The 72,089-nt window shown below is 43.1% G+C and overlaps 2 protein-coding genes across 2 annotated transcripts; one reads left to right on the top strand and one right to left on the bottom strand.

Annotated features, from left to right (window-relative positions):
* Positions 1–32,483: 32,483 nt before the first annotated feature.
* Positions 32,484–45,555, bottom strand: rpap1 (RNA polymerase II associated protein 1). The gene is made up of 25 exons (XM_014210283.3): positions 45,426–45,555; positions 44,766–44,940; positions 44,328–44,476; positions 44,136–44,228; positions 43,797–43,980; positions 43,408–43,572; positions 43,097–43,312; positions 42,405–42,520; positions 42,207–42,305; positions 42,020–42,121; positions 41,774–41,941; positions 41,505–41,684; positions 41,215–41,349; positions 40,916–41,086; positions 40,570–40,727; positions 39,607–39,777; positions 39,276–39,471; positions 38,144–38,253; positions 37,753–37,948; positions 37,382–37,519; positions 36,827–36,969; positions 33,604–34,375; positions 33,230–33,406; positions 32,958–33,014; positions 32,484–32,833 (listed from the first exon to the last, which is right to left on the bottom strand). Exons 2-25 carry the CDS (start codon positions 44,935–44,937, stop codon positions 32,684–32,686), a joined length of 4,218 nt encoding a protein of 1,405 aa, XP_014065758.1. The 5' UTR covers positions 44,938–44,940; positions 45,426–45,555; the 3' UTR covers positions 32,484–32,683.
* A 557-nt stretch (positions 45,556–46,112) lies between these two features.
* On the top strand, positions 46,113–60,784 carry LOC106610752 (transmembrane protein 151B). Its single transcript, XM_014210287.3, has 2 exons — positions 46,113–47,093; positions 54,161–60,784. The coding sequence occupies exons 1-2, from the start codon at positions 46,989–46,991 to the stop codon at positions 55,733–55,735; spliced, it is 1,680 nt and encodes a 559-aa protein (XP_014065762.1). The 5' UTR covers positions 46,113–46,988; the 3' UTR covers positions 55,736–60,784.
* The last annotated feature ends 11,305 nt before the right edge of the window (positions 60,785–72,089 follow it).

Here is a 72,089-nt window from a genome sequence, read left to right as displayed (position 1 = left end):
GTGGATGCCAGGAGAACGCTACCTTCCCCGATGCATCATGCTAATTGTAAGGTTTGGTGGAGGAGGAATAATGGCCTGGGGCTGTTTTTCATGGTTCGTACTAGGTCCCTTAGTTCCAATGAAGGGAAATCTTAATGATACAGCATACAATGACATTCTAGACGATTCTGTGCTTCCAACTTTGTGGCAACAGTTTGGGGAAGGCCATTTCCTGTTTCAGCATGACAATGCCCTCGTGCACAAAGCAAGGTCAAGACAGAAATGTTTTGTTGAGATCTGTGTGGAATAACTTGACTGGCCTGCACAGAGCCCTGACCTCAACCCCATCGAACACCTTTGGGATGAATTGGAACGCAGACTGCGAGCCAAGCCTAATCGCCCAACATCAGTGCCCGACCTCACTTATGCTCTTTTGGCTGAATGGAAGCAAGTCCCCGCAGCAATGTTCCAACATCTAGTGGAATGTCTTCCCAGAAGAGTGGAGGCTGTTAAAGCAGCAAAGCGGGGACCAATATTAATGCCCATGATTTTTTAATGAGATGTTTGACGAGCAGGTGTCCACATACTTGTGGCCATATAGTGTAATTCTTCCCTGTGGCTCAGTTGGTAGAGCATGGTGTTTGCAACGCCAGCATGGTGTGTGCAACGCCAGGGTTGTGGGTTCGATTCCCACGGGGGGCCAGTACAAAAACAAAATGCATGAAAGGAAATGTATGTGTTCACTACTGTAAGTCGCTCTGGATAAGAGCGTCTGTTAAATGACGTAAATGTAATTATATTTCCAGTTGCTGCACGACTATTTTCCTGCTCTAGCAAGATGGCTCAAATTAAGTTGCTACATCTGTACACACACACGCATTCACACACATTTTTATATTCTGCTGCTGCTCTGTTCTTCTTCTTATCTATCCTGATGCCTAGTCCCTTTATCCTGCCTTCATGTACCTACAGTATCTACCTCAAATACCTCATACCCCTGCACATTAATCTGGTACTGGTGCTCCCTGTACACTGGGTGTACAAAACATTAGTCTCACCTTCCGAATATTGAGTTGCACTGACTTTAGCCATCAGAACAGCCTCAATTCATCGGGGCATGGACTCTACAAGGTGTCGAAAGCATTTCATGTTGAATCTAATGCTTCTCACAGTTATGTCAAGATGGCTGGATGTCCTTTGGGTGATGGACCATTCTTGATACACATGGGAAACTGTTGAGTGTGAAAAACCCAGCAGTGTTGCAGTTCTTGACACACTCAAACCGGTGTACCTGGCACCTATTACCATACCCCGTTCCAAGGCACTTAAATCTTTTGTCTTGCCCTTCACCCTCTGAATGGCACACATACACCATCCATATCTCAATTGTCTCAAGGCTTAAAAATCCTTATTTAACCTGTCTCCTACCCTTCATCTACACTAATTGAAGTGGATTTAACAGGTGACATCAATAGTGTATTTACAGGAAAATCTAAGAGGTTCATCATAAATAACACAAGAATGATTTCATCATTAACAACAAATGAATAGTCCTGTCAGACCCAAGTGTCCAAAGAGCATATTATGCCGGGGGAGGGGGGGGGGTTCTACTAAGCTATATGGAATTGTTTTAAGAAGGTCATAAGCATTTTCTTTGGCCTTACTGCTATTAGCCCATACAAACACATTGAATAACAGATTCACTACATTGAACAACAGACGCCTCAGAAGTCCTCAACTGGCAGCTTCCTTAAATAGAACTCGCAAAACACCAGTCTCAACGAGTTCCTCTGTCCAGAGTCTGTGTTCTTTTGCCCATCTTAATCTTTTCTTTTTATTGGCCAGTCTGAGATATGGATTTTTCGTTGCAACTCTGATGGGCAAAAGAACACAGACACCGAACAGAGGAACTATGCCTAGAAGGCCAGGATCCCGGAGTCGCCTCTTCACTGTTGACGTTGAGACTGGTGTTTTGCAGGTACTATTTAATGAAGCTGCCAGTTGAGGACTTGTGAGGTGTATGTTTCTCAAACTAGACACTCTAATGTACTTGTCCTCTTGCTCAGTTGTGCACCGGGGCCTCCTACTCTTCTTTCTATTCTGGTTAGAGCCAGTTTGCGCTGTTCTGTGAAGGGAGTAGTACACATCGTTGTACGAGATCTTCAGTTTCTTGGCAATTTCTCGCATGGAATAGCCTTCATTTCTCAGAACAAGAATTTACTGATGAGTTTCAGAAGAAAGTGCTTTGTTTCTGGCCATTTTGAGCCTGTAATCGAACCCACAAACGCTGAAACTCCAGATGCTCAACTAGTCTAAAGAAGTTTTATTGCTTCTTTAATCAGACACAACAGATTTCAGCAGTGCTAACATAATTGCAAAAGGGTTTTCTAATGATCAATTAGCCTTTTAACATTATAAACTTGGATTAGCTAACACAACATGCCATTGGAACACAGGAGTGATGGTTGCTGATAATGGGCCTCTGTACGCCTATGTAGATATTCCATAAAAATGTGCTGTTTCCAGCTACAGTAGTAATTTACAACATTAACAATGTCTACACTGTATTTCTGATCAATTTGATGTTATTTTAATGGACAAAAAATTTGCTTTTCTTTCAAAGACAAAGACATTTCTAAGTGACCCCAAACTGGTGCCAGGGGTACTTCAGATGAGTCTTTTGAGGCCTGTGGGTGTCCTAGAGCAAAACTGAGAACTCACCTTTCCACAGAGGGGTCTTAATAGTTTTGTAGGCCAAACCATTCGGACGCCACAGACAATTTTATGAGAAGCAAGATTTTAGGGATGTCTCAGGGTCTGACAAACACCGCTCTACCTCTGTCACCTTTCACTGCAGATGTGGAAGTGCGACATCGGCAGATGCTGTGGATTGAAAAAAAGAAATAAGATATCTCCAGCATAAACTGACAGATTTTTATAGGGATTTTTATGACGCTAATTAGATTTCCGTGGAGGCACGCACATCATCTCTAGGGGGTTAAACCTTTCACCCTCTGAATGGCACACATGCGCAATCAATGTCTTAATTGTCTCAAGGCTTAAATATCCTTCTTTAACCTGTCTCCAACCCTTCATCTACATTGATTGAAGTGGATTTAACAGGTGACGTCAATAAAGGATCGTAGCTTTCACCTGGTCAGTCTATGTCATGGAAAACGCAGGTGTTCCTAATGTTTCGTATACTCAGTGTATATACTGTAGCTCCACCCTTGTGTATTTATTCATGTGTTACTATTTTTCTTTTTCTTCCGATTTTTTTTACAACTCTGCATCGTTGGGAAGGACTCATAAGCAAGCGTTTCACGGTAAAGTCTACACCCGTGGTATTCTGTGCAAGAGACAAATACAATTTATATGATCAGCAACTGTCTCTTCCCCATTCATCACACAGCAGAAGGGATGCAGATAGAGAAAGAGCCAGAGAGTGGTAGAACCAGTGCCATCTCCATGAGTGTGGCACTCTGAGTCTTTTAGAAATGCTAAATGACTCACTCAGAGCTCTGTAAGTCAATTCCTGAAATCTCTTTAGCATGCGGAATTATTTATGAGAGAAGTGCTCAGGGCTCTATCACTGGATAGATTGTGTCCAACTATCTTCAATAATGGTCCCCACTCTACAGTGAAGAAATAAGACTTATGGTAGGCATCCTTAATAGAAGACATTTTTTTTTTTAAATGTATACATCAGCGCAAGGGCTACCTAGGGGCACACACAAGATAACATTCATGGGTGCTGTATTCGCTTTAGATAGCTGCCAACCATCTATATTGTTTGACCATTTCACAGGCAGTTTAGCCGATTTTTATGCCAGAGGCCAGAAACAAAACCGTTGGTAGATTAACACCAAATAAAGCAGGTATTTTTCCTTGTATCGATGATGATGTATGTGGAATTTCCCCACCACTTTCTCGTCCAATCAGGCAATACCCTGGACAGCCGCAGCAAAAAAACGATTTTCTTTGTAACTACGAGAATCTATTGCCATATTTGCTTATGGTTAAAGTCCATGTTCCGTCCCAACATGTAAAAACATTTATGCAATCTGACAACAAAAAATGTGTCCATCCAGATGAGTTTTGCATTGTTGCCATATGCAGGAATTGGCACATAGTGGAAAACCCATATTTCTGGCATGAAACTCATTTAGCACATTGTTTAAATATTCATATCTCATTTAACTGGAGATAAACAAGATGATGCCTGGGGTTTCATTTAGATGGATTTGAACTTAATTTCACCCCATCAGTCATTTCATTGGCACATTTTTTACGGTGAAGTACCACCGAAGTTCCTTGCTAGAATAGTATTGCATTGTTCACAAAGATGGCTTGTGCCGCTATCATACTCTAGCTTCAGTAAAGATCATATCCTCTAGCTTTCAGTCAACAGTGGTAGACGACAGTCTGCTGTGACTAGACAGCTTATTGAGGCCATTGCTTTCTTACTAACACATGCATGCATACATTCTACCACAGACAGTCAACAGGAAATGTCTCTCTTGATGCTTAATTCAATAAGATTCAAAGACAGCGCTGTCTGGTTGTCTCCACCAATGTATTTCCCCTGTCTCTAAGGTTGAACTCAACACCCAATATCTCAGTGTCCTCACAAGGATTGGAAAACAACATATACCGTTGTAGAAGTCCGTAGTGATAGTTTCACATTGCCATAGATTACAACTTAAATCTAAACAGGAAAAAAACACAGATACGATGTAAGAAACTTGCTATAAACCACATTTCCAGAAATAAGTGATATGGGAGCTAGGTCAGCATAACAATAGTGTGTTGATAGGAACATCTAAGAGGTTTAATCATGAACAACACAAGACTGATTTCATCACCAACAACAAATGAATATTCCTGTCAGAGCCAAAAGTCCAAAGAGCATATTCAGAATGTAACTGAAAACGTTATTTCTCCCAGAACCTCTGGTTGAGTCTTTGAATGGAAGTCCAAGTCCCTGTAACTATTTGTAATTCAAGAGAAGACAAAAAGTAATCCCAACCAAATCCCAAGTATGAAGTCCAACAGGAAATGTAAAGTTTCAATGTATATTTATTTTATTTATTTTTTAACCCTTATTTCACCAGGTACGTTGACTGTGAGCACATTCTCCTTTACAGCAACAACCTGGGGAATAGTTACAGGGGAGAGGAAGGGGGGTGAATGAGCCAATTAAAGTGTTGGCTCTAAACTATTCAATTTCTATGTTTCCACTAAAGCAGTGTGGAATCTGAAAAGAGAGGGCTGAATTCCCTCTTAGTAGCAAACAATGTTAAACGCAATCAGCACAATATAGTGTGTTAAACATTGTCTTGGCCAAGTGGATACATCAATATACTATTTCATCATTTAATTTATTTTAAGGGCAGTGTTCCATTTCATTTTCTCTCCCTGTGGGATGATGTGACTGAACGGCCTGAATTGTTGAATCTGTTCATGGGTCAATTAATGCCAAAGAGACCAGGTTCCCCATCTTTAAATGACAGGGTGCATCTGAGCTGACTGTGCTTAATCCACATTAGAATTACATCTAACCAATTTTCCAGCTGATTATACATAGAGGAGTTTAAACGACATGTCCGATTTAGTTGTATTAGACTTACCAAAATATCATGGGCCACAAACATTCTGGTGGTTGATGGAACCCTAGCAGGCTTGGATAGAAGACAAAGCTGCTTTCAAATGCTGTGTGTGAATTCAGTTGTTGGATTCTTTCAGAGAAATGGAAGAGCTACACATTTCAATTGGTTGTTGGGATGGTTCTTTTGCTTCTTATGTTCAACCTATCCAATTGCTGCTGATGCTCCCAATTTCTTGTTTGATTTGTTTGGAAATCATTTGATAATATAAATACAAAGATATATACATAAACGGTAAGAATTGTTGAAGTCTCCATCTGCCTTATTTCAAACAGCAAGAAATGAAGTTAAGATTAGGTTTATCAGAACAAACTATTACCCCTCGGTGATGATCTAAAGCCATAAGAAGGAAAAGTTTTTGGACTGGAGATAGTTGTGGTTCTTGATGGGGCAAATACTGGCTAATGAAAATGACTGGATTTCATTTCCTTCTGGCCACACAGTATTTGTCTTTGTTACGCTAACGTCTAAACTGTAGCAAATTCACAAATATGTAGTACTAAATACAAGAAAGCTGATCCTTATCTTATCAGCTGGAAAGATTACTACTGAAAGATCAATTTACACACTTATGCGGAGCCCTCGAACAAAACACCAATGAAGGATATATTTTTCCACAAATCAGGCCTCCAACCCAAAAGTAGTGGGATCATACAAGAAGGAGTAAGGAGGCCCACCCCTGAGGGCATTTGGAGAGAAAGTTGTTGTGTAGGGAAGAGGGTCTCTTGACAGTGATTAGAAGTTCTGTGTCACTTATTTTGGGCTTGGAGGGGAGCTCAGTGCCTAAGGCAAGTCCATACAGCAGCCCCACGTCTCAAATTATTTTTGTCATTGGAGTCTTGTAGACTAGAGAGCCAGACAGTAAGAGAAAGTGTGTGTGTGAGTGTGTGTGTGTGTGTGTGTATTTATGCACTTGTTTTCCTACATTATCAGGACCCCAATGTCCTAACATTTCACCCAAATGTCTTGAAAAGGATGGAAAGCAATAACTATAAATGCTATTTTAAGCTTAAGGGTTAGGTTTAAGGTTTGGGGTTTAAGGTTAGGGATAGGGTTATGGATAGGTTTAGGGTTAGGTTAAGGGTTAGGGGTAGGGTTATCATTTTTAATGGTCAAACATGTTTATACTCCAAAAAGTCCTGAAATTGAAGATGTGTTTTTGTGTTCAAAAACAGCCTTTGTGGGCACACAGACCACTAGAGCCAGACAATCATTCTGAGTATTGCTTCTGGCCACAGCTTGCAGCCAGGGGGTAATTTAACTACTTGGGAGGTGTGGATAACATTTTGACACTCTGTAATGGAGTATATTTTTAACTCCGACTTTTGTAGATTTGTATTACTGCAGAAAAACCGAAGGAGAGCAAAGATATGTCAATTCAAACCACAGTGTATACACAGCTAATACAAAATGCTATCCCTCTGGATGAAAACTACTTTTGTGATCTTTACTTTAAATTAAATAATATTGATGGATAAGATTTGTTTACAATTTTTTATATTAATCAGTCAATGTGATCATTTGAAGTGTCTTTATCAAGCCTTTCAAATTATGTTGAAAAAGGATTACATTTATGCATTGCATCCTACACTCTTAATAAGTAAAAAGGGTACTTCGGCTGTCCCCATAGACGAACCCTTTTTGGTTGGAGGTAGAACCCTTTTTGGTTCCAGGTAGCACCCTTTTGGGTTCCATGTAGAACCCTCTGTGGAAAGGGTTCTATCTGGAACCCAAAAGGGTTCTACTTGGAACCAAATAGGTTATTAGCCTAGAAGGCCAGCATCCCGCAGTCGCCTCTTCACTGTTGACATTGAGATTGGTGTTTTGCGGGTGATATTTAATGAAGCTGCCAGTTGAGGACTTGTGAGGCGTCTGTTTCTCAAACTAGACACTCTAACGTATTTGTCCTCTTGCTCAGTTGTGCACCGGGGCCTCCCACTCCTCTTTCTATTCTGGTTAGAGCCAGGTTGCGCTGTTCTGTGAAGGGAATAGTACACATCGTTGTACGAGGTCTTCAGTTTCTTGGCATTTTCTCGCATGGAATAGCCTTAATTTCTCAGAACAAGAATAGACCGACGAGTTTCAGAAGAAAGTTATTTGTTTCTGGTCATTTCGAGCCTGTAATCGAACCCACAAACGCTGATGCTCCAGATACTCAACTAGTCTAAAGATTTTACTGCTTCTTTAATCAGTGTCTGTTTCTCAAACTCTGCCTCCTCGCAGGAAGATCTGCAGAGCTGGGAAGGTTGTATCCCCTATATATATCTGGCACCCCAATGGTGGAACAAGCTCCCTCACGACGCCAGGACAGCGGAGTCAATCACCACCTTCCGGAGACACCTGAAACCCCACCTCTTCAAGGAATACCTGGGATAGGATAAAGTAATCCTTCTAACCCCCCCCTTAAAGATTTAGATGCACTATTGTAAAGTGGTTGTTCCACTGGATATTATAAGGAGAATGCACCAATTTGTAAGTCGCTCTGGATAAGAGCGTCTGCTAAATGACTTAAATGTAAATGTAAATATATATATTATATACACTGCTCAAAAAAATAAAGGGAACACTTAAACAACACAATGTAACTCCAAGTCAATCACACTTCTGTGAAATCAAACTGTCCACTTAGGAAGCAACACTGATTGACAATAAATTTCACATGCTGTTGTGCAAATGGAATAGACAACAGGTTGAAATTATAGGCAATTAGCAAGACACCCCCAATAAAGGAGTGGTTGTGCAGGTGGTGACCACAGACCACTTCTCAGTTCCTATGCTTCCTGGCTGATGTTTTGGTCACTTTTGAATGCTGGCGGTGCTTTCACTCTAGTGGTAGCATGAGACGGAGTCTACAACCCACACAAGTGGCTCAGGTAGTGCAGCTCATCCAGGATGGCACATTAATGCGAGCTGTGGCAAGAAGGTTTGCTGTGTCTGTCAGCGTAGTGTCCAGAGCATGGAGGCGCTACCAGGAGACAGGCCAGTACATCAGGAGATGTGGAGGAGGCCGTAGGAGGGCAACAGCCCAGCAGCAGGACCGCTACCTCCGCCTTTGTGCAAGGAGGAGCAGGAGGAGCACTGCCAGAGCCCTGCAAAATGACCTCCAGCAGGCCACAAATGTGCATGTGTCTGCTCAAACGGTCAGAAACAGACTCCATGAGGGTGGTATGAGGGCCCGACGTCCACAGGTGGGGGTTGTGCTTACAGCCAAACACCGTGCAGGACGTTTGGCATTTGCCAGAGAACACCAAGATTGGCAAATTTGCCACTGGCGCCCTGTGCTCTTCACAGATGAAAGCAGGTTCACACTGAGCACGTGACAGACGTGACAGAGTCTGGAGACGTCGTGGAAAACGTTCTGCTGCCTGCAACATCCTCCAGCATGACCGGTTTGGCGGTGGGTCAGTCATGGTGTGGGGTGGCATTTCTTTGGGGGGCCGCACAGCCCTCCATGTGCTCGCCAGAGGTAGCCTGACTGCCATTAGGTACCGAGATGAGATCCTCAGACCTCTTGTGAGACCATATGCTGGTGCGGTTGGCCCTGGGTTCCTCCTAATGCAAGACAATGCTAGACCTCATGTGGCTGGAGTGTGTCAGCAGTTCCTGCAAGAGGAAGGCATTGATGCTATGGACTGGCCCGCCCGTTCCCCAGACCTGAATCCAATTGAGCACATCTGGGACATCATGTCTCGCTCCATCCACCAACGCCACGTTTCACCACAGACTGTCCAGGAGTTGGAGGATGCTTCAGTCCAGGTCTGGGAGGAGATCCCTCAGGAGACCATCCGCCACCTCATCAGGAGCATGCCCAGGCGTTGTAGGGAGGTCATACAGGCACGTGGAGGCCACACACACTACTGAGCCTCATTTTGACTTGTTTTAAGGACATTACATCAAATTTGGATCAGCCTGTAGTGTGGTTTTCCACTTTAATTTTGAGTGTGACTCCAAATCCAGACCTCCATGGGTTGATAAATTGGATTTCCATTGATTATTTTTGCGTGAATTTGTTGTCAGCACATTCAACTATGTAAAGAGAAAAGTATTTAATAAAATTATTTCTTTCATTCAGATCTAGGATGTGTTGTTTAAGTGTTCCCTTTATTTTTTTGAGCAGTATATATATATATATATATATAGCATTCTATTGGTTGCAATAATTAAACAATTTTACGTTTTGAGTCCGGTAGCACCTTTTTTTTTAAGAGTGTAAATAATTATACATCAAGAGTGGTGCACTTGTATTAGCTTCTAGTACAGAAAAGCTATGCAAGTCTAAAGGAGCTGCCAAATGTTTATGTCACTTTTATGTCTCCATTTCCATCAAGCACTGAGGGGGTCGGCTTTTGCACAGCCGTTCACAAGGGCAGTAAAAAGTAATCCATCAATGAGAAAGGGAGAGTGAGGGGGGTAAAAGCCTGCATTTTACCTGCTCTTGGCACCAAGCCAGAAGGCTCAGAGAACAGTGTATTTCCATTCTTCTCATGCTTCTCATGTTAATATCATCATGACAGTAGAGAGCCTAGTCACATCAAATATCACTGGGACCACACATACAGGTATACAGACTTGAGCACACACAGCCATAGCACGCACAAGCAGACACACACACACACACACACACACACACACACACACACACGTGGCCTACAGACAACAAATCACTTAAGCCTTCTTGTACTGCATGAGGAAATACTCATCCAGTGACATCATTCTTGGAAAAAGATACAGCACTTAAAGGGACAATCTGTAGTTGCTATATCCATTTCTGCACTTATCAATTAATGATACGTACCCATTGATTCTTGCAGAATATAACTTCTGAATGCTTCATGAGCTTAGTTAAACTGTTGTACCCCATCAGAACCCAAAATATAAGCTTGTTTTACTCCGATGTTTGTAAACAAAGTGAATGTAAGCGAACACTATATAGCCTCAAAACACCGTTAAATCTATAATTGTGATGTCATGGATTGTAAGTCCTTGCATCCATAGCTCTGTCTATGAATTTGAGAGACATTACATTTCTCCAGCCCCATCCCTCAGCTTTTTACCGAATCAGGGGCCGGTAGAACACTTTTTATTGTTTCAACTGCTGATTGCAGCTTTAAGGTACATAACAACGGAATACGTAGGATCTTTGTGTCACATTTGAAATATTGAAGAGATTTTGTTGGAGAACAGCAGATTTCCTATACAAACAGCAAGCCAACTTACCTGCAGTAGGGACATTCTGACCTTTGAGTGCTTCTTGTCGAAATCTATCAACTGTAATTCAAACCAACAAGAAAAGTAATTACAATAGTCCATACTTAATGTTGTTGTCACGCCCTGGCCATAGAGAGGGTTTTGTTCTCTATTTTGGTTAGGCCAGGGTGTGACTGGGGTGGGCGTTCTATGTTCCTTTTTCTATGTTTTTGTATTTCTTTGTTTTGGGCCGAGTATGGTTCCTAATCAGAGGCAGCTGTCTATCGTTGTCTCTGATTAGGAATCATACTTAGGCAGCCTTTTCCCACCTGTGCTTTGTGGGATCTTGTGTTTGTGTAGCTGCCTGTGAGCAGCCCAGAACGTCACGCTTCGTTTTCGGCTGTATTGTTTTGGTGAGTTTCATATTTATTAAACATGTGGAACTCTAAGTACGCTGCGCCTTGGTCTACTCCTTTAGATGATCGTGACAGAAGATCCCACCAAAGAAGGACCAAGCAGCGTGCCCAGGAGGAGCAAGGATCCTGGGCCAGGGAGAGAAAGGACTGGAAATGGGAAGAGATCCTGGTCGGAAGGGATCCTACACTTGGGAAGAGATCCTGGTCGGAAGGGATCGCCTCCCATGGGAAGAGGTAGAGGCACTCAGAAGAGCGGAGGCAGCAGGAGAAAAGGACCAACGGCAACGGTATGAGGGAACATGGCTGGCAAGGAAGCCCGAGAGGCAGCCCCACATTTTTTTTGGGGGGGGGGGGGCACATGGGGAGTGTGGCAGAGTCAGGTTGGAGACCTGAGCCAGCTCCCCGTGCTTACCGGAAGCAGCGTGGTACTGGTCAGGCACCGTGTTATGCTGTGAAGCGCACTGTGTCTCCAGTGCGCGCTCATAGCCCGGTGCGCTATAGGCCAGCCCCCCGCAAGTGCCATGCTAGAGTGGGAATCGAGCCAGGACGGGTTATGCAGGCCGTGCGCTCCAGACCTCCAGTGCGTCTCCAGGACCCGGTTTATCCTGTGCCTGCTCCCAGAGCCAGGCCTCCTGCATGTCTCCCCAGCCTGGTGAGTCCTGTGCCTGCGCCCAGAGCCAGGCCTCCTGCAAGTCTCCCCAGCCTGGTGCGTCCTGTGCATGCTCCCAGAGCCAGGCCTCCTGCATGTCTCCCCAGCCTGGTGAGTCCTGTGCCTGCGCCCAGAGCCAGGCCTCCTGCAAATCTCCCCAGCCTGGTGCATCCTGTGCCTGCTCCCAGAGCCAGGCCTCCTGCATGGCTCCCCAGCCTGGTGCGTCCTGTGCCTGTGCCCAGAGCCAGGCCTCCTGCATGTCTCCCCAGCCTGGTGAGTCCTGTGCCTGCGCCCAGAGCCAGGCCTACAGAAAGTGGCCCGCCTGTCCGGAGCTGCCAGAGTCGCCCGCCTGTCCGGAGCTGCCAGAGTCGCCCGCCTGTCCGGAGTCCGCGGCGAGGGTCCGGGGTCGGTGGCGAGGGTCCCCAGTCCGGAGGCGCCACCTAGGCCAAGCCGAAGGTGGAGCGGGGTCCACGTCCCGCACCAGAGCAGCCGCCGTAAGGAAGGCCCACCCGGACCCTCCCCTTTAGAGTCAGGTTTTGCGGCCGGAGTCCGCACCTTTGGGGGGGGGGGGGGGTACTGTCACACCCTGGCCATAGAGAGGGTTTTGTTCTCTATTTTGGTTAGGCCAGGGTGTGACTGGGGTGGGTGTTCTATGTTCCTTTTTCTATGTTTTTGTATTTCTTTGTTTTGGGCTGAGTATGGTTCCTAATCAGAGGCAGCTGTCTATCGTTGTCTCTGATTAGGAATCATACTTAGGCAGCCTTTTCCCACCTGTGCTTTGTGGGATCTTGTGTTTGTGTAGCTGCCTGTGAGCAGCCCAAAACGTCACGCTTCGTTTTCGGCTGTATTGTTTTGGTGAGTTTCATATTTATTAAACATGTGGAACTCTAAGTACGCTGCGCCTTGGTCTACTCCTTTAGACGAGCGTGACAGTTGTTTATTCAATGTGAAATAAACAGCAAATGCAATTGAACATCTACGATGTGGACATAATGCACACGACGAAGACACTATATAAATATAATAAGATACAGTCTGGCCCTTGAGCATATGCAGTAATATACTGCTCAAAAAAATAAAGGGAACACTTAAATAACACAATGTAACTCCAAGTCAATCACACTTCTGTGAAATCAAACTGTCCACTTAGGAAGCAACACTGATTGACAATACAGTTCACATGCTGTTGTGCAAATGGAATAGACAACAGGTTGAAATTATAGGCAATTAGCAAGACACCCCCAATAAAGGAGTGGTTGTGCAGGTGGTGACCACAGACCACTTCTCAGTTCCTATGCTTCCTGGCTGATGTTTTGGTCACTTTTGAATGCTGGCGGTGCTTTCACTCTAGTGGTAGCATGAGACGGAGTCTACAACCCACACAAGTGGCTCAGGTAGTGCAGCTCATCCAGGATGGCACATCAATGCGAGCTGTAGCAAGAAGGTTTGCTGTGTCTGTCAGCGTAGTGTCCAGAGCATGGAGGCGCTACCAGGAGACAGGCCAGTGCATGTGTGCATGTGCATGTGTCTGCTCAAACGGTCAGAAACAGACTCCATGAGGGTGGTATGAGGGCCCGACGTCCACAGGTGGGGGTTGTGCTTACAGCCCGACACCGTGCAGGGCATTTGGCATTTGCCAGAGAACACCAAGATTGGCAAATTCGCCACTGGCACCCTGTGCTCTTCACAGATGAAAGCAGGTTCACACTGAGCACATGTGACAGACGTGACAGAGTCTGGAGACGCCGTGGAGAACGTTCTGCTGCCTGCAACATCCTCCAGCATGACCGGTTTGGCAGTCATGGTGTGGGGTAGCATTTCTTTGGGGGGCCGCACAGCCCTCCACGTGCTCGCCAGAGGTAGCCTGACTGCCATTAGGTACCGAGATGAGATCCTCAGACCCCTTGTGAGACCATATGCTGGTGCGGTTGGCCCTGGGTTCCTCCTAATGCAAGACAATGCTAGACCTCATGTGGCTGGAGTGTGTCAGCAGTTCCTGCAAGAGGAAGGCATTGATGCTATGGACTGGCCCGCCCGTTCCCCAGACCTGAATCCATTTGAGCACATCTGGGACATCATGTCTCGCTCCATCCACCAACGCCACGTTGCACCACAGACTGTCCAGGAGTTGGCGGATGCTTTAGTCCAGGTCTGGGAGGAGATCCCTCAGGAGACCATCCGCCACCTCATCAGGAGCATGCCCAGGCGTTGTAGGGAGGTCATACAGGCACGTGGAGGCCACACACACTACTGAGCCTCATTTTGACTTGTTTTAAGGACATTACATCAAAGTTGGATCAGCCTGTAGTGTGGTTTTCCACTTTAATTTTGAGTGTGACTCCAAATTCAGACCTCCATGGGTTGATAAATTGGATTTCCATTGATTATTTTTGTGTGATTTTGTTGTCAGCACATTCAACTATGTAAAGAAAAAAGTATTTAATAAAATTATTTCATTCATTCAGATCTAGGAATTGTTATTTTAGTGTTCCCTTTATTTTTTTGAGAAGTGTATATCATTATGAGATAATTATGAACATTGAAGGTTACTGTACGTATATATCAACTTCCTCAGTATGAAATCTTAAGACAATGTAGATCACATAAATGCAGACTATGAGAAACTGCAAAAGCCATACCATATGAATTAATAACATCAATGAGAACCGTCCTGAAAGACAGAATTGGAACACATTTTTCTACTGTCTAAAGAATGAAGGTTTGCTCATGCCTCTTTTCCCTTACCCATTAAATGAATGTTCCCACTCCACCACAGACTTGGTGGACCATCATCCATTAAACATGACAGGTCCCCCTGCCCTGCTACAGCAGTCTGAATCCTATCCAAAGGCGTTGGATCATTATGGGAAATGGGCCAGAAGTAAATGGACAGCGTAGATGCAAAGGCATTAAAAAGACAAATGTTTTGGTCAATTACCACCAAACGCCCCCATTTCAGATTGATCCAAATTGAGAATTTGTTTCGTACTGTACATTGTGGCGGTAACAGAGACAGACTGTAGATAATACATATTTCTTCAGCTAGCTGTCCTAGTAGGTGAGTACACTGGATTGACAGGTGCGATCCATTAAAGCTGCGGAACTAATAGAAGGAGATTGGAGAGAGGGCCTACTGCTGTGACTGTCTATCTTCAGTGTTCTCATCAATAATAAACCACTGTCACTTCCCTAAGGGGATTTCTGCTCGTGAGTAAGTTTCACAATGGACATTGAGTCAATGGAACAGCCCAACTGCTACCAACTTTTCAAGGGTTTACCATTCTCCTTCACTCTTGACTTTAAACAACTTTGTCAGTGTGGATCATTCATATATAATTCATGGGGGTCTTTTAGCAAGAGAACGTCGCATCCTTTTCTCAGCACACTGTTATTTTCTATTCTTCGCCTGTCGAAGTCTCCCTCCACAAGTCTCTTATCCCCCTTGTAAGACTCTCTCTCTCACACACACATACTATAACATTTGTTGAGAGCGTGATACTTTCCATGGCTGGAAGAAGATATTGACTGTTTCCTGTTGCCCTGCAAAACAGGGTTGGGGTCAATTTGGATCGAAGTCAATCAATTCAGGAAGTAAACAGAAATTCCAATTCAATAATTGAGAACGTTTAGCATCTATTTTCAATGATTTCTCAATTAACTGAAAATAAGCTATTTATTTAAAACGTTTAACATATTTTTATTGTTTTTATTCAAATCACTTCCTGAATTGAGTAACTTAAATTCGAATGGAGCCAAACCCTGGTTTGCAGGGCAATAGTAAACAGTCAATATCATTCTCCCAACAAATGTTTTTTTGTAAAAGTCAAAAGAAAACACAAATCAGGACAGCATAACAAACATTCCTTGTACCATGCCGGAGGTTCTATTTAATGAAAAACGGAAATGTACTGCTGTCTTATACAAGTTATGTGGACTGTACTGTTATGTGGACTGTACTGTAGGTATAAGATGAGTTTCTCTTCTCCTTAGAGGAGAAGGCATGATGTGTGAGACGTGAGGATGAGAGTGTAACTGACCTGTTTGTCGTCAACCCTTGGCCCTGCCTAACTCTTGGCTTTGGAATAAAGCAAAAATCAGCAATAATTTCTTCCTACCTTAAGTAATTAAAGAAGCAGAATAGTATGACGCAATGCTTCATTCCTTGGCATGATGGGGGAAGTTGGAGGAGGAAGGTGAAGAGTGTCAAGTGCTGATTCTTGTCTTGGCATGATGATCACAGTTGCAGGCTGGACACTCACCAGTCAATCTGTGCATCTAAACTAACCTCTATTACTGTCCTTCCTCCTTCCTTCAGGCTCCCGAGTGGCGCAGCGGTCTAAGGCACTGCATCTCAGTGCTAGAGGCGTCACTACAGACACCCTGGTGTGTGAATCCAGGCTGTATCACAACCGGCCGTGATTGGGAGTCCCACAGGGTTTGCGCACAATTGGCCCAGCGTCGTCCGGGTTTAGCTGGGGTAGGCCGTCATCGTAAATTAGAATTTGTTCTTAACTGACTTGTAAAAAAAAGAACACGTTTGAGCCATCTATCTTTTTGTAGGTGTAATGTTTGTTGGTGATTAAGGGCATGTTTGTTGTGGTTTCAAAAACTTGGGCCATGTTTTCAACGTTTTGTTATTTGCATGAATCATTTTCCACAGATTCTGAAAGTCCTGGGAGTCCACATAAAGTGAACAGGCACAAACATTAACAGTATGAGGTAAACCTCCTGCTACACTACACTGGTAATGTAAATTCATCAGAAAACCCATGACTAATTTCATAGGCACAAACAGACGGAAATGATGTGTTTATTTCTCTTACAGCAATTAGATACGTCAGTGGAGATCTTACAGTATATTTGATGTGGTCTGTTTATGTTATTGCAGTGGAATGAATGAAGTTTTGAATGAATGAGGTTTCTATACAGAATAGACATTGTTTTGAGGAGTTCCCTTTGTTTTATGACATTTTCAACAATCACATCATTGACAACTGGACAAGTCCCAAGTACTGGAACAACACAAGGCTGTAACCTTCCTATGAGATAAACTTTGACAAAAACTTGACATCACAAAATAGGTTTGAGGATTTTAGGTCAAACAATCTAGAGATTTAACAACTTAGATTTAGAGCGTTGATCGACAGTTCATTTGTTTTGCATGGTAATTTACTTTTCCAGTTCATCACGATCATTTCTTAGCTCGAGCCCTTTGCAACGATATTTCAAATTCAAAGCTTCAGAATGTGTGAGATCTTACATCACTGATTTACATATCATCTATTAAACATTCATGGGGCGGTTTTCCCTTGTTATCCTCTGCAACATCAGGAATAGGCATATAGGCAGAGCATTCCATTGAAGTTTCACTTTTTGTTTTATAATTCCTTTTACTCAAACATGCCAACGAGAGGGAGAGATGTACTTTTCCCACACAAATGTGGTGAAGAATATACTAGTCCATGTTTGAAAAATTCCTCTAACACTGCAATAACAGAGGTAGCTAGGCAGGAAGAGGCAGGAGACTTCCAAAGAACTATCACATTTACCATTCTCCATCACTCCTCTCCTGGATCAAGTTTCAGCTCTGAGCCACTAATCTCATTTTTAATGGCTACTTTAAAAGTAGGACAACTTTTCCAGCGGAAACTGGTGAAATTGTACAATGGATTTATAAGTGGGGGAAACCCAGGGGCTAATGGTGGAGGTACATTCCAAACCTCCCCATATGTGTCGTTGCAGGTTTGGATTTGTAAAACAGAACTCAGACATGTCAGAGCACTCATCTGGTAGCTTTTCTAGAGAAAAGCAGCTATTCACAGTGATTTACTTGAGTGAATAAATACACTACCTTGGCTTCCCACAGAATATGTGACAGACACTAATGTTACAGTCTTTGTGTATTTATGGTCTTACATGTCTCTAATGTATTTCTCAATGTCCAGGAAAGGTAGAAAAGAAATGCATGCCGTACAGAATGTTACCGTCTCTAGAATTGTAATTAATACACCCCTTCATTGTACACTTTTGACAGTGCAACGTAAGAATGTGTAAGTGATGCAATGACAAGCTTGGACCTCTCAGGAGCTGAAACCATTCAAAAAATGTACAACAAATATTTAACTGTGACCATTAATTTCACAGAGACAGTAAGTAAATCCTCTGACCTTACTTCACCTTGTCTCCTTGTCCTTGGCTCATTGTGTGGAGTCAAACTAGCTAGTTATTAAGAATTATGTGAATATTATTATACCATTCAGGAGGTCCAAATCACTTTTAAAGTCCAATCTAAGCTGTCCTATGGGATATTTTAAGAGTGGGCCGAGGACAGCAAAGAAAATGAGAGATCATACAAAATACCCTATATTGTATCGCATGAGCTGCACAGCTTTGTGAATTATTCCCAATTAACAATGTACTGGCACCTCTTCCCTTCAAACAATAAATCATTCCCACAATATGCCCAACACGTTTTCTCTGTCCCTGAAATCTACTACTGTACAATTAAACCATGGTGGTAATACTGGCCCATCTCATTTCCTGGTTGAAATCAGAGTGAAATCAATCACGTGTTTCAAATATAACGAATCAGAGTTGCCATGGTATGGTGCACACAGTTGGAATTTAAAATAGTGCAGACATAAATAACCGCAACCAATGTGCCTTGAGCCTTGAGCCTTGAGCCAGCACCTAGAGGGAGAGGCTGCTGCTTGTCTCCCAGCGTGGTCCTGCCAGGGAACACACAGTGCTCCATACTGTCATGTCAGTGTACACTTCGCTCTCCCAGCTCTGCTTACAGCTCAGAACTAAATGGAGCAGTACAGCTTGAGTGTCAAGACCCAGCGGTGGGTTGTTCTGTTACTTCAGACCTTGAGCAACAAGTCAATGGAGCTCATGGGACACTGAGTAAGATATAGAGGAAGGCGATGGGACGGCATTAACAAACTAAGGTAGCCAACCAGTTGCAAAAGGAAGATTTTCAGGAAATTGAAGGCCCATTCTGCTATCAGAATACACACATTACAGTATTTCATTTTCTAGGGAAGTATGTTATCTAAGTTATTTGTACTGTGGACATTTTCCACAGACAGCTCTGTTCCAGACTAGACCAGACACAGGGAGCAGGACAGTCAGTGATTACCACAGACACTCAAGGGGTCTGTGTGTGCCAGGCCAGGCAGCAGCCCTAATTAGAGCCCTCAGTCTAATTCCAAAAGCATGATCTCCCCACAGCAGCCCTGATAAACATTAAAGCATACAGAGGATCAATGTATGTTGCCCGGGGAGCCTTCAGCTGGCACAGACTGTTCTTTACGTCTCCCACTGCAGTTTTCCCATTCATTAACCTAAATTATCCCCCTGCCTGGAGGCTGCGGGGTAAACAATTATCCAATTAGCAATCTCTTGTGCCTAATGATCACTTGGATATTGGCTAGCTTAATGGCTTGATAAACATTGATACGTGCGCAGAGCAAAACGGGATGGGGGAGTGAGATGCTGATGTTGTCAGTCTGGATTATCTATTATCTGGGTGTTAATGTGCATTAACGCTTGAATTAGTCATTAGCCAGGGATTAGTTGTGTGATGTGTCATTATAAAATCAATGCAATGGCCCATTTAGAACGCTTCAGTCATGTCTCTCCTCTAACTTTGAGCCATGGGCGTTATGAGCAGACCGAGGAAATACTTGCAAAGATCAGAATGTAAAAACGACCAACTATAAATGTCTCAGTTAAATAATCTGTATTCCTTGAGGTGGCTGAGGAGCTATCTCTCAAAGCGTTCTTAAGCTTTAAAAGCTTTAAAAAAAACTAGTGTAGGCATATACTAATTTCCACAGCGACAGCCTGATCAAAACACCCCCATGAAATGTCAGGGTTTAAAATATATTTTTGTGGGAGAGAATCCACCAAAGAAATTGTCATTTCCAAATATCAGGGTATTTATGGATTGAAACAAAGGGGGGTTTTGGTGGTGATGAATGATTGGGCTAGAAACAGGACAGACACTGCATACCTGAGGGGTATACGGGGACAGTTCTATTGTATCTTTGAGGTTACCTGCTGTATGCCTTGTTTTGGCATCATTTCCTGCAGTAGCTTTATACAAGGGAAATGGCTAAATTCTCTGTGTGTGCAGCAGGTAGCTCCCACCACTCATCTGAGAGAGGAGTGAGATGGTAAAGGCTAAAATTCCATGTCTTATTATTGACTAGATTCTCCTCCAGCCGTGTGAAGTTGTAATCTGACAATCAGAACCATTTCATGCTGAGCTCAGGTCCCTCTGCTCCCTCTCATAGCCCTACTTGAAAAACATAGTGCCTTGTTAGCTAGCTGATAAATAATGAACAAACCCCAAACTACAGAGAGAGAATAACTCTCAGCGGACTGACTATCACCATGGCATTAGGATTCTGTTGGCTCGCTGGCTGTCTGTCTGCTCTCTGCCTCGGGTCCAGCTATATCAGAGGCTTTACTCTTCTAAAATGCCAGCTAGGAAACTTGCGTCATGAATGGTTTAAACATGACCCTGTGATGTGCAGATGACGTAGTTACGAAATTGACGGTTATTGACCATAGCATGTTCTTTATGAATAGCACTTTCATATCTCGCTTGCAAATACCACTTGCATAATGGCTCATCTGTAAAGCATAGTAAATAAAGCATGTATCCTTAAAGAACACTTATAACTCATTAAACTTATCAAACTCAATTTCCCCAGTCATTTTGTTTCCATTCGTTTCTGCCTCGTTAGTATAACACCACAGATTGTGCATAAATCAATACACTTCCGGATAAAATCTTACAGGAAGAAGGAAAGTATACAGGACAGCAGGTAGCCTAGCGGTTATGAACCAAAAAGTCGTTGACCCAACGCAGCTAGTCACTTTGAACTAGTCACCCTGGAGAAGAGTGTCTGCTAAATTATTTATTTTCTTAAAGTAAAATCTATACAATAGATCATGGAATGTGATTGATTGAGAATAAGCTACAGGCAATTTCAGAAGAGATCCTTGCATCTCTTAGATTTTTTTCTATTTAGCTAGTACAAGTAGCTATGTAAATGCACTTGGTTCCATAGAGTCCAATCCTATTCCCAGCATGACGTGAAGATACCATCTAACATGTTACTGAATGTGCCATTAATTGAGCTATTATTTGCTGCTGCACTGAGGGACACACAATTGATCATATACAGACTATGCTATAAAGCTCACTGTGGTCAGAGACACAAAGTAATGTACTATACAATATAATGGAGTTGTGTATGCAAAACATTCTCTGTGTATCTTAGCCACTTGGTGGTTCTTAAAAGTCTGGTTTATCTGACACCTGCTGTGCGGCAAAAAAAATGAGATATTGAGCGACTTTCATGTACATTGTGATTGTAGTGCCTTTTCAGTGGGCAATCAATATTTCACATATCTAACACCCTCTAAAGTGTATGAGTGGTTGGACACTCAGCTAGTAATTGGAAGTCCTCTCATAATAATGATAACCTGGAGCGATAAGGATAATGTGAAGGAAAAACATTTTCAAATACATGCCAAACAAAAGGTAGATCAGGTGTTAGCGACCTGGTGCCTAATATATGTACGTAGCTCTCTGTGAATAATTTTACAAAGATTTTATTGAGGATTTATATTCCTCATACCTGACACACCAGAGGTAGAGGAGCTTGGTATACTGCCTCTCTCTGCCGCTCTCTTAGTTGCCTGAGAAGGCAAATTATTGCTGGCCTGGTCACTAACTAAATCACAGAGCTTGTCTCAATTGCATTCACTGTAAAGGAGTAATCTACCTCAATGACAAGGGGATGTCTTACAGTCTGTGTGGGTTATTGAGTTCTCCTACCATGTTATCCTGAGAGTAAAAGAAAAAACACCAATCAGCCACTATCGACCCCAACCTCCGCACCAAACATGCATGCTCGTACACACGCACGCACGTACACGTGCACATACACACATCTGCTCTTCAACTCCACAAATGTACACAAGAATACTCGAATAAATCATCTATTTAATCAAAGTTTATTTGTCACGTGCGTCGAATACAACAGGTGTAGACCTTACAGTGAAATGCTTACTTACAGGCTCTAACCAATAGTGCAAAAAAGGTATTAGGGGAACAATAGGTAAGTAAAGAAATAAAACAACAGTAAAAAGTAGCGAGGCTATATACAGTAGCGAGGCTACATACAGACACCGGTTAGTCAGGCTGATTGAGGTAGTATGTACATGAATGTATAGTTAAAGTGACTATGCATATATGATAAACAGAGAGTAGCAGCAGTGTAAAAGAGGGGTTGGGGGGGGGGGGGGGGGGCACAATGCAAATAGTCCAGGTAGCCATTTGATTACCTGTTCAGGAGTCTTATGGCTTGGGGGTAAAAACTGTTGAGAAGCCTTTTTGTCCTAGACTTGGCACTCCGGTACCGCTTGCCATGCGGTAGTAGAGAGAACAGTCTATGACTGGGGTGGCTGGGGTCTTTGACAGTATTTAGGGCCTTCCTATAGGCCAGGTTGGTGAAAGACAATACTAGACAATACTTCCTGTATGTGGCCGAAAGCAAAATAAAGGGAAATATGCATTTTTCCCTGTCCTTGTTTTTCAGTCTGCAACAAGAACGACTTGGACTCAATGTGGGCTTTGTTGTGAGACCAAGCCATCACCAGAGCATCATGTCCTCGAACTAATATAATCAGTCCCAATGAATTACTACTATGGGTAATGACATTAGGACCTGGTGACACCAATGGAGTCCACTTATGCTGGGGCTCACTATCCCTCTCATAGGGCAGGTCAATCGGCCCGGTGGACCTACAACCTCAGGGAGTTCTCAGCTGTCCAAACAGCGCCTCCTACTGGACAACATTCACTTTACAACAGTGTGCAACTGGAGGTCCAAATGGTATTCAACCTTTTGAAGATAATTCACTATAAAGTCTGGTTAGTATATCTTCACGCCATTGACCCAGTTTAGGCTTAGAGATAATAAAAGAAATATATTGTGGGGGAAAACCAGAGAGATGGATCATTCAGGTGTCAAAGATAATGGGCATAAGCTGCTACAGTTGTACTATCTAAAGACAGACAACCATATTTTACCCCATCCTGTTCTAACACACCCTGGGGGGCCTCTTTGATAGACCAGTGTTCAGAGATGATGTCTGTTGGAACACAGCCTGCTGCACATGGGCCACAACATCATCCCACTGACAGAGTTCGCTCTATCTGTCTGAAACAGCACACATGGCCAGCAGCTATTCCAAATGGCACCCATCCAGATGACCGGAGAGAAATACGACTCAGCCGTCACATATTATACGTGTTACATATATCAAGGTCTTGTTTCAGTAATCCCAGGTATCATGTCTGGACCCTGCTCTCATCTCCAACCTGGACTCAGGGGTAGACGTAAGATAGTAAACGTAAATCTGTCTGTGCCCCAATTTGTATAATATATTATGTGTCCATCATCAATTTCGTATGATATGATACAGATTACATTTTGTGTGATATGTTATGAATTCCAATTTGTTGTGGCTAACGTTAGCTAAGTGGCTAATGTTAACTAGACGGCTAACGTTAGCTAGACTATGGATTAGGGTTAGGAGTTATGTTAAATGGTTAAGGTCAGGGTAAGGATAGTGACCATGCTAAGTAGTTACAAAGTAGCTAAAAATTAGTAAGTAGTTGCAAAGTTGCTAATGAACTAAAACGGTAAAGTTGTCCGTGATTCAAACGCGCAACCTTTGGGTTGCTAGACGTTCGCGCTATATGCCCACCCATCCACCCTACTTTACAGGCGACCTGACAAAATTCACATAGAAATGTAGATCTGTCATTCTCATTTAAAGCAATTCTAAGAAGCGATAGATATTTTCTATGTGCACTATTTCTATGCTTCCCGGTCTTAAGTTTCGTTTTTTGCATCTTTTACTTTTGGTTTTGTACACCAGCTTCAAACATCTGAAAATACAATATTTTTGGTTGTGGAAAACATTTCACAGCGGTTTAGATGGTACAAATGATTCTCTACGCCAGCGGTTCCGAAACTTTTTATAGACCAGTACCCCTTCAAACATTCAACCTCCAGCTGCATACCCTCTCTAGCACCAGGGTCAGCACACTCTCAAATGTAGTTTTTTTTACCATCATTGTAAGCCTGCCACACACACACTATACAATACATTTATTAAACATAAGAGTGAGATTTTGTCACAACCCGGCTCGTGGGAAGTGACAAAGAGCTCTTATAGGACCAGGGCACAAATAATAATATAATAATAATCAGCAATCATTTTGCTCTTTATTTAACCATCTTACATATAAAACCTTATTTGTTCATCGAAAATGGTGAATTACTCACCACAGGTTAATGAGAAGGGTGTGCTTGAAAGATTGCACATAACTCTGCAATGTTAGGTTGTATTGGAGAGTCTCAGTCTTAAATCATTTTCCACACACAGTCTGGGCCTGTATTTAGTTTTTCATGCTAGTGAGGGCCGAGAATCCACTCTCACATAGATACGTGGTTGCAAAGGGCATCAGTGTCTTAATAGTGCGATTTGGCAAGGCAGGATACTCTGAGCGCAGCCCAAACCAGTAATCTGGCAGTGGCTTCTGATTAAATTACATTTTCGATGAGACTCTTTTGTTCAGATATCGGTAAGTGGACTAGAGGCAGGGCATGAAAGAGATAACGAATCCAGTTGTTTGTGTCATCTATTTCGAGAAAGTACCTGCGTAAATGCGCACCCAACTCACTCAGGTGCTTCGCTAAATCACATTTGACATTGTCCGTAAGCTTGAGTTCATTTGCATACAAAAAATCATACAATGATGGGAACACGTGTGCATTGTCCTTGTTAATGCAGACAGAAGAGGTGCTCCAACTTCTTAAGCTAAGCCTGAATTTTGTCCCACACATTGAATTTAGTTGTGGAGAGTCCCTGTAATCCTAGATTCAGATCATTCAGGTGAGAAAAAGCATAATTCAGATAGGCAAGTCGTGTGAGAAACTCGTCATCATGCAAGCGGTCAGACTAGTGAAAATTATGGTCAGTAAAGAAAATGTTAAACTCGTCTCTCAATTAAAAAAAAAACGTGTCAATACTTTGCCCCTTGATAACCAGCGCACTTATGTATGTTGTAAAAGCGGTACAGCATTGAAGGTCCCCAAGAACACAGTGGCCTCCATCATTCTTAAGTGGAAGAAGTTTGGAACCACCAAGAGTTTTCCTAGAGTTGGCCGCCCGGCCAAACTGAGCAATCGGGGGAGAAGGGTCATGGTCAGGGAGTGACCAAGAACCCAATGGTCACTCTGACAGTGCTCCAGAGTTCCTCTGTGGAAATGGGAGAACCTTCCAGAAAGACAACCATCTCCGCAGCACACCACCAATCAGGCCTTTATGGTAGAGTGGCCATTACAGTAAAAGGCAAGACAGCCTGCTTGGAGTTTGCCAAAAGGCACCTAAAGGACTCTCAGACCATGAGAAACAAGATTCTCTGGTCTGATGAAACCAAGATTGAACTCTTTGGCCTGAATGCCTAGAGTGACATCTGGAAGAAACCTGGCACCATCCGTACAGTGATGCATGGAGGTGTCAGCATCATGCTGTGGGGATGTTTTTCAGCGGCTGGGACTGGGAGACCAGTCAGGATCGAATGAAAGATGAACGGAGCAAAGTACAGAGAGATCATTGATGAAACCCTACTCCAGAGTACTCAGGACCTCAGGCTGGGGCGAAGGTTCACCTTCCAACAGGACAACGATCCTAAGCACACAGCCAAGACAACACAGGAGTGGCTTCGGGACAAGTCTCTGAATGTCCTTGCAGAACAACTTGTGTCGTCGACAGGTGCAGGTGTAGTGCTGCTGGTAGTAGCAGTACTACTAGTGAGCTGGTATGTGTCTCTATGAACACGGGCCATACTTTTTTAAATCATTTAACCATTTTAGAGCAAATGGAATGAGCAGCAGCTACATTTGACTACATACGGACCGTTAGTGGAATTCCCACGAGAGAGTAACGGTTAATGTGATTGGATGTTAATTATTTGAATAGGCTACCTGTATTTGACATTGTGTTGTTATTTCGCTGAACACTAGATGGTTTAATTAGATTTTTGGAAGTGAAATGAGGCTACTCAGGCGAGAAAAAAAAAATCACACAAATGTATAGCCCCGTTGAAAAATATAAATGTACTGTTTGAAAATGTTAAAAAAATAAAAAGATTAAAAAAGCCTTTTTTTTGTGAACACATTTTTATTTGGCGTACCCCAACAGCATTGTACGCGTACCCCAGTTAGGGAATACCTGCTCTACAATGTACTTACTGGCTTGGTCACAAACTGAAACTAGGTGAACTATTAGGATTTTAGCAACCAGGAAATGGCGGAGCGATTTCTGAATAGTGCATCTTTAATTAACCTTCTTTCATAGGTAACCACACCAAACGTAACATATCATACTCAAATCCAGTGTCCCGGATTTATGTATAATATGTTACGTCTAGTCTATGAGACCGGGCTGTCATCTCTGACCTTCAAAGACAAGGAAGGGAGTATACTGAATTATCTACTTAATCACAATGAGACATCAGACACACAAAGAGAGGCATTATTACTGTATGGTTGTTTTGACATCTTTGAAAAGGTCCACTGAGTTCAATATGAGGTTGTTTGACCAGCAGAAAATGTATCCTAGGATTCTTCTGCAGGAGGACTGTCACAAGGAGTACCAAGGACATGTTTACATGAAAGTTTGCAGCCGAGTAATGGCGGATGCACAACTCCACGTACACAATCAGTATACTGTTTATAACTATTATGTCTCTTGTTATTGTTAAAGGTCCAATGTAGCCATTTTTATCTCAATATCAAATCCTTTCTGGGTAACAATTAAGTACCTTACTGTGATTGTCAAAAAGAAACAAAACGATCTTCTTAGCAAAGAGCAATTTCTCAAGAATTGTGCTAGGACTGTCTAGTAGTGATCTGAGTGGGGAGGGGAAAATGAAAAGGACCTGTTACTGGCAGAGGGGTTTGGAACCCTTTTTTATTGGTATATTAACAAATTTACCATGGCTAAAACTCCATCCCACCAAAATAGGCTGAAATTTCAGGTATTTTCAAACACTTAAAGGGCATTATCATAATTTTCACAATATTATTCCAAACTGTGGAAATATATATAAAATACAGAAAATCACATTTTTGACTGCACTGGGCCTTTAATAAGTTTCCAGTGCTCTTGGCACTGCATGTTTTTAATTTGCATTCATTGGAAGTATGCCCCCTTTTCCTACAGAAGCCACAGCAACTCTTCGGAATGTGTTTCTACTCTATAGCAACTGCTGCACAAAAACAGAAATTGCTGAGCATTTAAGAGTATTCTACCTGAGACTGCAAGGTGTGTGGTGGGTTGGAAAATGCTGCCTGTAGATATAAGCCTAATGCCATCCCACCCTAATTCCTGATTTCAGTAGAAATTCTTGACAGACTAAACTTCCTCTAAAATAGTTTGCTTAACATCTAAGTAACCTTCTGGAATGAACTGTTACCAAGTACTGGAGACTGAGGTTAATGGTCCATATTCAAGTTCCTGGAAGAAACAGAACAAATCAGGTGAGACTAATTTCTGAAGGAATGTTACAACAGCAGTGTGCTTAAGCTCTGTGTCTAGAGACATGTCTGTAATCTGTCACAACAGGAACTCTGTCAGACTCTCTTTAACATGAGCAGCAGGAAGGAGAGAAAAAGTGTGCGTAAAAAAGAACATGTCTGAATTTAGCCTATTTATCATAACATCCTCAGAGAGAGAAATAATTGAATTCATGATGGTGACCAGTCTAATGGTGTCCAGAAAGAGAATTCATCTTGTTGATACTTAATTCAATCACAGGGCCTTTGAGAGCATAGCTTGTGATATTCAATCTGGACTCATTTTGAAGGTGTTTTGTGGCCAACACATTACAACTTTGATTTCCTCAGAGACAAATGACTTCCATTACATCAACTAATCAAAACCATCTTAAACAATGACATGTTATGTAAATGCTCTGTAAAATATAAGGAGATGATTGTGGAAAACACATATTGTATATCATACCAGGCATTTGACCAGGGAAACAAATCAGGTGTGAAATTGTCTCTTTGCACGTTAGGTCTTGGAAGCCATGACATTAACATTTTTGTACCACAGCGATGATGAACCTGGCGCCATCTTAGGTTTGTACTGTTCATGGCTTGCTTTTATATGGGAAACCAGTGTCAAACCTTAGGGCACCCTGCTTGAGTAACAATGCAGACCAGATGTGGAGGGGACCGTATGACCAGTATTAGACAAGCCCACAGGAGGGTCAATTGTCTTCCTATACTGGCAAACCCCAAAGACAAGCATTCCTGAGGGAGCAAACAAGAAAACCAACGAACCAAACAATGACTGGTCTGCTTTAGGGAAGACCCACTAGGCACAAACGTCAATTCAACGTCTATTCCACATTAGTTCAAAGTAATTTAATTGAAATGATGCGGAAACAACGTGTGTGCGCCCAGTGGGGAGTTCCTTACAAACAGAGATAAAGACGAGAGAGAGAGAGAGACGGGAGAGAGAGAGACAGGAGAGAGAGAGACAGAGAGACAGGAGAAAGAGAGAGACAGGAGAAAGAGAGACACAGAGAGAGAATTGAATGTGATCCACCAAGGCACCAGTCTGACATCATCTATGTACATGTTGAGTGTGAAAACCTGCACTGCAAACAATCACGGCCAAATCAAACTGTATGAATAATTGAAAGAGAATAGACTGGAAAAGAAACAGAGATTCTCATAAACTGTTCATTGAGTGGTGTACAACAAAGATGAATGGAACTCTATTGGTAACATATGGTAGGAAAGATGGAGGGTGAGACGTTTAGACAAATAAGAAAAAGGACAGAAGGAAAACGTTCTCATACAGTGCATTTGAAAAGTATTCAGACCCTTCCCTTTTTCCACGTTTTGTTACATCTACACTCAATACCCCAAAATGACAAAGCGAAAACAGTTTCAGAAATTTTAGCAAATGTATTTAAACTAAAACATTTATCACCCTTGAGATGTTTCTACATCTTGATTGTGGTCCACCTGTGGTACATTTAATTGACTGGACATGATTTGGAAAGTCACACACCTGTCTATATAAGGTCCCACAGTTGACAGTGCATGTCAGAGCAAAAACCAAGCCATGAGGTTGAAGGAATTGTCCGTAGATCTCCGAGACAGGATTGTGTCGAGGCACAGATCTAGGGAAGGGTACCAAAACATTTCTGCAGCATTGAAGGTCCCCAAGAACACAGCGGCCTCCATCATTCTTAAGTGGAAGAAGTTTGGAACCACCAAGAGTTTTCCTAGAGTTGGCCGCCCGGCCAAACTGAGCAATCGGGGGAGAAGGGTCATGGTCAGGGAGTGACCAAGAACCCAATGGTCACTCTGACAGTGCTCCAGAGTTCCTCTGTGGAAATGGGAGAACCTTCCAGAAAGACAACCATCTCCGCAGCACACCACCAATCAGGCCTTTATGGTAGAGTGGCCATTACAGTAAAAGGCAAGACAGCCCGCTTGGAGTTTGCCAAAAGGCACCTAAAGGACTCTCAGACTATGAGAAACAAGATTCTCTGGTCTGATGAAACCAAGATTGAACTCTTTGGCCTGAATGCCTAGAGTGACGTCTGGAAGAAACCTGGCACCATCCGTACAGTGATGCATGGAGGTGTCAGCATCATGCTGTGGGGATGTTTTTCAGCGGCTGGGACTGGGAGACCAGTCAGGATCGAATGAAAGATGAACGGAGCAAAGTACAGAGAGATCATTGATGAAACCCTACTCCAGAGTACTCAGGACCTCAGGCTGGGGCGAAGGTTCACCTTCCAACAGGACAACGACCCTAAGCACACAGCCAAGACAACACAGGAGTGGCTTCGGGACAAGTCTCTGAATGTCCTTGAGTGGCCCAGCCAGAGCCCGGACTTGAACCCGATCGAACATCTCTGGAGACCTGAAAATAGCTGTGCAGCGACACTCCCCATCCAACCTGACAGAGCTTGAGATGATGTGCAGAGAAGAATGGGAGAAACTCCCCAAATGCAGTTGTGCTAGCTTGTAGCATCATACCCAAGAAGACTTAAGGCTGTAATTGCTGCCAAAGATGCTTCAACAAAGTACTGAGTAAAGGGTCTGAATAATTATGTAAATGCGATGTTTTTATTTGTAATAAATTTGCAAACATTTCTAAAATATCTGTTTTTGCTTTGTCATTATGGGGTATTGTGTGTAGTTTGATGAGGGAAATAAACAACAATCTATTTTAGAATAAGGCTGTATTGAAACAAAATGTGGAAAAGGTCAAGGGGTCTGAAAACTTTCCAAATGCACTGTATATTATGGATCAGGCAAGTGGCAGTTTTTATATCAAACTTTAGTCTAAACAAGCATAACAGGGAAGAGACAAACATCCCTTTGTTTGATATTGCTTGTGGGCATTTTCAAAATTAGATTTTACACAGGCACTAGTTAAGTAGCTTCAATGGAAAAGTAACAGGGGCCACACTGGTAAAAGTAAGTGGAAATTCACACAGTAAGCATTATTTGAATTGCAATTTAGTAATAACATATGATTTGATAAATGTTTCAGTGTTTTTCTGGCTTACATTATATTCAAGTAAAACTGGAGCCAGCATAATTACCTTCTAAACAAATCATTTGCAGTGACTTATAGACAGACATATGTACCTAGTTTTGATTTGCAAAAGACCATGTGGAACATGACATGCTCTGCTGTGACAGCGGACCAACACCATTACTACATATTCAGTTGTAGGTAGATCAGATAGGCAGAAATTAGGTTCGTCAAACGCTGTATGACTACGAAAATTAGGGCGACAGGTAGCTTTGGGACAATATCGCGAGTTTGTATATTGGTTAGACTCCCTGAGTTGTGCATAGTTCTGGTGTCTGGCGACGAAAAATAACCCTAACACCAGGGTTGGGGAGTAACGGATTTGATGCAAATTTAAATTTGTTCCACCTGAGCAAGTCAGACCACTATGATGACACACCAAATGTGTTTGATGGGTCGGGGAAAAAGAGCAGGAAAGGCTTTTGGAGGCTACAGTCCAAGCTGTCTTCCAATGGTGCGACTGCTTTCGGCATCCAAAGATTATCCAACTTGAATAAATGCTTGGAGGTAAGGATGACATCAGTGGTGTAGTCTACGGCGATATGGATATCACTTATTATTGGTATCTACATAGCCCATTGATGTGATTCACACTGCTGCACTCTCATTTAGCTATTTGTGCCTTACAGATTGTGGTTGTTGTAGATGACAATGTGTAGTTGAACCCAAAAATGGTTGAATTCAGTAAGTTTAAGCTGCCTATCAATCACTGTTTTTAAAACCAGTCGACAGGCAGTGAAAAATATGCTCTTGCAACGGATTCATAGTGTGGATCCCAGCCTGTGGGGCTTTTATTGCTCAATCTAATTCATGCTGATAAAAATAATAATCCACAGGCCTAATGAACACATGCTCAAACTCACACTTTTGATTGCCCTTTTAAGTATATCTGTAGTTTCTACAACCATTTTTGGACTTATAAATTATACATATTAATGTAAAGATATAATTTAATCCTATTATTATATGTACTGGAAAGCGATGGATTAGAAGAAGCCTACATAACCAACCCATAAAGTAAAATCCATATATGTCCAGCTATGTAAACTTTAACATTGATTTATCCTGCAATAGATGTCGTTCAATTGGTAATATTCATTTTTTGTCTTCTTCTAATGCCTCTTAAGGGGAAAGTAATCTAAAAGTAACTGAACGTAATCAGATTACGTTACTGAGTTTGGGTAATCCAAAAGATACATTACTGATTATAATTTTGGACAGGTAACTAGTAACTAACAGATTACATTTAGAAAGTAACCTACCCAAACTTGCGCTATAATCTCAAGGAACTGTATTTGTAAAGTGAAATGTGTTCCTCGGTATTAAAAAAAACATCTGAATCCAGCTTTTGTCTGAACAGCACCATATTCCTTGAGTTAGACAGCAAGCTGCCATTAGACCACGCACTTCACGCGTATATGGTGTGGTTCGGACAAAAATTGGATTGAGACGTTTATTTGATAGCAAAGGTCATCTCACATTATGTCTGGTAAGTAGAGTTCATAGAGATTATACAAATACCTTCGTTGACAGGATTTTTGTTGTTGTTGATGTAGTCGGCTATATTGTGGTAGGGTTATTCTCGGTCACGACCCACCAGAAAGATTCACAACTCAGGGAGTCCAACCAATACACAGACTCCCGATGTTGTTTCCCAAAGCTATGCCGCAGGTAGCCTAGCGGTTGAGAGCGTTGGGGTCACTGGTTCAAATCCCCGAGCCAACTAGGTGAAAAATCTGCCGATGTGCCCTTGACCAAAGCGCTTAACTCGAATTGCTCCTGTAAGTCGCTCTGGATAAGAGCGTCTGCTAAATGACTTACATGTAATAAAAGACAAATGAACTAATCCAACAGTGCTGAAGTTACATATACATACACAAAAGCATCTTTATTCAAAATACAGTCGCAGTTTTGACAGACAATTCCAGGCACCTTTACAGCATTCTCTTTATCCTTACGCACTGTTTCCAGTAAAGCCCTCTTGGACCTGGTACCCTTGGCATGACCACGGCGCTCCAAATGAGAGCCACGATCTGTCCCCCCCTTCCTCTCTGTCCTCATTCCCCCTTGCCATCGCTCATCCCCTGGGTGCCCAGAACACTCTCCAGCCTGCGTTGCCGGATGGGAGGCAGCTGGTCGTAAGTGTTGAAGCCCAGCTCAGCGTCTTTCTGGGGCAGCCTAAACAGCAGCAGGTGGCTCCTCAACACCTAGACAGGATAGGACAGATGTTAGGGGAGAGGAGGAATGGCAGGAGGATAAGAAGGCTGTGGGGAAGGAGTCAGGAGCAGTGGAGAGATGGAAGACCCTGGGGGAAGGTGAGTGAGTGTGTACCTCATCAGTCAGGTAGTGAGTCTTCCTCAGGAGGCTGCGACGGGCTGTTTCCACCTGCTGGAGAGGGGGAGACAAAAGCCTTTCAGAGGGGCGCACAAAAGAAGACTACAAAAGTGTTCCTATTCAAAGTACAGATCGATTCCAAATCACCCTGAAATTGCATAACCCCGAAGAGCAGTGGGACCTTTCTATGAACTGCAAAGCCACCCAGTTGTCATCCGTGTCGCTCAACAACACTGATCCACACCCTGGGCCTGTGACGTGCTCTGTACCTGTGACGCTGCGTCCTGGGAAAAGATGAAGGTGTTAAGGTGGGACAGAGCCACCACGTAGAGCACAGGACACCAGCACAGCCTCAGTGTCCCTGTCACTAGCGCCCGGAAGTAGAGGCGCAGCAGAGGGAGAGAGTCCTCCGGGGGTGACGTGAACCTCTCCATAGGGATGGCCAGCTAGGAGGAACACAGAGAGAGGGGCTCATTTAGCCTCTCTTTATGTCACATGTTTTAGACACATTGTCAAATGGCACAATGTTGCAGCAAGTGACAAAAGTCCAAAGACCTCCATCTACTGGCTGTCTACACAATAATGTACCCTGTGCTCTCTACCGCAACATTCAATCCAGTGTGTTAACCAGCCTCCCTCTCACCTGTTCCAGTGTTACCCCTAGGGAGCGCAGCAGGCCCACGTGCTCCCCAAACAGAGTCAGCCTCATGGTGACACTGAAGCGCCTCTGCAGAGGCAGGAGGATGACGCAGCCAAACAGGGGGTCCCCAAATGACACCGCCTCAAATTGTCCCACCAGGGCAGAATAGAGGTCATTGAAGGAGGCCAGGCCTGTAGGAGGGGAGTTGAGGTCCAGAGCCTCCAGCTGAGAGTGCCTGGTGAGCAGCCTGAAGAGAGCCCAGGTCAGCCTCTGGACAGGCCTCTCCATGAAAAGATCACTGGAGCACAGGAAGATACAAGCCAGACGGGCCAGCTTGGCTACAGGCAGCACCACCCTGAGGGCATCCTCCCTCCAGACCTCCAGCAGCAGCAGCCACTGCAGGCAGTGTGTGACCGACTGCACTGCCCCCGCAGGGAGCGACTCCACCTGCAGGCCTCCTCCATCCGGTGCACCCGCCCGCTCGTACAGGCTGACGAGTGGCAGGAAGGGCCAATCGGAGGGGAGGGAGGGTCCAGAAAGTTCTGGGAGGAGCTGGGTGTTGAGCCAGGGCGTTCGGCCCAGGTGGAAGTCCCTGGAGGAGAGGACAGAGGGCTCCATGTGGGCCAGGTGGGAGAGGTAACAGCCCCGGACAGAGGGCAGCTGGACACAGGCTTCCCTCAGCAGAGGACCCAGGGTCTGGAGGGGAGGGGAGGAGCGCTCCTGGAGCTGCAGCTCAGACATCTCTGCAGCCTCGGGCCCTCCAATCTGACCCTCTCTGGAAGACAGGGAGAATGGAATAGTTGAGCTATACAGCACTGAGTTCAAATACAATAGGGCCTTTACAAGAAGACTAATGAGGCAGGTTGGCAGTGGCATCAGAGGAATACCAGCTATAGAGCAGTGATCTAACTTAAAGTGAAAAGGTCAGGAGTTAGCTCCGGAGGCTACTATTTGGTGCAACCTCGATATAATGCGAGATGGCTTAGCATGACATAGCTTAATATCCTGTTGGAAAGGATTTATAGGCATAGTCCTCTCACTCAACAACACCGACAAAACACAAAAGAGAGATACCATGTGTTCTAAATAGCCCATCTACATAGCAGACCTGGGTTCAATAGTAGGTATATTTATTTAGTAGGTATATTTATTTTCTATCATATACTTGAGCTGGGTGAATCCAGGTCTATACATAACGCAGAAAAGTCCTATCCTGAGGAAAAAAACGGTGCACTTTATGTGGACTTGAGATCAAAGCCCTTAGCCATGACCTTTTGAAAACCTGCTTCACATTTATTTCTAAAACAAATTAGATCCAGACAATGGAAATGTAAAAACAAAACAGAATGTCAGAATTTGTTTAAAGAAGAAGAAAATGGTGCGCTTAGCAGACCAGATGCTGTGTAAACATAAACCACTCTTTTGCATATGGTGCACAATGCCCACGGGCAGCCCACCACTGCCATAAACTACATACATTTGCAATGAATCAACATTTTTTTTTTTTTCCTGTGTTGTGCCAACATTTCAAATTTGGGCATACGTTAATGCACCGCAAACCACCCTGGCTGAAGTACATTTCCTCTTTCAACAACAAGGTATCTTCTGGCCCTGCACCTCGACACAACAAATATTTCACTACATTGGAATTCCAGAGTTAAAGTTCTGTTTTATGAAACTTAATTGGAGGAGAACTCCTTTTGGGTTGGCAATTCTGCTGCGATTAGAGACCACCATGTATGTACAGTGAGGGAAAAAAGTATTTGATCCCCTGCTGATTTTGTACGTTTGCCCACTGACAAAGAAATGATCAGTCTATAATTTTAATGGTAGGTTTATTTGAACAGTGAGAGACAGAATAACAACAAAAAAATCCAGAAAAACGCATGTCAAAAATGTTATAAATTGATTAGCATTTTAATGAGGGAAATAAGTATTTGACCCCTCTGCAAAACATGACTTAGTACTTGGTGGCAAAACCCTTGTGGGCAATCACAGAGGTCAGACGTTTCTTGTAGTTGGCCACCAGGTTTGCACACATCTCAGGAGGGATTTTGTCCCACTCCTCTTTGCAGATCTTCTCCAAGTCATTAAGGTTTCGAGGCTGACGTTTGGCAACTCGAACCTTCAACTCCCTCCACAGATTTTCTATAGGATTAAGGTCTGGAGACTGGCTAAGCCACTCCAGGACCTTAATGTGCTTCTTCTTGAGCCACTCCTTTGTTGCCTTGGCCGTGTGTTTTGGGTCATTGTCATGCTGGAATACCCATCCACGACCCATTTTCAATGCCCTGGCTGAGGGAAGGAGGTTCTCACCCAAGATTTGACGGTACATGTCCCCGTCCATCGTCCCTTTGATGCGGTGAGGTTGTCCTGTCCCCTTAGCAGAAAAACACCCCCAAAGCATAATGTTTCCACCTCCATGTTTGACGGAGGGGATGGTGTTCTTGGGGTCATAGGCAGCATTCCTCCTCCTCCAAACACGGCGAGTTGAGGCCAAAGAGCTCCATTTTGGTCTCATCTGACCACAACACTTTTACCCAGTTGTCCTCTGAATCATTCAGATGTTCATTGGCAAACTTCAGACGGGCATGTATATGTGCTTTCTTGAGCAGGGGGACCTTGCGGGCACTGCAGGATTTCAGTCCTTCACGGCGTAGTGTGTTACCAATTGTTTTCTTGGTGACTAAGGTCCCAGCTGCCTTGAGATCATTGACAGGATCCTCCCGTGTAGTTCTGGGCTGATTCCTCACCATTCTCATGATCATTGCAACTCCACGAGGTGAGATCATGCATTGAGCCCCAGGCCGAGGGAGATTGACAGTTCTTTTGTGTTTCTTCCATTTGCGAATAATCGCACCAACTGTTGTCACCTTCTCACCAAGCTGCTTGGCGATGGTCTTGTAGCCCATTCCAGCCTTGTGTAGGTCTACAATCTTGTCCCTGACATCCTTGGAGAGCTCTTTGGTCTTGGCCATGGTGGAGAGTTTGGAATCTGATTGATTGATTGCTTCTGTGGACAGTTGTCTTTTATACAGGTAACAAGCTGAGATTAGGAGCACTCCCTTTAAGAGTATATCATGTCTGTATGAAATGTGATATTGCTTGAAAAAAGGAATTATAAAAGAAGCTTCATTGCCTCTAGGAAGACTTCTACCTCTAGTCTAATGGCTTCGAAACCTATGACATATTGAATAATGGAGACAGTATAACTAAAAAGACTCACGGTATGAAGTCTTTGTTGAAGACCATGGTGGCCATGAGTTCATGGGCCAGGTATTCACTGCCAGGTAATAGCCAGGGAAGCATTACCAGAGACACGTGGTGAAACAGGGCAGCATGCTTGGCCACCTCTGGGTCAGTTGGAACCTGGAAGCATCGAGTACAAAACGGTAACTCATCCAAAATGTCCAAATCACACAAAGATGATCATGGCAAACTATCTGTATCTGAAATATTTAACGGAGGAACTTGTCAAGTGACAACCAACGGAGACATCAGATGCATAAACACGTACATATGCACCTCTTAACAGAATCACTGGTCTGAGATACAAAGTGACTCAATGACAACACAAGATGAGCCTACTGGGCGATGATAAACAGCATGACCCTGAATGACTATATGGGTACCAGTCTGTTTGGCTAACATTCCACTCCTTGTTGTCCGGGTCAAATGCCAAAGGTGATGTTTAGCATGGCAGGAGTGGAATGATAGCTAAACAGACTGGTACCCAGACTAGCCTAAGACTGAGTGATGGAAGTTGGGCTCTATACAATACCAGTCTACAGGCCAGCCTCAGCAGCAGGTAGAGCAGGTGGTGTTCATGACGAAGGACCCAGTGAGACAGGGTGGGCTTGGCTTGGCCACAGCCACGCAGGTATCCTAGCACAGCCTCAATGAGTAGGAGGGACCTGAACTGAATCGAGAGAGAGAACATAGGAGAGAGATTAGTCCTAGGCCCACTAGCCCACTGTAAGGTAAGAAGACAAAGACATGAATGTGAATTGTTTGTTACACATCTCAAAATCAACCACTAGATGGTGGCAGATATTCATTCCGTTCCACGCAGAACCACACCAACACTTGTGGTTCACACCGGACAGATAAAAGTCACATTTAGAGAGTAACTACAGCTTCATAAGGACGTACTTTGCGGACCAGGCCTCTGTGGATGCTGGTGAGGGTGTCCAGGAGGTAGCACAGGGAGGTAATGAGGGGGAAGGGGGAGTTGGGTCCAGGCACACCCCCAGAAGACGTCCACCCGGCGCAGTGCAGACCAGGCAGACTGGGGATGGTCTCAGGGCCGGGGCAGCAGGACTGAGGGTTACACACTGCCGAACTACACCTGGGAACACAACACAGATAGATCACAACAGAGAGACTATACACTCCCAGAGTATCATCCTACAGCACTGGATCAGGGGCTAGACAGAAAAAGCCCAACCACACAGAAAGAGCAACATCCCCTCCATTAAGCTCCGCAGTAAGGGAGTAAATCACCATAGATGTAGCTCTATGCTTCTAAGTAGATGGGACTCACTTGAGGTTGTTAATCAGGCTGTGAACAGCCTCATGGGACAGCAGAGGGAGAAGAACCTCTGAGGTCAGCATCTCCAGCTCCTGCAGACACTCCACTGGATTGAACGAGCTCTGAAAGGGTTGGCACACCAGATTAGTGAAGATAAGTAAAAGCAATGATTTTGCCAATGATTTTCTCTATTTTTGCTGTAGACTTGCTTGTGTGTTTTGGATCATTGTCTTGCTGCATGACCCAGCTTCGCTTCAGCTCATGGATGGATGGGCTGACATTCCCTGATACATAGCAGTTTCTTTAATGATGGCAAGTCGTCCAAGTCCTGAGGCAGCAAAGTATTTTTGACCGTTGGTATGAGGTTCTTACTGTGGAATGAAGTGTTTGGTTTTCGACAGACAACCGGACCCACGTCGTCCAAAAAGTAGACTTAAGTTTGCCAAAATGCACCTTTCTGTTCTGTATCAGAGAATTTTAAAAGGGGAATGTCAGGCCATCCATCCGTGTGCTGAAGCACAGCTGGGTCATGCAGCAAGACAATAATCTAAAACAAACAAGCATGTCTATATCAGAATGGCTGAAAAGCAAGACATTGCACGTTTTTGAATGGCCTAGTCAAAGTCCAGACCTAAATCCGATTGAGATGTGGCAGGACCTGAAACGAGCAGTTCATGCTTGAAAGCCTACAAATGTTTCCAAGTTAAAGCAGTTCTGCATGGAAGAGATGGACCAAATTCCTCCACAGCGATGTGAGAGACTGATAGACAACTACAGGAAGCGTTTGGTTGCAGTAATTGCAGCTCAAGGTGGGACAACCTGTTATTGAGTGTAAGGGGACAATTACTTTCTCACAAGGGGAATTGGGTGTTGCAAAACTTTGTTTATTAAATAAATGAAATGAGTATCAAATTCTGTTATTTGTTCACTCAGGTTCCCTTTAATATTAGGTTTTGGTTGAAGATCTGAAAACAGAACATCAGAAAGGGGGCAAATATTTTATCACAGCACTGTAGTGGAAGCCTATTTCCAATCTGTACTGATGAAGGACGACGAGGACAGGCAGTTAGGACTATTTAGATACAATTCTGGTCTGATCTTTTAATTCCCTTGTTGAGTACTGCGATAGTTTTTATACAGTCACCTGGATGGAGAGCTGGAAGTAGAAGGCCCCCATGTAGACAAGGTAGGCCGGCACCAGTCTCAGGGTGCTCTCCCTCTGGACTGGCTCCCCTAGGGTTCTCACACAGCCCTTCAGCAGCCCCAGCACTGTGGGCTGCAGACCTGTCACATGACCCCACGTCACCAGGGGTGGGGGAGGACACTCGGCCCCCTGGGAACTGTAGTGAAAGAGGTTTGGCACTGTTGAATCCAATGGCTATCAATAGAAAGCAGCACATCATGGAGTCACATGAAACACGTCAAAGCTGCAGGAGTGAACATAGTTAGTAGTAGAGATCCAGAGTGTGTGTTACCTGACCAGGCCAGCCTGCAGCTCCTGATGGCAGCCAGCGGTGTGTGTGACTTGTGTGAGCAGAGTGAGGAGGGCCTGGAGCCTGTGGAGCTCCAGGGGCAACAGGGGGTCTGAGGGGCGCCAGGGCCGGTGGGCAGACTGCAACACTCTCACCAGGATGGGGTACAGGTCCCTGGTAATGGTAGAGGGAAGAAGATGTTCTGCTGTGCTAGTCACCCTGAGGGACAGACTTGTTTTTGACGCAGCTTTTCCTGCCATGTATAATCTAACACCAAGCGATTTATACCCATCTGATCTAGGTTGTCTGTGGTATTAAGCAATACCTTTGAACATGAAATTAGGAGGAATACTATTTTATTTAACACAGCGTGTCCAGATGGCTTATTACAGCCCCACCATCCCCCAGGAGCCTAGAGATAGACACTGAGTGTACAAAACATTAGGAACACTTGCTCTATCCATGACATAGACTGACCAGGTGAAAGCTATGAACCTTTATCGATGTCACTTGTTAAATCCACTTCAATCAGTGTAGATGAAGGGGAGGAGACAGGTCAAAGAATGATGTTTAAGCCTTTAGACATGGATTGTGTATGTGTGCCATTCAGAGGGTGAATGGGCAAGACAAAATGTGTCAGTACGTTTGAACAGGGTATGGTAGTAGGTGCCAGGCGCACCGGCACCGGTGGAGAACTGCAACGCTGCTGTTTTTTTCACGTTCCAACAGTTTCCTGTGTGTATCAAGAATGGTCCACCACTCAAAAGGACAGCCAGCCAACTTGACACAACTGTGGGAAGCATTGGAGTAAACTTTGGCCAGCATCCCTGTGAAACGCTTTCGACACCCTGAGTTCATGCCCTGATGAATTGAGGCTGTTCTGAGGGGGTGCAACTCAATATTGGGAAGGTGTTCCTAATGTTTTGTACACTCAGTGTAGGTGATGCTTGAAGACCAGTGACTCACGTGTACAGGTTACAGGCCTGTCCGTAGCTGGCTGCAATGGCCCACAGCCGGTAGGCCTCAGTGCTGACCCTCAAGGCCTCCTCTGGCTCCAGCAGCAGCTCGCTGGGCTCTGGGGCAAGCAGACGAGACAGACGCTCCCGCGCACCTAGAGAGTTCAGCTGGGGAACACAGTCAGGGTGACTTCATTCTGCTAGTCTATTAGACAAGATCATATATCACATCAAGATCATAAAACACTTATGCATCACTCCATCATATTGAAGTTACCCAACAGAAGAAGGCTAAGTGTAGCATTACTACATGAGGTAAGCTGGCAGTTGGGTTTGAAAACTCTCTCTAAACTTACCAGCCTGGCACAGGCGTGCCTGCCAGTGGTGGCCAGGACGCGTAGCAGCTTCATGGCATTGGCCACGGGCAGTCCGTATGCAGACTGGGGCGTGGGTGAGGCGGGCACTGTCCAGGAGCAGGGCAGGAACTCTGACATAACAGTCTCCATCAGACGAGGGCAGTCCAAGACCTGCAGTGACAGTCCAGATAGTAGTCATACTACAAATGTTAACTCATGTCAAGAGGCTTATTGCTAATAAAACCAGAGAGCGGCAGAGATATGCCAGAGGGAATTGTGGGCAGTATAGTTGATGTTACCTGAGTGGCTGCAGAGGAGGAGTGTCTGGCGATTCGGATCAGGACTCCCAGCACGTCCTGGACCACCCTGGGTGACGGGCGGATCACCTCGAGGATGTAGCGGAGCCTAGGAAGCAGCTTCATCCTCAGTAAACCCTGAGACAGAGAACCAACACAGCCGACAGCTTTACACAATGCATTTATCCCTAGCACTACTCCACAGGGTGGAGAGACATTGAGGTGCACAGAGCGAGCGATAGTGGAAAGATAAAGGAGTGTTGGGATGATTAATCAGTCTGCTCTCTAGTCACCTTAACGACATCCTTCCTGGCCACGTCATGATCAGTCTTCTTCTCTTCCTTCTCTTGAGCCGTCTCTCTCATGACCTCGGGCAGCCCCTCGTCTTCCTCATCCTCCTCTTCCTGAGCAGTGGGCAGTAGAGGAAAAGAGGCCAGCCCACGGAACCATGAGAGAGTGCTGTCCAGACAATCCTGAAACAAGACAGGGACAAAGATTTTAAAAAATGTTTTACCATGGTACACTCTAGTGGTGATGATACAAAGTACGCAAGGTCTCTTACTTCGTCGTCTGAGGAAACCAGGAGGGCTCGGAGTGCGTGCACGGCGGCGGACATCACTCCCTCCACATTATCGTCCAGTGAGAAGCGCAGCAGGAAGAGAAGGCCAGCATCCAGCAGAGTGGACACCACACTGCCCCTGAGAGCGGCTGCAAACTCGCCAGCCCGCGCCTACAGGAACACCGATCTCCAATGTTAAAGCAGATTCAACTGTCTTTTGATGTGAACGAACTGATTGACAGGCAGTACCTTGGTGAGGATGTGGGCCAGAGTGTTGAGTGCCAGGCTCCGCTGCTGGATCACCTGACTACGAGAGAGAAGGAAGAGCTCCTGCAGGGAGTAACCAGCCAGCTGAGGGAGACAGAGAGAAGACATCAACAGGCATATTCTCTGGAAAAACTACCAGGAGATGTGTATGTTAGTGCACTATGCTGACCTCAGGCTCCTCTCCGTGGTGGTGAAGACCAAGGTGGGTGGGCAGGTCCTCTGTAGGCGGGATCAGGGTTCCGGCAAAGTCAAAGCGAGCCTGCATGGCCTGTCAGCACAGAGACACAGTGAGAGTCACTAGATGAGACACACACACAAGCTCCTCGCATCTCTTGACAAAGTGTTCCGTGTAAACAGTAGTTAGCACCTGCTTGGTTCCTTTCCGTCTGGGGGCAGGCAGGTCCCTGATCCATTCCAGCTTCTCTGGCTCCAGCTTGTCCATGTGCACCCACTCCTTCTGAGGCTTGACTGGCAGGTCCTCCTCTGGAGAGATACATGGTGGTAATGCATCATTACTACGATATTTAGCACTATTTTGTAAAGCACGTCATGGGCTAAATATCCAAAATGATCTAGATCTGAATCGAATCCATGTTTTGGGGTAACTCGAATGCATCTAGAGTTACACTAGCACCTCAGTAGTACATTTCTCTCCTATCAGTGTAATGGATAATAAAAGCTTGTAATGCTGGCATTGCGGTCTGAAAACAATCCAAAATACTGTAGGCACACACTGTGGTCCAGAAACGGACAATCATTCTTCCTCTATGTACAGTATGTCTTGGGCTTTCCCCCATGATCTCCATTACACAAAGTGAATCTGAATTTGGCCGGCTTCCTTCTAATCAGGCAGATTTAAATCAGTGTTCAGCCCTGGTATTCTAGTCACGGAGCTCCAAATCGTCTTTTCTCTGCAATACGAAATGACTTGTGCAATTAGTTGAAAGGAGAGGGGAAACAGTTGGCAGACATCCAGGTGTGCTAGGACTGACAGTGCAGAGTCAGGCTCTCTCGCTAATTCGTAATGGAGTTACAGCACATTTCTAAAATGTCTTCTACCTTTCATTGGCGGTTGGGGGGTTGGTTCTTCCTCATCTTCCTCTCTCTCCATCTCTACCTCCAGAGGATTCTGCTCTGGCTTCTTGGCGCCTATCATGACGGTTTCTTGTAGACGCTGTTCCCTGCGTCTCTCATCCTGGGAGTTGGAAGGCTGTGGGGCAGAGGCTAGGGCTCCCTGTGCCTTACGAGACCTCACAAAGTCAACAAGTCTGGGATCTGAGAGGTACACAATATGATTGAAGGTTTAAAAGGCTCACATCATAGCCTTACCAAACAGAGCACACAATCCTCAAATAGCAACATGTGCCTACCTAGCTGACCCAGCAGCCTTTTCTGCTCCTCCAGGATTTCGCCCTTAGACATGGCCTGTAGTTTGCCCTGGTTCTCCTGATGGATCTTCAGTGTTTCTACTGTACTGTCTGACCCACCAAGCCCCTGGCCAGACACCAGCCTGGGGCCAGCCATTGCACTGAATCCTGGGAGAAAAAGAGAGACATGAGCAAGTTTTCCCAACTGAACAGTTTAGTACTGGCTGGCTTGTCTTGCAAGTGGGACAGTACAAAAACAAACAGGACATCCCATTCAGTGCAAGCCAAGTTGGGCCTTCAGAGTAGACATCAAAGTACGAATTATTGTCTGCCAGGAATACATTCTTTCCTTTCAACTTTATGAAATTAATTACTGGAACTCTGGTACTTACTGTCAAGTCTAGAGGGAGGTTGATCCATCTCCATGGTGGACTCTGGAGAGAGGTTCAGCACCTTGGGTCCAGATGTTTGACCCCTGGATTCTGGTGCAAAGTATAAAGGGGTCTTTCCCTCTTTTAGTCTCTGTGCTGCAATCTGTCGGGCAAAAATGCTCCTCTTTTCACCAGCAGCTGGAACCTAGTGAAACATAACATAGTTTAGAGGAATAGTTTGTGTGTGTATCCATAACTTGTGAAGCACCATTCTGGATTAATTGTACCACATATAGTATGAAGTAAATTCTGTAGTAATTAATTGATCCTCATAACAAAACTGAGCAATTGAGCTCCTACCATGCTCTCCATCTCAGGCCGGTGTAATACTTTAGGAAAAGCAAGGTCTGTGAATGCTGGTAAGGACACTGGTGTAGTGCTAGTGTCCCTTTCCTAAGGGAAGAGAAGCGAGAGTGTAGTTGTTGTTGAGACACAAACATAACTGTGTGTAGCTCTGCTGAGCAGGAGATAGATGGCGAGAGTATCACTCACAATGATCTTGGAGAGAACAGCACTGATGTGCGTGTCATGTCTGTCCAACCTCTCCTCTGGGTCCTCATCCTCGAAGCGAACACGCTCGACTTTGAGGCGAGACTTTTTGGAAGGTGCAGGAGTCAGAGTGGGGAGCTCATCTGGAAGATCTAAAGAAAGAGATGCACAGCATCATATTATTAACAATCAGAAAACCTAAAGTTGTGTTTGACCTCCCCGCTACACACAATCAACTATCTTACAAAAAGGTGCATGATAGACTGTTACTATGGCTGCGTTTACAGAGACAGCCCAATTCTGATATTTTTTTGTTGACCAATCAGACCAACTCTGAAAAAGATCTGATGTAAAAATATCTTATGTGATTGGTCAAAAGACCAACTAGTGGAAAAAAGTTCAGCGATGGGCTGGCTGCCTGTGTAAACACAGCCTATGAACCTTGGATTGTGACCACATCTCTCTGGTCTCCTTGAGCCCCCTCGGAGTCTCCTGATCTCTTGTCCGGCCGTCGGACCACATTGACAGTGGACGGGGTCCCCGAGGCAAGAAACCTCTCCTGCTCTTGTAGGAGGTCAGCCTCCGAGTCAGTGGGCTTGGGACGCCGTATCATCCCCTTACAGATAAAGGAACATCTTAGACAGAAGGATTTGACTATCTGTAAACATGAGGTATCACACAATACGGTGTATGGCTATTTATTACTTTGTTTAAGTACAGGGCTGTGATAATATAATATTACCACATCAGAAAATAACCTTTTAACTAAGCTTTCAACCAATCACATTCTCCTCGTCTCTCACCTAATGTTACACCATATCATGTCAACACCTCTCCTGCAGTTTGAATGTTAACTAGCTTTGCTAGATGTTCAAGAACATTGTAATTTACAGGCACTGACCCAGCAGCTAATAAGCAGAGATAGTGCCTTGAAAACCTAGCTAATAGTGATCATGACATGTTCATGATCGCAAAGTGCTTAGCTAGCTAGCTAGCCAAAGTAGCTTGCTGGCTAGCTACAGCCGGAGCATTTCCTGCTTTATTATATGGGACCGTTGCAATGCCATACATTTAAAAACGACATGTATTTATTGAATTCACCTTCAGTAAGATATCCTCTGGGTTATAATTCACAGAAAAATGTACACAACGTGAGTGCAAAACTCAAAAACATCCACTAACAAGGGGGCGGTTACTTCCTGTGAAAGTTTTTTTTCTTTTTTTACTTCCTGTGAAAGTGTGACGCCCACAAATCCGACTTCAAAATAAAAGTAATTAGAAAGTCCACCACAAATGCACTAGAATGTAGTAATAACGCAGCTAGAACAATGAGACAGATTTTTCACCGGATGTATAAATGTGAAGCATCGGTTGACGTTTCTACTCACTACCAAATATGGTGATGAGAGGAAGCCCAGTGGTCGACAGTGGGAGAATATGGATTTTGGCCGACATTCTACTAATCTTCTCATCGGAGAAACATTTGATCTCAATACAGTTCTGTTTCCAAAACAAACAGTTGTTACGAATAGAGTGGACTAAGTTTTGTAAACTTTTCCCTTTGTCAACGTTTTTAAATATTGCGTTCTTTAGAAGGCATTCAGTGGCGAATTGAGTTGTTGCACATGCGCACTTCAAAGTTGGCGTTCCCCGTAACGGAAATATGCAAATATATATTAGACCGCGCCAATAGGATCACGCTAGCTCGTGCTTGTCTCTGCCCACCTCTTTCAAATCAAAATCACATCTCATTTTATTGGTCACATACACATTTTAGCAGATGTTATTGCGGGTGTAGCAAAATGCTTGTGTTCCTAGCTCCGACAGTGCAGTAGTTATCTAGCATCCTTGCTTGTTCTGCCCAGTCATTAGCGGACATTGGAAACGACAGGCTGTGGTCTATCTTGGGTTAGGTATACATTTTGGGGGGAAATAACATAAAAAACTGTTAATATGATAACGGATGTGGATAGTTGTGTACCTATAGTAGGCTAGGGTATTATAAATATTAGGAATATGCTACTTTCATGGATATGATGATGAATGTAGGAATAATGATGAGGATGAATCAGTTTGTTAGGTCACAACGTAGGGTACATTAAAAGTCATACATTTATTTTCTATGGATGCAGGATTTAGAAAAAATCTCACTTTTTTGAACGAGGCTTTCTGGCTGCAGACGACAACTGGTGCCTAGAATTGCTCCAAGCCTTGCCTACTTCATGTAAAGTAATGTGGTGATTGAATAGTCTCATCTTATTTAATTGGGAAACTGATGCTGAACACGCACATCGTTTGGAAGCTGTTGAAAAAAATGATGCTTGTAAAAAGCGAATGACATCACTTTCTCTGTGCAAGGTAGCCTACAGTCGACTATTTTGACATTCATTTTAGATATCTGTTTATTGCGCACGCATGCGCTTCAACCTGCGGCATTTCGGTGTTTCACTTATCAATTTTTTTCTCTGCTCTTGAATGTATCGGCAAGCCTCTGCGGTCAAATCGTCCCCGCCCCCCGGGTTCAAGAGATTGGAGCTCCTAAAAGCGGGATCCCCATTCGCCTTGGCTCCAGACCAGATGATCTGAAGCTCTGTTGGGGACCAGAAAAGAAAGGGGTAGCCTACTGGAAGCTTTGACTTGATTCTGCCATGTCCAGACAGCAGCATGTTCTCTCCCGATTTGGAAACGGATACCACTGCGGAAGACACAGCGCCCAACACCCCCAATGATGGAGAGGATGCACCGGCCAGCATTGATGTACTGGAGGAGGTGAGCGCTAGGGTACGCGGTTGAACGTAGATTACATAATAGTAATGACAGCATCATCCTGAGAATGCGCATAATGATGTATATTTTATGAATTAAAAGTATATGATACATAGCCTTCTAGCCTACTGTATATATTTGGTGGAAAGGCAACTTATTTATTGGTGCAAACAAGTGCAGCCAGCAGCCTTATAAGAAAAGGCACACAATCAATAGGCCCTACCTGTGGACCTATATCATACTGATTGTTGCTATTCATGGGTAACTTGGGGGGGAATGTCTATTTTCTGACAGAAGTTTGATCAGATTTAGATATGACTATCCTGAGGCAAACACCTTTTTAAGGGAAAAAAGTGGGCAGAATCTTTGGGGACGTTTTCCCCCCATATCGGGCAAGCCCCTCTCTATGGGGAAAAATGGCCTCTGAAGATTAATGTGTTCAAATCCATTTCTATGTTTTTTATTTAGGAGTGTTTTAGTAATTGATTCTTAAAAGCTAAAGTCTAGGTATATTATTTCAATCAAATAATGGAACAAAATGGGGGGGGGGGGGGGGGGCAAAACTGGGGAGGCAAACATACCCACTTAAAATTGTACTACTTTATTAAAAACCAATTACAAAGTTTCTCTCTAACCAAGTGGATTATTTGTATTCAGGCTCCCCTACTGGTACAGTGTATTTGGAAAGTATTTATACCCCTTGACTTTTTCCACATTTTGTTACGTTACAGCCTTATTCTAAAATTGATTCGTTTTTTTTCCCCTCAATCTACACACAATACCCTATAATGACAAAGCAAAAACAGGTTTTTAGATTTTTTGGCAAATGTATTAAAAATGAAAAACTTAAATATCACTTCTACATACGTATTCAGACCCATTACGCAGTACTTTGTTGAAGCACCTTCGGCAGCGATTAAAGCCTCGAGTCTTCTTCGGTATGATGCTACAAGCTTGGCACACCTGTATTTGCAGATTTTCTCCCATTCTTCTTTGCAGATCCTCTCAAATTCTGTCAGGTTGGATGGGGAGTGTCGCTGCACAGCTATTTTCAGGTCTCTCCAGAGATGTTCGTTCAGGTTCATGTCTGGGCTCTGGCTGGGCCACTCAGGACATTCAGAGACTTGTCCCGAAGCCATTCCTGCATTGTCCTGGCTGTGTGCTTAGGGTCGTTGTCCTATTGGAAGGTGAACCTTCACCCCCCAGTCTGTGGTCTCTAGCGCTCTGGAACAGGTGTTCATCAAGGATCTCTCAGTACTTTCCTCCTTTCATTTTTCCCTCAATCCTGACGAGTTTCCCAGTCCGTGCCACTGAAAAACATCCCCACAGCATGATGATGTAATTACCATGCTTCACCGTAGGGATGGTGCCAGGTTTCCTCCAGACGTGATGCTTGGTATTGAGGCCAAAGAGTTCAATCTTGGTTTCATCAGACCAGAGAATCTTGTTTCTCATGATCTGAGAGTCCTTTAGGTGCCTTTTGGCAAACTCCAAGCGGGTTGTGCATGTGCCTTTTACTGAGGGAGTGGCTTACGTCTGGCCACTCTACCATAAAGGCCTGATTGGTGGAGTATTGGTCCCGTGTGGCTCAGTTGGTAGAGCATGGTGTTTGCAACGCCAGGGTTGTGGGTTCGATTCCCACGGGGGACCAGTACGGAGAAAAAAATGTATGAAATGTATGTCGCTCTGGATAAGAGCGTCTGCTAAATGACTAAAATGTAAAATGTAAATGGAGTTCTGCAGAGATGGTTGTCCTTCTGGAAGGTCCTCCCATTTCCACAGAGAAACTCTGGAGCTCTGTCAGAGTGAGCATCAGGTTCTGGGTCAGGGAGGTGTACAAGGCCCTTCTCCCCTGATTTCTCAGTTTGGCCAGGTGGCCAACTCGAGAGAGTCTTGGTGGTTCCAAACTTCTTCCATTTAAGAATGATGGCCACTGTGTTCTTGGGGACCTTCAATGTTGCAGAATTATGTTGGTTCCCTTCCCCAGATCTGTGCCTCGACACAATCCCGTCTCAGAGTTCTACGGACAATTCCTTCGACCTCAAGGCTTGGTTTTTGCTCTGACATGCACTGTCAACTGTGGGACCTTATATAGACAGGTGTGTGCCTTTCCAAATCATGTCCAAACAATTGAATTTACCACAGGTGGACCACAATCAAGATGTAGAAACATCTCAAGGATGATCAATGGAAACAGGATGCACCTAGGCTCGATTTAGAGTCTCATAAGCAAAGGGTCTGAATACTTATGTAAATAAGGTGGGTTTTTTTTATATACATTTGCAGAAAATTCTAAAAACCAGTTTTTGCTTTGTCATTATGGGGTATTGAGTGTAGATTGATACAGTGAGGGGGAAAAGTATTTGATCCCCTGCTGATTTTGTATGTTTGCCCACTGACAAAGAAATGATCAGTCTATAATTTTAATGGTAGGTTTATTTGAACAGTGAGAGACAGAATAACAACAAAAAAATCCAGAAAAACACATGTAAAAAATGTTATAAAATGATTTGCATTTTAATGAGGGAAATAAGTATTTGACCCCTCTGCAAAACATGACTTAGTACTTGGTGGCAAAACCCTTGTTGGCAATCACAGAGGTCAGATGTTTCTTGTAGTTGGCCACCAGGTTTGCACACATCTCAGGAGGGATTTTGTCCCACTCCTCTTTGCAGATCTTCTCCAAGTCATTAAGGTTTCGATGCTGATGTTTGGCAACTCAAACCTTCAGCTCCCTCCACAGATTTTCTATGGGATTAAGGTCTGGAGACTGGCTAGGCCACTCCAGGACCTTAATGTGCTTCATCTTGAGCCACTCCTTTGTTGCCTTGGCCGTGTGTTTTGGGTCATTGTCATGCTGGAATACCCATCCACGACCCATTTTCAATGCCCTGGCTGAGGGAAGGAGGTTCTCACCCATGATTTGACGGTACATGGCCCTGTCCATCATCCCTTTGATGCGGTGAAGTTGTCCTGTCCCCTTAGCAGAAAAACACCCCCTTAGCATAATGTTTCCACCTCCATGTTTGACAGTGGGGATGGTGTTCTTGGGGTCATAGGCAGCTTTCCTCCTCCTCCAAACACGGCGAGTTGAGTTGATGCCAAAGAGCTCATGAAAGTGTTGTGGTCTCATCTGACCACAACACTTTCATCCAATTGTCCTCTGAATCATTCAGATGTTCATCGGCAAACTTCAGACGGGCATGTATATGTGCTTTGTTGAGCAAGGGGACCTTGCGGGTGCTGCAGGATTTCAGTCCTTCACGGCGTAGTGTGTTACCAATTGTTTTCTTGGTGACTAAGGTCCCAGCTGCCTTGATCATTGACAAGATCCTCCCGTGTAGTTCTGGGCTGATTCCTCACCGTTCTCATGATCATTGCAACTCCACGAGGTGAGATCTTGCATGGAGCCCCAGGCCGAGGGAGATTGACAGTTCTTTTGTGTTTCTTCCATTTGTGTTTCTTCCACTTCTCACCAAGCTGCTTGGCGATGGTCTTGTAGCCCATTCCAGCCTTGTGTAGGTCTACAATCTTGTCCCTGACATCCTTGGAGAGCTCTTTGGTCTTGGCCATGGTGGAGAGTTTGGAATCTGATTGCTTCTGTGGACAGGTGTCTTTTATACAGGTAACAAGCTGAGATTAGGAGCACTCCCTTAAAGAGTGTGCTCCTAATCTCAGCTCGTTACCTGTATAAAAGACACCTGAGAGCCAGAAATCTTTCTGATTGAGAGGGGGTCAAATACTTATTTCCCTCATTAAAATGCAAATACATTTTTTACATTTTTGACATGCGTTTTTCTAGATTTTGTTGTTGTTATTCTGTTTCTCACTGTTCAAATAAACCTACCATTAAAATTATAGACAGATCATATCTTTGTCAGTGGGCAAACGTACAAAATCAGCAGGGGATCAATACTTTTTTCCCTCACTGTAAGTAAAACATTACATTTAATCCCTTTTAGAAAAAGTCTGTAACGTAACAAAATGGAAAAAGTGAAGCGGTATGAGTGATTTCCGAATGCACTGTATAATGAAGTTTGTAGCGCTAACTTCATTAGATTATTTATATACAGTACCAGTCAAAAGTTTGGACACACCTACTCATTCCAGGGTTTTTCTTTATTTTTACTATTTTTTACATTGTAGAATAATAGTGATGACATCAACTATGAAATAACACATATGGAATCATGTAGTAACCAAAAAAGTGTTAAACAACTTTTTGTTACATTAAAGCCTTATTCGAAAATGAATTAAATAAAACAAATTCCTCAGCAATCTCACACAATACCCCATAATGGTTTTTTGAAATTTTTGAAAATGTATTAAAAATAAAAACGGATACCTTATTTACATAAGTATTCATACCTTTTGCTATGGGACTCGAAATTGATCTCAGTGCCATCCTGTTTCCATTAATCATCCTTGAGATGTTTCTGTATATAACTTTTCTAAAATACAAAATATTTAGATCAATGTACCACAAAATACTTTGCTTGGAATGACTTAAGTTGAGATGAGAGAGATGAAACCCCACTCCAACCTATTCATCAGATGCAAGAACCTGTACTGAGTGCAATTTCTGTACCTCAAAATCCTCTGTTCTCTGGAGTCTAATAATGGCATCACAATTGATTTACCAGCAAAATACTATTTCATTTAATAGTTTCTCAAATTGGATGGAAGTGCAATAGCCAAGAGCAACATATGGCCTGTATGATGTCCACCCCTACCATTATATCTACATGAATATACTATAATTCTGCATTCAAAAGTACATTATTATGTATAAGACAGAAAACAACTTAATCTTCCTAAGAAATACATGTCCTAGAAGACAGAGCATGGATATGCGAGGCACAATACAGTAATTCTGAGAAGCTGGATTTTGTAACCTGTAGTTAATGATGTGTACTCTGAATGCTGGAGTTTTACCTCCTGTCTGTCAAGCTATAATTACACAAATTCCATCTGGGGAATTGAATGTGTGCAGCCTACCGTGAAATATAACTTCTAGGAGAGACCATGAAATGACGGGTTTTTTTTTTGGTGATACATCTTTTTATTGTGAGATTTGCTGTTTTTTTTCCCCAGAGGTCCTGACCCATGATGCTGTGTTGCCCTGTATGAGGATGCTCCAAAGTCAATGGTATTTTTGACTTTTGACTTGTGTCAATGCTTGGTTACATGTCCTGTCTGAGTCAGCCCTTTCTGTCAGCCTCAGCATTGCTGACTGAACTCTCCCTTTATCACATATCAGTTCATTCAAAGTTTCTCGCATGAAGCAACACTAATTGTTATTGGTGAAAACACCATGACACTTCCACTATGTGGTCAGTTGGTCTTCATGGGTGAACGGCTGTTATACACCTGAAAAGACCTGAATTAGCTGAAAACATGGTGAAACAGTCAAAACATTTATTCTTCTTACAACAAGACAAAGTAGAAATACAATATGTAGGTTTACCCTGCCTATTTGAAATGTTTTATGTCCAGTTGACTTAGGTCTGGGACACTATACTTATTGTACTGGGAAAAAAATAGAGCACCTCTGGGACAATGCCTCTGCTGAAGAGGATACATTTAATTGGCAGTCAGAATTGCAAATGTGAGCAATTTTGAAGATGCCAGGACAGACTGGGGTAGCTGCAATGAGATCTTCACTTGACACTCAGCAGATATACTGTATAGGGTACGAAGAATGTGTAATCCAATTACCTGTGTGTTTGATTCTGTTGTGGTCAAGTTAAGTAGAGAAAGTCAATGTTCATTTTAGCAGCGGAGGTCACTGGGGGATTGAGGATACGCATGCCCATTTGGAAATGGTGCATGCCTACTTACTGTTACCCATGCAAAGATGGTTGAAAGGTTAGCAGTAACATAGTGGTGAGGAAGGATTTGGCTAGAATGTTAGAGTTGTACCTAACGTTATTTGCAGTTGTTTCCAGTGGTGTAAAGTACTTAAGTAAAAAATACTTTAAAGTACTACTTAAGTAGTTTTTGGGGGTATATGTACTTTAATTTACTATTTATATTTTGGGCAACTTTTACTTCACTACATTTCTAAAGAAAAGAATGTACTTTTTGCTCCCTACGTTTTCCATGACATCCAAAAGTACTCGTTACATTTTGAATGATTAACAGGATAGGAAAATTGTCCTATTCACACGCTTCTCAAGAGAACATCCCTGGTCATCCCCCCTGCCTCTGATCTCGGTCGGATTTGCTAAACATAAATGCATCTTTTGTATATTATGTCTGAGTGTTGGGGTGTGCCCCTGGCTATCCGTACATTTTAAAAACAAAAATGAGTAATTAGAAATTATTTATACTTTTGATACTTAAGTATATTTAGAAGCAAATACTTTTTGACTTTTACTCAAGTAGTATTTTACTGGGTGACTTCCACTTTTACTTGAGTAACTTTCTATTAAGGTATCTGTACTTATGACAATTGGGTACTTTTTCCACCACTGGCTGTTTCCATTGCACAAAGTAGCCTTAAATGAAATTCAAGCAAGCTACTGTACATGGTATCGCTTCAACTTCATTTACTGTACTTGAAGTTTCAAAAAGCTCAGCACGTCACAGCTCTGCTATATTAATTAGCCTTTTGCCGACAGCAGTATTGGAGCACTGCATTTTTTTAGGCTCATTGGTGTGTACTCACTTTTCATCATGTTTTACCATTCTCTTTCATATGGTACAGTAGATCTATTATTCATGTGACACTGTTGCTTTCTGACCCGTTTAAAACCTTTCAACCTGTATAGGTAAATCAAATAGCCTACATTGTGATCCAGTTCTCCTTAAACACAGAAATATAGACGAACTGATCAGACATGGCATCGCAAGAAAGAAGCAACATAAAGAAATTGTTGTACTTTTATTAGAGATTCCCTAGGGAATTCTGGAAGTTCTTCAAAACACTGTTCTCCTTTTAGTAACTCTGCTAAAAGCTATTTAAATGCAGCCATTTGTCATCCACAACTATCTTTTTAAAGTTAAAGTATTGTATGTAAGCTTTTCTCTCGCTCTCTCCCTTTTCACTCCTCTCTCTTTCCCTGCAGCAGCGGCCTGTGAAGCAGTCACTGAGTGCCTGTATGTGTCGAGAGTCCCACTGGCGCTGCCTTCTCCTCTCCCTACTCATGTACAGCTGCCTTGGCACTGTGGCTTGGTGCCAGCTCACTCGAGTCACAAAGCTCAGCTTCGACTCATCCGTCACCTCCCTGACAGCCTCCATTTCCTCACTCAGAGAGGTTGGCATGGGAGGCCGCTCTATGATTTACCATGACAGCCCCTGCTCTGACGGCTACGTGTACATCCCTCTGGCCTTCCTGTTCATGCTCTATGTCGTCTACCTGGTAGAGTGTTGGCACTGCCAGGCTTGCAGTGAGCTACAGTGTAAGGCTGATGTGGATAGCGTATATGAGCGGGTATTGCGGATGCGACAGGCTCGTCCGTGTGTTTGGTGGAAGGCCATAAGTTACCATTTTGTTCGGAGGACCAGACAGGTGACCCGCTACCGGAACGGGGATGCCTACACCACCACCCAGGTCTACCATGAGCGGGTCAACACAAACGTGAGGGAGGGAGAGTTTGACTACAGTCGCTGTGGTATGCGGGACGTCTCACGGGATCTACGTGGACTGGAGAGCCACCCGGCGACAAGACTTCGTTTCACCAAGTGCTTCAGTTTCGCTGGGGCCGGACCAGAAAATAATTACCTCAACCAACGTGCCAGGTTCTTCTCAGAGATTGAGGGTTTGGATGACTATATGGAGGCTCGGGAAGGGATGCAACTGAAAAACGTGGACTTTAAAGAGCACCTGATAGCCTACGTGGACCCTGACCGGTTGCCCTGGTATACTTCTCAGGTGGCGTTCTGGTTCACTGCTCTGCTCATGCTCTCCTGGCCCCTGAGGGTGCTTATAGAGTACCGTACAGCCTTTGTGCACTACCATGTTGAGAAGCTCTTTGGGCTGGAGTACAGCCACAGCAGCCCCTCTCCAACAGAGGAGGAGGTTCCCATCAGGAGTGGTCTCCCTCGGGTAGATACCGTGGACAGCACTGAGCTGGAGTGGCACATCCGCTCCAACCACCAGTTGATCCCCAGCTACTCAGAAGCCATGCTGATGAACATGGGGGCTTCGGATTCTGGTACAGCTGATGACACCAGGTCCTCTAACTGCTTCCTGCTAGACAGCCACCCAGCCCAGAGCTATAGCACGCTGGTGCATGACTGTGAGCACTGCCGCCAGCATCAGGGAGAGGTTGGACAGAGGCGGGCCACCACCAGCTCCAGCTGTTCCTCCATCTTCTCCCATCATGCCTTTCACTCCCGCCTCTCCCTGGACACCTCACATTTCTCACTGTGCCGGATGTACGGCTCTCGGCGCACCGTAGGCCTGTGGAGGAGCCGCAGCAGCACACTGACTGACCGCCGCTGCGTGGATGAGCAGTGTTGCCGTTCCTACTCCAGCCAGCTGGCTCTCAACGAGAGCCCACCCACTTACCGGGACGCACGCTTCTTCCCCGTCCTCATTGTGCACCGACCCGAGGGCTGCGGTAGTGGTGACTCCACCACAGAGGTGCGGCGCTATTATGTCCGCCGGGGGTCCTGCTGCCTGGAGACCTCACTCTGAGGGACCAAGAGACATTTGACTGATTCAGTAACAATATATTCCAAATGAGAAGTTATGAGAGTCCAAGAGCATACAAAGACTGTTCTGTTGACAGCACTGAAATTGTGTTACTCACTGGCTCTATGCTGTATGCTCAGATTCATATAGAGGCTGCATAGTTCTCAGTCTCTTGTGCACGTTGGATCTGTATTGGTATTATCTCCTGCTGCAGACATGATTGTGAGTCAAACTAAAAGAGCTGGATTTGAATGTTTGATTCAGCGATGACCAGCTCTCAGTGCGGTGGATATGGCATTATGTCATCGTGTAAAGTTGCCCTTTTCTGTTTAAAAAAAGGACATTTGTATTGTCTTCTTCTTGATGGGCCACATGTTTATTACTGTTACCCTGTTTAGTCATCATTGCCAATTTGAAAATGCCTTCATTGACACATTCTAAGTGTGTTTTCACACTTGGTCCCTTTCAGCCAATTTTTTGGTGCAGTGTGAACTCTCCAAAGGAACTCAGAACCCTCAAAAGAGTCCCCGAAGTGAACCGAACTGAGACCTGAGACCATCTCGAGAGATTCCCTTTTTTAGGGCAATGTGAACACAAGCTCCCCAGGTTCGCTTGTCATTATTCACGCACCACACACTAGACCACTGCAACACCATTTCCCCTGACATAACCCCTCACATTGGTGCCACAAAAGAGAGATGATGTGCAGGTTTGTGGAAAACAATGTGTGCTGTTTTTGGATATTGATTAGCGATTGTCAAGGATGTACAGACATTCCAAAATATGTGTGGAGTTTTTAGTTCAGATTATTTGTTTGCAATTTGTGATCTATATGCTAAGGAAGAGTTGTTTATTCGATTGTGAGGTTTGAACAGTATGAGAAGGCAACAACATATTTGGTGAGAATCACAACATAGGAGCTAGAATTGATTATGGACCCAAAAAGAGTAGTAGCCTTGGGTGTTCAATTTTCAATTACAGCCTTATCTCCAGTTATTCTTCTGCTATTTATTATGTTACCAATAATATGAACATGTTAATACCTTCTGATTATTATTATTATTGTCTCATCTTTTAACAAAATGAAATATATTAGCTTCCAAAATGTAAGTAGGTGTGACTAGCTGTCCAATAACATTGATGGAATGGCTTGTCCTGTACTTTGTAAAAACCCAGAGTGCATTGAGTGAATGTTGAAAAAAAGATTTTGGTTCCTTTCTCAGCAATGTGAAAGCAAAGATGACTCGGACCACAAAATAGGGGAAGTGAACTGGCAAAAGTGTTGAGTCCTCATTTAAAGGCAAGGGCAATGTGAATACAAAGATAACTGAGTTCTTTAGATTTTTTATTTATTTTTTAACCTAGAGTTCACTTTAAAGAGGACTGAGATTGGTTATTTTCAAGAGGACTATGTGAAAACACCCTAAAACAACACCAAAGTCACAGAAAATCAAACTGCCTGATCTACATTGAATAGAATATTGAAAAGTTCTGTTTTCTTTGCTTTTGCATGTTTCTAATGGAACAAACTTTATCTGTGTCAAGTAAGTGAAAGTAGCATACTATGTACACTACCGTCCAAAAGTTTGGGGTCACATAGAAATGTCCTTGTTTTCGAAAGAAAAGTTTTTTTTTTTTTGTCCATTAAAATAACATCAAATTGATCAGAAATACAGTGTAGACATTGTTAATGTTGTAAATGACTATTGTAGCTGGAAACGGCAGATTTTATAGGGAATATCTACATAGGCGTACAGAGGCCCGTTATCAGCAACCATCACTCCTGTGTTCCAATGGCACGTTGTGTTAGTTAATCCAAGTTTATCATTTTAAAAATCCAATTGATCATTACAAAACCCCATTGCAATTATGTTAGCACAGCTGAAAACTGTTGTGTCTGATTAAAGAAGCAATAAAACTGGCCTTCTTTAGACTAATTGAGTATCTGGAGCATCAGAATTTGTGGGTTCGATTACAGGCTCAAAATGGCCAGAAACAAATAACTTTCTTCTGAAACTCGTCAGTCTATTCATGTTCTGAGAAATTAAGGCTATTCCATGCGAGAAATTGCCAAGAAACTGAAGATATCATACAACGCTGTGTGCTACTCCCTTCACAGAACAGCGCAAACTGTCTCTAACCAGAATAGAAAGAGGAGTGGGAGGCCCCTGTGCACAACTGAGCAAGAGGACAAGTACATTAGAGTGTCTAGTTTGAGAAACGGACGCCTCACAAGTCCTCAACTGGCAGCTTCATTAAATAGTACCTCCCATTTCAAAAACAAGGACATTTCTAAGTGACCCCAAACTTTTGAAAGGTAGTGTAGGTTACTGTATTACATAGTGGTACAGTAGTAATTATTGTGCCTTGAGGGCAGTATTGATGTGCATCTTTAAAATATACAGTTGAAGTCGGAAGTTTACATACACTGAGGTTGGAGTCATCAAAACTCTTTTTTTCAACCGCTCTACAAATTTCTTGTTAACAAACTATAGTTTTGGCAAGTTGGTTAGGACATCTACTTTGTGCATGACACAAGTAATTTTTCCAACAATTGTTTACAGACGATTATTTCCCTTATAATTCACAGTATCACAATTCCAGTGGGTCAGAAGTTTACATATACCATGTTGACTGTGCCTTTAAACAGCTTGGAAAATTCCTGAAAATGATGTCATGGCTTTAGAAGCTTCTTATAGGCTAATTGACATCATGATGATGTGGATGTATTTCAAGGACTACCTTCAAAGTCAGTGCCTCTTCGCTTGACATGGGAAAACCAATAGAAATCAGCCAAGACCTCAGAAAAAAAAATTGTAGACCTTCACAAGTCTGGTTCATCCTTGGGAGCAATTTCCAAATGCCTGAAGGTACCACGCTCATCTGTATAAACAATAGTACGCATGTATAAACACCATGGGACCACACAGCCATCATACTGCTCAGGAAGGAGCCGCGTTCTGTCTCCTAGAGATGAATGTACTTTGGTGCGAAAAGTGCAAATCAATCCCAGAATAACAGCAACGGAACTTGTGAAGATGCTGGAGGAAATGGGTACAAAAATATCTATATCCACAGTAAAACAAGTCCTATACCAACACAACCTGAAAGGCCGCTCAGCAAGGAAGAAGCCACTGCTCCAAAACCGCCATAAAAAAGCCAGACTACAAAGATCGTACTTTTTGGAGAAATGTCCTCTGGTCTGATGAAAAAAAAAAATACAACTGTTTGTCCATAATGACCATCGTTATGTTTGGAGGAAAAAGGGGGAGGCTTGCAAGCTGTAGAACACCATTCCAACCGTGAAGCATGGGGGTGGCAGCATCATGTTGTAGGGGTGCTTTGCTGCAGGAGGACTGGTGCACTTCACAAAATAGATGGCATCATGAAGGAGAAAAAGTATGTGGATATATTGAAGCGACATCTCAAGACATCAGTCAGGAAGTTAAAGCTTTGTCACAAATGGGTCTTCCAAATGGACAATGACCCCAATCATACTTCCAAAGTTGTGGCAAAATGGCTTAAGGACAACGAAGTCAAGGTATTGGAGTGGCCATCACAAAGCCCTGACCTCAAGCCTATATTGTAAGGGGTGCATACTGGCGGCAGAGAAGTCAGGTGCAGGAGAGCAAAAACTGTGTTACAACGGCGCAGTTTAATAATAAAAATCACTGTAAACAAAACAATCAATACAATGGGTACAAAATCCGTCGCACACCAGACATAACGTGCACAAGCACTTACAATAAACAATTCCGGACAAGGACATGGGGGGAATAGAGGGTTAAATACACAACATGTAATGATGGAATTGAAACCATGTGTGTGGGAAGACAAGACAAAACATATGGAAAATGAAAAGTGGATCAATGATGGCTAGAAGACCGGCGACGCCGACCGCCGCCCGAACAAGGAGAGGAACCAACTTCGGCAGGTCTTGACGACATATATAAAATGTGTGGGCAGAACTGAAAAAACCGTAGGTTAGCAAGGAGGCCTACAAACCTGACTCAGTTATACCAGCTCTGTCAGGAGGAATGGGCCAAAATTCACCCAACTTTTTGTGGAAGGCTACCCGAAACATTTGACCCAAGTTAAACAATTTAAAGGCAATGTTACCAAATACTAATTGAGTGTATGTAAACTTCTGACCCACTGGGAATGTGATGAAAGAAATAAAAGCTGAAATAAATCATTCTCTCTACTATTATTCTGACATTTCACATTCTTAAAATAAAGTGGTAATCCTAACTGACCTAAAACAGGGAATTTTTACTAAGATTAAATGTCAGGAATTGTGAAACTGAATTTAAATGTAATTGGCTAAGGTGTATGTAAACTTTCGACTTCAACTGTAGCATATCTTGATTTCATTGTGTTTTATACATTATATTGTCATGGGAAACGTATTGACTGTATTTCAATGGTTCTCATAAAACTAATGTCCAAGTCACTGGCAGAGAGTTTCTAATAATATTATTCACCCAATCACAAAGATAATTATCCATTAAGACCTCTGGATGTTGCATTGCTTTTATTTATACTTGAATTCTGACACTTGAATCACCATTCATTTCATTATGTTTTGTCTCCCTGTGCTCTATCACATGTTTGGTCAATCATATTCCAGATAGTACCTTTTCAAATGCTAAAACACTATTGAAGTCACACGTAGATCTATTTATGTGAAAGTTTGAATGATACAGTTATATTTGGTTCCAACAAAATGCAAGCTATGTTCAAGAGCTAAATAGGCCTAGATGTAATTAAGCCTATAATTAGTCTCAACGGTGCATGTCGAGATACACACTCCAATTCTCTACGTTAGATTGAAAGGAAAATTGTAGTCTAGTTGTGAGTCCGAAACGGTTAGAAAATGTGTTTCATAGAAATCATGATGAGATGATAGGTTTATGAATAATCATTATATTGCTTGGTTGGATGAAATTGAGATGGATAAAAGGTATTGACAACATGTAAAAAGCAAACCGAGAGCAATACAAGTGTGCCGTTTTAAATGAGTGACTGTTAATAAAAAGACGTCTAACAAAATCTTCTGGGTTTTGTGTAAGCATAAAATATATGTTGGTTCTTGTTACATTGTTGCTACATTCACAAAGACCGCAACAAACACTCCCTGGCAAATTGTCAGCTGCTTTGTTGCCATGACAACATGTGGTCAGCAGCTGATAAATATTAGCAGCATTGGAGGTGTTGGTTCTTCCTGAATTGTGTCAACTACAACATTGTTAAGTGGACAGACAACAAAATATGCAGGTAAGTAAGTATTTCGGCTTTTATTTTTTGTACTTTTGTATTCATTTCACCTTTATTTAACCAGGTAGGCTAGTTGAGAACAAGTTCTCATTTGCAACTGCGACCTGGCCAAGATAAAGAATAGCAATTCGACACATACAACAACACAGAGTTACACATGGAATAAACAAAACATACAGTCAATAGTACAGTAGAACAAAAGAAAACAAAAAGTCTATATACAGTGATTGCAAATGAGGTAAGTTAAGGCAATAAATAGGCCATGGTGAAGTAATTACAATATAGCAATTAAACACTGGAATGGTAGATGTGCAGAAGATGAATGTGCAAGTAGAGATACTGGGGTGCAAATGAGCAAGATAAATAAATAAATACAGTATGGGGATGAGGTAGGTAGATAGATGGGCTGTTTACAGATGGGCTATGTACAGGTGCAGTGGTCTGTGAGCTGCTCTGACAGCTGGTGCTTAAAGCTAGTGAGGGAGATATGAGTCTCAAGCTTCAGTGATTTTTGCAGTTCGTTCCAGTCATTGGCAGCAGAGAACTGGATGGAAAGGCGACCAAAGGAGGAATTGGCTTTGGGGGTGACCAGTGAGATGTAGCACGCGCTCCAGCAGGTATGAGTGGGTGCTGCTATGGTGACCAGTGAGCTGAGATAAGGCGGGGCTTTACCTAGCAGAGACTTGTAGATAACCTGTAGCCAGTGGGTTTGGCGAAGAGTATGAAGCGAGGGCCAACCAACGAGAGCGTATAGGTCACAATGGTGGGTAGTGTATGGGGCTTTGGTGACAAAATGGATGGCACTGTGATAGACTGCATCCAGTTTGTTGAGTAGAGTGTTGGAGGCTATTTTATAGATGACATCACCAAAGTCGAGGATCGGTAGGATGGTCAGTTTTACGAGGGTATGTTTGGCAGCATGAGTGAAGGAGGCTTTGTTGCGATATAGGAAGCCGATTCTAGATTTAATTTTGGATTGGAGATGCTTAATGTGATTCTGGAGGGAGAGTTTACAGTCTAACCAGACACCCAGGTATTTGTATTTATTTATTTATTTTTATGGTTTAGAATGTTTGAAGCATTTGAGGTTTGAATCATGCATCCTATTCCAATAATTTAAGTGGGCTGGTTAGCAGTCTGAAGATACAGTAGCCCTATCATCCCTGTTATGGTATTTTATGTACTTCTCAGCAACATGAACACAGCAATGTGAGGCTTTGAATTGCACACAATTTATTTATGTTATCCCCTCGGCAGCCTCCACTGCTCTGGCCCTATGGCACCAAGTACCAAGCCGAAGAGCACAGAGAACAAATCCTTCAAATGTATCCCCTTAATCCTTCACCCAGGATGCTGCTGAGAGCAGAGGCTTCTGAGAACTCCCTCTATGCTCCCTGTATTACAAAAATCCCAACCTACTCCATTGACTACCAAAGACGCCTTTACCCTCCCTAGTCACCAGGGGGGGTACTTGGATTCCTTTAAAAAGGACAGGACCAATGTTAACAACTGTCTCAAGGAAGCCTCTACAGGAGGCAGGGAGACAGTGGTGTGTATTCATGGACGCCAAGGGAAGCCAGGCTTCCATATTTTTTTAACCAAAAATAAATACATAAAACGTTTTATCTTTTGTCTCTTTCTTTTCTTCATAATTTTTATTTAAATTTGCAAGAGGCTGAATGTATCTCACAGGAGAAGGCATCCAAGCGAGCGAAACAGTGACCCTCTGTCTCTCTACATGTAGGCCATCTATCTGATACTGTCTGGTCCAAACGAGTATGACATTGTTGACACCAGGCATTAAATGCAAGGGAAGCCAGCAAGCATTTTGTTCTCCCTTGACAAAAAAATATAAAAATTGCCAATTAGCTTTGAGCTAAACTGAGTGAGCTCCACTGTGAATGGTCCTGGTGAAAGGGGGGAAAAAAGTGTCAAGGGAAGCCAGCTTGAATTTGGCATCTCTCCTATCAAATAGCTTTGAGAGCATACGTCATTATTAGAAACAACTTGAATTGTTGCATCTCATTGTGTTGTTGTCCTCCGGTGGCTAGCTAGCTAGCTACATGTAGCTACACATGCGCACACAAACAGAAATCAGAACCTTGGACAGTCACATATTTAGCTTATGTTGATTGGATTCAATTATTTTTGGTATATTATAGTTGTTACTGTATTAGACTAAGCAGAGGTGATTTGATGATGTTGAAATGGTGCTGGAATAGTGGAGGCAGCTCATGTTTTCTTTGCGACTTGCAGTAACTCTCTGTGGTTCTAAATCAATAGTTGTTTAGTGGTCCAAAAATGTCAGAAACATGAACTTGCTTAACCATGCTGTAGGTCATGTACAGTGCCTTGCAAAAGTATTCATCCCCCTTGGCATTTTTCCTATTTTGTTGCATCACAACCTGTAATTTAAATAGATTTTTATTTGGATTTCATGTAATGGACATACACAAAATAGTCCAAATTTGTGAAGTGAAAAATAAAATACTTGTTTCAAAAAATTCTAAAAAACTAAAAACGGAAAAGTGGTGCGTGTATATGTATTCACCCCCTTTGCTATGACGCCCCTAAATAATATCTGGTGCAACCAATAAAATAAGCAAACACGTTTGGTGTTTGCCAAAGGCATGTGGGAGACTCCCCAAAAATATGAAAGTAGGTACTCTGGTCAGATGAGACTAAAATGTAGCTTTTTGGCCATCAAGGAAAACACTATGTCTGGCGCAAACCCAACACCTCTCATCACCCCGAGAACAACATCCCCACAGTGAAGCATGGTGGTGGCAGCATCATGCTGTGGGGATGTTTTTCATCGGCAGGGACTGGGAAACTGGTTAGAATTGAAGGAATGATGATAGCGATAAATACAGGGAAATTCTTGAGGGAACCCTGTTTCAGTCTTCTAGAGAATTGACACTGGAACAGAGGTTCACCTTCCAGCAGGACAATGACCCTAAGCATACTGCTAAAGCAACACGAGTGGTTTAAGGGGAAACATTTAAATGTCTTGGAATGGCCTAGTCAAAGCCCAGACCTCAATCTAATTGAGAATCTGTGGTATGACTTAAAGATTGCTGTGCACCAGTGAAACCCATCCACCTTGAAGAAGCTGGAGCAGCTTTGCCTTGAAGAATGGGCAAAAATCCCAGCGGCTACATGTGCCAAGCTTATAGAGACATACCCCAAGAAACTTGCAGCTGTAATTCCTGCAAAAGGTGGCTCTAACAAAGTATTGACTTTGGTGGGGTGAATAGTTATGCACGCTCAAGTTCTGTTTTTTGTCTTCTTTCTTGTTTGTTTCACAATAAAAAACATTTTGCATCTTCAAGGTGGTAGGCATGTTGTGTAAATCAAATGATACAAACCCTCAAAAAATCCAAGGCAACAAAATACAGTTGAAGTCGGAAGTTTACATACACCTTAGCCAATTACATTTAAATTCAGTTTTTCACAATTCCTGACATTTAATCCTCGTAAGAATTCCCTGTCTTAGGTCAGTTAGGATCACCACTTTATGTTAAGAATGTGAAATGTCAGAATAATAGTAGAGAGTGATTTATTTCCGCTTTTATTTCTTTCATCACATTCCCAGTGGGTCAGAAGTTTACATACACTCAATTAGTATTTGGTAGCATTGCCTTTAAATTGTTTAACTTGGGTCAAACGTTTTGGGTAGCCTTCTACAAGCTTCCCACAATAAGTTGGGTGAATTTTGGCCCATTCCTCCTGACAGAGCAGGTGTAACTGAGTCAGGTTTGTAGGCCTCCTTGCTCGCACACGCTTTTTCAGTTCTGCCCACAAATCTTTTATAGGATTGAGATCAGGGCTTTGTGATGGCCACTCCAATACCTTGACTTTGTTGTCCTTAAGCCATTTTGCCACAACTTTGGAAGTATGCTTGGGGTCATTGTCCATGTGGAAGACCCATTTGCGACCAAGCTTTAACTTCCTGACTGATGTCTTGAGATGTTGCTTCAAATTATCCACATACTTTTCCTACCTCATGATGCCATCTATTTTGTGAAGTGCACCAGTCCCTCCTGCAGCAAAGCACCCCCACAACATGATGCTGCCACCCCCATGCTTCACGGTTGGGATGGTGTTCTTCGGCTTGCAAGCATCCCCATTTTTCCTCCAAACATAACGATGGTCATTATGGCCAAACAGTTCTATTTTTGTTTCATCAGATGACATTTCTCTAAAAAGTACGATCTTTGTCCCCAAACCGTAGTCTGCCTTTTTTATGGCGGTTTTGGAGCAGTGGCTTCTTCCTTGCTGAGCTGCCTTTCAGGTTAGGTCGATATAGGACTCGTTTTACTATGGATATAGATACTTTTGGACCTGTTTCCTCCAGCATCTTCACAAGGTCCTTTGCTGTTATTCTGGGATTGATTTGCACTTTTCACACCAAAATACATTAATCTCTAGGAGACAGAATGCGTCTCCTTCCTGAGCGGTATGACGGCTGCATGGTTCCATGGTGTTTATACTTGCGTACTATTGTTTGTACAGATGAACGTGGTACCTTCAGGCGTTTGGAAATTGCTCCCAAGGATGAACCAGACTTTTGGAGGTCTACAATTTTTTTCTGAGGTCTTGGCTGATCTCTATTGATTTTCCCATAATGACAAGCAAAGAGGCACTGAGTTTGAAGGTAGGTCTTGAAATACATCCACAGGTACACCTCCAATTGACTCAAATTATGTCAATTAGCCTATCAGAAGCTTCTAAAGCCATGACATCATTTTCTGGAATTTTCCAGGCTGTTTAAAGGCACAGTCAACTTCGTATATGTAAACTTCTGACCCACTGGAATTGTGATACAGTGAATTATAAGTGAAATAATCTGTCTGGAAACAATTGTTGGAAAAATTACTTGTGTCATGCACAAAGTAGATGTCCTAACCGACTTGCCAAAACTATAGTTTGTTAACAAGAAGTTTGTGGAGTGGTTGAAAAACGAGTTTTAATGACTCCAACCTAAGTGTATGTAAACTTCCGACTTAAACTGTAGGAAAAATGCCAAGGGGGGTGAATACCTTCGCAAGCCTCTGTAACTGTCTGTTACATGCAATATGCATCGTGGACTTCACCGGACAGAGGTTGCTATCCGGTTTTTGTGATAAAACAAAGTTGTGGTTGAATTTATTCTACCACTGTCTTCTTATTGTCTCTGCCTTTAGGCCTATATATCACGGTCGCAAGGCATATGAATTAACAGCAAACAACGCAATTATCACAACACTTACAATGTAGGTTGTAATATGACTTTTGGGGGGGGGGGGGGCTTGGCTTAGCCAGTGATTTTACCCACGCACCTCTACTGCAGGGAGGACCGTTCAAAGAGCTGCCACTGGGGTGAGTTTGTGCTGAAGAAGCTAACCAAGACCACAGCTCAGTGGATCGTGAGTCAACCGATTCCAAACCAGTCCCAGAATAAATCACAGCTGCGGTCTCTGCATGGTTCGGCCAGCGCCACAGATCTAGTCAATGACGAGCCCATGTGTGAGGAGGATTTCTGCAGCTACCAAGATCTCCACGAGCAGACTGAGAAGCAGAGGGTCCTTCAGAGCATTATGGCTGAGACCTCTTCCAGTATACTATAGGCGAGGAGACATAACCTACCCTAATATTTCATGTTGAATCTCCAGTCAGTTTTACACCTCAAACAAATACAGTTTAGCCTAAAATGCACAGTAGTTTGCGTTTTAAGTTCATTTTTATTATGTGGATCACCAGAATTTTTATTCATGATTTTATACCACTGATCTCCATTTTCACTTGACATTCCTGCTGCAGGGGTACTCTCCTGCATGTCTTTTTTATTTAACATTTTACATTTTAGTCATTTAGCAGACGCTCTTATCCAGAGCGACTTACAGTAGTGAATTCATACATTTCATTTCATGCATTTTTTTGTACTGGCCCCCCGTGGGAATCGAACCCACAACCCTGGCGTTGCACACACCATGCTGGCGTTGCAAACACCATGCTCTACCAACTGAGCCACAGGGAAGACCTTAACCTTAATTTAACTTGGCAAGTCAGTTAACAAATCCTTATTTACAATGATGGCCTACCCCAGCCAAACCTGGACGACACTGGGCCAATTGTGCACCGCCCTACGGGACTCCAAATCATGGACGGATGTGATGCAGCCTGGATTCAAACCAGGGACTGCAGTGACGACTCAAAGACTGACATGTAGTGCATAAGACCACTGCGCCAGTCGGTTCTGATGAGCCTGGGGGTTTGAATCAGACTGCCCAAACTGTAGCAGTCAAGCACATTGAAACCTCTCAAACTCCTTGTCTTCAGGATAGCCTCAACTCCCGTGCTGGAGGCCATGATTTGCACAGAGAACAACTTTGAACAGGAGCTATTTTCTGGTACATCCTTTCTCTCACTACATATTCTTCTGGAACAAATTATTTTCTACATTGGTTATTGATCTAAACATCCCTTTTTCAGGACCCTGTCTTTCAAAAATAAAAATCCAAATAACTTCACAGATCTTCATTGTAAAGGGTTTAAAGACTGTTTCCCATGCTTGTTCAATGAACCATAAACAATTAATGAACATGCACCTGTGGAACGGTCGTTAAGACACTAACAGCTTACAGACAGTAGTCAATTAATGTCACAGTTATTAAAACTTAGGACACTAAAGAGGTCTTTCTACTGACTCTGAGGTCTTTCTACTGATAAAAAAGCCAGACTACAAAGATCGTACTTTTTGGAGAAATGTCCTCTGGTCTGATGAAAAAAAAAAATACAACTGTTTGTCCATAATGACCATCGTTATGTTTGGAGGAAAAAGGGGGACGCTTGCAAGCCGAAGAACACCATTCCAACCGTGAAGCATGGGGGTGGCAGCATCATGTTGTGGTGGTGCGTTGCTGCAGGAGGGACTGGTGCACTTCACAAAATAGATGGCATCATGAAGGAGAAAAAGTATGTGGATATATTGAAGCGACATCTCAAGACATCAGTCAGGAAGTTAAAGCTTTGTCACAAATGGGTCTTCCAAATGGACAATGACCCCAATCATACTTCCAAAGTTGTGGCAAAATGGCTTAAGGACAACGAAGTCAAGGTATTGGAGTGGCCATCACAAAGCCCTGACCTCAAGCCTATATTGTAAGGGGTGCATACTGGCGGCAGAGAAGTCAGGTGCAGGAGAGCAAAAACTGTGTTACAACGGCGCAGTTTAATAATAAAAATCACTGTAAACAAAACAATCAATACAATGGGTACAAAACCCGTCGCACACCAGACATAACGTGCACAAGCACTTACAATAAACAATTCCGGACAAGGACATGGGGGGAATAGAGGGTTAAATACACAACATGTAATGATGGAATTGAAACCATGTGTGTGGGAAGACAAGACAAAACATATGGAAAATGAAAAGTGGATCAATGATGGCTAGAAGACCGGCGACGCCGACCGCCGCCCGAACAAGGAGAGGAACCAACTTCGGCAGGTCTTGACGACATATATAAAATGTGTGGGCAGAACTGAAAAACCGTAGGTTAGCAAGGAGGCCTACAAACCTGACTCAGTTATACCAGCTCTGTCAGGAGGAATGGCCCAAAATTCACCCAACTTTTTGTGGAAGGCTACCTGAAACATTTGACCCAAGATAAACAATTTAAAGGCAATGTTACCAAATACTAATTGAGTGTATGTAAACTTCTGACCCACTGGGAATGTGATGAAAGAAATAAAAGCTGAAATAAATCATTCTCTCTACTATTATTCTGACATTTCACATTCTTAAAATAAAGTGGTAATCCTAACTGACCTAAAACAGGGAATTTTTACTAAGATTAAATGTCAGGAATTGTGAAACTGAATTTAAATGTAATTGGCTAAGGTGTATGTAAACTTTCGACTTCAACTGTAGCATATCTTGATTTCATTGTGTTTTATACATTATATTGTCATGGGAAACGTATTGACTGTATTTCAATGGTTCTCATAAAACTAATGTCCAAGTCACTGGCAGAGAGTTTCTAATAATATTATTCACCCAATCACAAAGATAATTATCCATTAAGACCTCTGGATGTTGCATTGCTTTTATTTATACTTGAATTCTGACACTTGAATCACCATTCATTTCATTATGTTTTGTCTCCCTGTGCTCTATCACATGTTTGGTCAATCATATTCCAGATAGTACCTTTTCAAATGCTAAAACACTATTGAAGTCACACGTAGATCTATTTATGTGAAAGTTTGAATGATACAGTTATATTTGGTTCCAACAAAATGCAAGCTATGTTCAAGAGCTAAATAGGCCTAGATGTAATTAAGCCTATAATTAGTCTCAACGGTGCATGTCGAGATACACACTCCAATTCTCTACGTTTGATTGAAAGGAAAATTGTAGTCTAGTTGTGAGTCCGAAACGGTTAGAAAATGTGTTTCATAGAAATCATGATGAGATGATAGGTTTATGAATAATCATTATATTGCTTGGTTGGATGAAATTGAGATGGATAAAAGGTATTGACAACATGTAAAAAGCAAACCGAGAGCAATACAAGTGTGCCGTTTTAAATGAGTGACTGTTAATAAAAAGACGTCTAACAAAATCTTCTGGGTTTTGTGTAAGCATAAAATATATGTTGGTTCTTGTTACATTGTTGCTACATTCACAAAGACAGCAACAAACACTCCCTGGCAAATTGTCAGCTGCTTTGTTGCCATGACAACATGTGGTCAGCAGCTGATAAATATTAGCAGCATTGGAGGTGTTGGTTCTTCCTGAATTGTGTCAACTACAACATTGTTAAGTGGACAGACAACAAAATATGCAGGTAAGTAAGTATTTCGGCTTTTATTTTTTGTACTTTTGTATTCATTTCACCTTTATTTAACCAGGTAGGCTAGTTGAGAACAAGTTCTCATTTGCAACTGCGACCTGGCCAAGATAAAGAATAGCAATTCGACACATACAACAACACAGTTACACATGGAATAAACAAAACATACAGTCAATAATACAGTAGAACAAAAGAAAACAAAAAGTCTATATACAGTGATTGCAAATGAGGTAAGTTAAGGCAATAAATAGGCCATGGTGAAGTAATTACAATATAGCAATTAAACACTGGAATGGTAGATGTGCAGAAGATGAATGTGCAAGTAGAGATACTGGGGTGCAAATGAGCAAGCTAAATAAATAAATACAGTATGGGGATGAGGTAGGTAGATAGATGGGCTGTTTACAGATGGGCTATGTACATGTGCAGTGATCTGTGAGCTGCTCTGACAGCTGGTGCTTAAGCTAGTGAGGGAGATATGAGTCTCAAGCTTCAGTGATTTTTGCCGTTCGTTCCAGTCATTGGCAGCAGAGAACTGGAAGGAAAGACGACCAAAGGACGAATTGGCTTTGGGGGTGACCAGTGAGATGTAGCACACGCTCCAGCAGGTATGAGTGGGTGCTGCTATGGTGACCAGTGAGCTGAGATAAGGCGGGGCTTTACCTAGCAGAGACTTGTAGATAACCTGTAGCCAGTGGGTTTGGCGAAGAGTATGAAGCGAGGGCCAACCAACGAGAGCGTATAGGTCACAATGGTGGGTAGTGTATGGGGCTTTGGTGACAAAACGGATGGCACTGTGATAGACTGCATCCAGTTTGTTGAGTAGAGTGTTGGAGGCTATTTTATAGATGACATCACCAAAGTCGAGGATCGGTAGGATGGTCAGTTTTACGAGGGTATGTTTGGCAGCATGAGTGAAGGAGGCTTTGTTGCGATATAGGAAGCCGATTCTAGATTTAATTTTGGATTGGAGATGCTTAATGTGATTCTGGAGGGAGAGTTTACAGTCTAACCAGACACCCAGGTATTTGTATTTATTTATTTATTTTTATGGTTTAGAATGTTTGAAGCATTTGAGGTTTGAATCATGCATCCTATTCCAATAATTTAAGTGGGCTGGTTAGCAGTCTGAAGATACAGTAGCCCTATCATCCCTGTTATGGTATTTTATGTACTTCTCAGCAACATGAACACAGCAATGTGAGGCTTTGAATTGCACACAATTTATTTATGTTATCCCCTCGGCAGCCTCCACTGCTCTGGCCCTATGGCACCAAGTACCAAGCCGAAGAGCACAGAGAACAAATCCTTCAAATGTATCCCCTTAATCCTTCACCTAGGATGCTGCTGAGAGCAGAGGCTTCTGAGAACTCCCTCTATGCTCCCTGTATTACAAAAATCCCAACCTACTCCATTGACTACCAAAGACGCCTTTACCCTCCCTAGTCACCAGGGGGGGTACTTGGATTCCTTTAAAAAGGACAGGACCAATGTTAACAACTGTCTCAAGGAAGCCTCTACAGGAGGCAGGGAGACAGTGGTGTGTATTCATGGACGCCAAGGGAAGCCAGGCTTCCATATTTTTTTAACCAAAAATAAATGCATAAAACGTTTTATCTTTTGTCTCTTTTCTTTTCTCATAATTTTTATTTAAATTTGCAAGAGGCTGAATGTATCTCACAGGAGAAGGCATCCAAGCGAGCGAAACAGTGACCCTCTGTCTCTCTACATGTAGGCCATCTATCTGATACTGTCTGGTCCAAACGAGTATGACATTGTTGACACCAGGCATTAAATGCAAGGGAAGCCAGCAAGCATTTTGTTCTCCCTTGACAAAAAAATATAAAAATTGCCAATTAGCTTTGAGCTAAACTGAGTGAGCTCCACTGTGAATGGTCCTGGCGAAAGGGGGGAAAAAAGTGTCAAGGGAAGCCAGCTTGAATTTGGCATCTCTCCTATCAAATAGCTTTGAGAGCATACGTCATTATTAGAAACAACTTGAATTGTTGCATCTCATTGTGTTGTTGTCCTCCGGTGGCTAGCTAGCTAGCTACATGTAGCTACACATGCGCACACAAACAGAAATCAGAACCTTGGACAGTCACATATTTAGCTTATGTTGATTGGATTCAATTATTTTTGGTATATTATAGTTGTTACTGTATTAGACTAAGCAGAGGTGATTTGATGATGTTGAAATGGTGCTGGAATAGTGGAGGCAGCTCATGTTTTCTTTGCGA

The sequence above is a fragment of the Salmo salar genome, chromosome 09, assembly GCF_965601325.2.
Source record: "Salmo salar chromosome 09, fSalSal1, whole genome shotgun sequence".
NCBI classification, from domain to species: Eukaryota; Metazoa; Chordata; class Actinopteri; order Salmoniformes; family Salmonidae; genus Salmo; species Salmo salar.
Note: the sequence above shows the minus strand (reverse complement) of the source record. Positions and strands in the feature narration are given on the sequence as shown.

Coding starts and splice junctions, on each gene's coding strand:
- rpap1 (XM_014210283.3), bottom strand. CDS start 44,937: ATGATACGGCGTCCCAAGCCCACTGACTCGGAGGCTGACCTCCTACAA. Junction 38,254..39,275: donor ACTTCCAGCTCTCCATCCAG/GTGACTGTATAA, acceptor CAACCCTTTCAG/AGCTCGTTCAATCCAGTGGA. Junction 33,407..33,603: donor TAGGGGTAACACTGGAACAG/GTGAGAGGGAGG, acceptor TGTTCCTCCTAG/CTGGCCATCCCTATGGAGAG.
- LOC106610752 (XM_014210287.3), top strand. CDS start 46,989: ATGTTCTCTCCCGATTTGGAAACGGATACCACTGCGGAAGACACAGCG. Junction 47,094..54,160: donor GCATTGATGTACTGGAGGAG/GTGAGCGCTAGG, acceptor CTTTCCCTGCAG/CAGCGGCCTGTGAAGCAGTC.